The sequence below is a fragment of the Borostomias antarcticus genome, assembly GCF_949987555.1.
Source record: "Borostomias antarcticus genome assembly, chromosome: 4".
Classification (NCBI taxonomy): Eukaryota; Metazoa; Chordata; class Actinopteri; order Stomiiformes; family Stomiidae; genus Borostomias; species Borostomias antarcticus.
In genome coordinates this window covers 7,823,756-7,895,844 of record NC_140237.1, presented here as the reverse complement: position 1 = coordinate 7,895,844, position 72,089 = coordinate 7,823,756, and the positions used below count along the sequence as shown (strand labels likewise).

The 72,089-nt window shown below is 42.7% G+C and overlaps 2 protein-coding genes and 1 long non-coding RNA gene across 3 annotated transcripts; all 3 read right to left on the bottom strand.

Moving 5' to 3' along the window:
- Positions 1–22,174: 22,174 nt before the first annotated feature.
- LOC311307809 lies at positions 22,175–22,660 on the bottom strand. Its single transcript, XR_014630389.1, has 3 exons — positions 22,599–22,660; positions 22,360–22,519; positions 22,175–22,262 (listed from the first exon to the last, which is right to left on the bottom strand). It is a non-coding gene; the product is annotated as an uncharacterized lncRNA (long non-coding RNA).
- Positions 22,661–22,743: 83 nt separating this feature from the next.
- LOC311308114 (uncharacterized protein) lies at positions 22,744–24,688 on the bottom strand. Its single transcript, XM_084437050.1, has 6 exons — positions 24,442–24,688; positions 23,657–23,773; positions 23,453–23,575; positions 23,264–23,352; positions 23,024–23,098; positions 22,744–22,810 (listed from the first exon to the last, which is right to left on the bottom strand). The coding sequence occupies exons 2-5, from the start codon at positions 23,748–23,750 to the stop codon at positions 23,075–23,077; spliced, it is 330 nt and encodes a 109-aa protein (XP_084293176.1). The 5' UTR covers positions 23,751–23,773; positions 24,442–24,688; the 3' UTR covers positions 22,744–22,810; positions 23,024–23,074.
- Positions 24,689–30,511: 5,823 nt separating this feature from the next.
- lingo1b (leucine rich repeat and Ig domain containing 1b) lies at positions 30,512–32,365 on the bottom strand (the record flags this gene model as incomplete). Its single annotated transcript, XM_084436518.1, has 1 exon — positions 30,512–32,365. Exon 1 carries the CDS (start codon positions 32,354–32,356, stop codon positions 30,512–30,514), a length of 1,845 nt encoding a protein of 614 aa, XP_084292644.1. The 5' UTR covers positions 32,357–32,365.
- Between the last annotated feature and the right edge of the window lie 39,724 nt (positions 32,366–72,089).

Below are 72,089 nucleotides of genomic sequence, written 5' to 3'. Positions count from 1 at the left end.
TTCACGGTTTTTGCAGAACAAAACTGTGCCAAATGCATCATATGCATGCAAAACAATGTTGGAAAAGGGATAAAAATGGAACTGTCAGCACATCCTCGGCCAAGTGGGCCATGGGAACATGTTATGATGGATTTTATTGAACTCTCTCCATGCCAGGGGTACAAATATTGCCTAGTGTTAACTGATGTTTTCTCCAAATGGACTGAGGTATTTCCTTGCAGGCATGCCTCAGCGTTGTCAGTGGCAAAGAGTCTCCTGAGAGAGATCATTCCAAGATGGGGCCTGCCAACCAAACTCTCTTCAGATCGAGGGAGCCATTTTGTAAATAGTGTCATTCAGGAAATCTGCAATAGCCTACAGATTGACCTTAGAACGCATTGTAGCTATCATCCAGCAAGTGCTGGAATAGTGGAGAGAGCTAATCAAACTCTGAAAGTAAAGCTCACCAAACTGATGGCAGAGACAGGTCTGTCATGGATGAAAGTTCTACCTCTGGCACTCATGTACATGAGAGGGAGACCGCACCAGACCACAGGGCTGGCTCCATATGAAGTCCTTACTGGTCGACCTATGAAAATGACTAACACACCGTTTCCCCAAAATAAGATTAGTCTCATGTCATGTGAAGATGATATGATACAATATTGTCTTGCACTGAATAACATTCTAAAAGATGTCTTCAACAGAGTGAGGACCGCCATTCCTGAGGCTAAGGAGGGGTTCCTGCATCACATCTCTCCTGGGGATTGGGTCCTGGTCCGCGACCACAGACGAAGGAGCTGGAACTCGCCGAGGTGGCTCGGGCCGTACCAGGTTCTACTCACCACGCAGACAGCGGTCAAAGTAGCTGAGAGGACTTCGTGGATCCATGCAAGCCATTGCCGACGGGTCCAAGCAGCAGAGGACGGTCCACCAGGGGATCGCCAACACCAGGAGATCAAGGATGCAGCTGAACCAGAGGGCTCAGAGGCCAAAGCCATGGGCCGCCACACTGTCCTCTCCTCTGATGAGGAATCGGAGGAAAAATGACCTTGCTGGTCACCTCCTTCTCATGGTCGTTATGATGGCAACATGGAGAAACTCCACAGCCATGACCTCACAAGATGCACCACACACGCACACACACCTGCACACACTGCAACTAACATTGAACATAACTGATTCAAACAACGCGACATTGAAGTTGCGATCTAGAAGAGAAGACGCCTTGCATTCCCCAGTGACATTCTATTGCCCAAAAGAGAAGTTTCACCTAAATGACTGTTGGATATACACTGTGAACAAGAATGACTGGACTCTGTTACACTCTACAGATGTCAAAATCCAAGACGATGAGAAGTTCCTTGGATCTACCCTGGTGACTCTGACCAATGCTGATGAAAAGAGTTGGAAAATGCCATATTGGTGTGTTTTAAGCAGAGATGTGATTAATGTAGCTCGAAGCAAAAACTATGGTGCTGATATTTGCAAACCTGTCCCAGATTATCCCTCTACTATGGTAGGTAGCCCTTGGCCAAGAGGTAAATGAAATAAAGAAAGTCGTTCTCCAGAATAGGTTCGCATTAGATACAATCCTAGCCTCTCAAGGAGGTACATGTGCAATCGTAGGGAGTGAATGCTGTTCGTACATTTCTGATCCAAACGTCACACTAGCTGAATTTCATGAAGCAAACAAAAGAGGACTTGAGACCTTAAACAAATTACATACCTGGGGCCTCATTTATCATTGAGGGACGCCTTCTTTTACACGGTCTTTTTCGCGATTTCAGGCGTACGCCATTTGCCCCCCCCACATTGCGATTTATCAAGCCGAAAGGGCGGAAATTTAGTCGCCTTTCTCCGCGCTTTTGTACGACACCTCTCAAGTTGTCGTACCGATTTACACGGTGTTCTACGCCCTTTTTGAACACAGGGGGAACTGGCGACGCAGGTGGTGCGTCGGTGAATTACTATGTTTGACGGAGAGAATAAGAGCGACAGTTCATGAACGCACAAACATGTAGGCTAATAGCCCAATTCAGCACAAACATATATCGCAATGCAAGATTAGACGTGTCCTCTAACCGGCTCATTAATGGTCCGATATGGATTTGTTCCCCAAACTGAACCTATATGCGCTGTCCCAAACCTTTCCGCGCTATATGTCACACACCTAATGCAGGCACTCCATCAAACGGCAATAATTGACCAATTAGATTGTCATTAATATGTGATCATGTGGACCTGTTTGCTGTTTGGTAAGCATATAAATGACAGTCCTCCTGTGCGTAATGCGAGCCTAAATGAATCCGGCGCTACTCGGCCTACTGGCCGAGATAGAACTCCAAAGAGGTGACGGCGATGGCGACTGCACCCACATATTCATAAGGGCACCATCAGTGAATGAATACGTCTATGTGAATCGCAAAAATGTGCACACTATAAATACCCAAATCATATGTGACGCCGACATGCTCATCACAAGTGTAGTGGCACGGTGGCCTGGCTCCACGCATGACTCATCCATCCTGGCGCACAGCAGGGTAGGGGCTAGACTGGAGGCAGGCGCTGCGCGTGACGGCTGGCTTGGTGTGTGCATAGCCAAGATACATATTCTTTGTCTTTTTTACTTTAATCTTTATTAGCATTTTCCATCCATACAACGACAATACCATAAAACATAAAAACTTACAATAACAGCTTATGGGTACTTCCATCCATGCAGCTTTTTTTTCTTACTCAAATCTGACAATTTTAATACTAGTGGTATCATCACACTTCCTTCTATAATCCATCCATTTTTCCCATCTCCCTTCAAACTTTCCTTCCTGCATCCGCAATGCATAAATAAATCTCATAAATCTCCTCCACAACACCCACCACTGCTCCTTGGTTGGGGGTTCCACCTTATACCAAGCCCTCATTATTGTCTTTTTACTAGCAACCAATAGTACTTTCACTAGGTATCTGTCCCCTCCTTGTACATCATTCTGTTATGTTTGCCAAGATGTATATTCAAAGCTGATAAGAATGAGAACCAGTCAAGACCCCACCACAAAATGAGGACCCAAGCCCTCAGCCCCCTCCCCGTCATGAGGTTTACCAGCGGGGCCAAAGGGCCCACACTGAGGTCATGCGCCAGCTATGAAGACACAAACAAGTAAGGTTCACATTTCTACCATTTTATTGTCTGTTGGTGGGTGACTGTGTGAGGTGTGTGAGTGCGTTTGTGTGTGAATGTGTGAGGTCCGTGAGTGTGGTAGTGAGTGACTGTGTGAGGTCCTTGAGTGTGGTAGTGAGTGACTGTGTGAGGTCCGTGAGTGTGGTAGTGAGTGACAGTGTGAGGTCCGTGACAGCATGTGTGAGGGAATGAAGTGCAGTGAGGATGTCCTGTTGGCTCTGGTGGTGTAGTGTGGTGACCTCCACCAACTGCTGCACAACTGCCCCAATCCCTTCTGCCATTTCCCTCTGGGCCTCTAGGGTCATGAGCCTCCAGCACAGCGTCTGATAGGAAGCCCAGCCCTCAGGGAACCTTGAGGCAGGGACGCTGGCAGCCGGAGGTGGAGGCGTGGGCGACGGAGACGGAGGCGCTGGAGATGGCACTGGAGGTGGAGGCCGGTGCGCTGGAGGTGGAGGCACTGGAGGTCGTGGCGCTGGATGTAGAGGCTGCAACCGGCGGGGGCACGACCGTCAGGTCAAGGACCACTGCAGACTCCCCCTCCTCTGAGTCCCACCCCACGTCAGAGTCTGGAGAAACAATTTCAGTCATTTTCTTTGAGTTTGTCTGTTAACTTGATTATGCATTAAACATTTTATTGTGTAGCCATATTCAATTGATATGTTTTTCTGTTGGCAGCCAAATAAATGCTTAAGTATGATTTACCGGGTGATTTAGATGAGAGTCTTAATTTCCCAGAGGGGAAAATGTTTCATGTGGTCTAACATTATGAAGTGGTCATCTGTGTTATCGTTCCCTGTTTTTGGTCCTAAATCAATCATAGCCTACCACAGAATGTGTGGAATGTTTGCTTTCCTCACACATAAATACAGCATGTCCGTGTAGCCTACGCCACATACAGGATGCACCAAACATACAGTAGGCTACCTAAACTAGGAGCAATCAGACAAATGTAGGCTAGTACAAATAGCTTACCTTCCGAAGATGATTTTCTTTCCTCGCGTGGACCTCACCAACAAGCACATGCACCTCCGTCTCCGAAAAGTTTCTCTTCTTTCCGCGTTTTTCCATAAACGTATTTGTCTTTCCTAATGCTCCACGCTATATTATGTCGGTTCCTTCCGGGGTATCCCCGTTGTCGCTGTCATAGTTTTGACCATATATGGTTGGATTTGGGCGTGGAGAGGGCGGAACACGGGGCGCGTGCGCGTACGCTCTCTTCTCCGCCAGTCTCGGATTTCTCGTGCAGAAAAGAGCGTACGACTTTTTTGATAGATCCGAAAAGCGTGTATATATTCTCGTCGTACGCTCGATTTCGCATTTTCCGCGTTTTCGTCGTACGCCCTCTTTTACACCGGAATTTACACGCTCTTTGATAAATGAGGCCCCTGGGATATTTGGGGACAGGTTGATAATGCATTTTCAGGTCTTGGAAATATTTTTAGGACTATTATTATTGTTCTTGTGTGTATTATTTTTGGGTTCATTATCATTTCAGTGATTATCAAATGTGCTACAAAGTGTTTAGTGGATATTCCAGCTAAAGCACTAATGGTCCAGACTTCAGTACCGAGCGGAGAAGTAGATGACCCCTTTGAAAATTATCTCGACGAAATGCATAATATCTATCTACAGGATTTATAATGTTTTGAAACATGAGCTGAAAGATGATTTTGAAGTTTTACTTCTTTGGGTTTTTCCTCTAAATTGACCAAGAGGTTTTTTGCCCTTCTTACACTGGTAACCATTTATCTTTTTGCCTTGTTCAAACTTTAAATCAAGGTTTTTTTGGTGAATGGTTGTCCACTCTTAGACTATAAATAGTATAATCATGTCATCTTTTTTACCTTGTTTCCTGTCAAATTTCTGAAACAAGGGGTTTTGGTGCGTGATTTGCATGTGGAAAGAAAATAATCTATTTTTGTTCTTGCTCCACCTAGTGGAGAGATTACTTCCTTTCCACATGTATAGCATAGAGTTTTTACAATACTTCATTGTAATTGACTTTTTATTTTTTTAATTTTTTTTTGATTATGCTTATTTTATATCTGATGTATATATTTTATGTGGCTGTTCAGCCACAGATGAGGGAGTTGTCATGGAATTTTACACATAGTCTCAAGACTATTCAGATTCATATCTTTTCTTTCAATACCTATTCATCCAGTCCCCTGCCTTTTGCTATTGTAAACACCTCAACCTTTTGTTTCTCTCTCTCTTCTGTAATTGTAAACACCTCCTCTACCTCGCTCTTCCTCCTCTCTTTGTTTAAGTCAGAAGGGCCACACCTTCTGTCCTTCCTGTCCTGGCTCAGACCTTTTGTTTTCTTTGTCCATATTCAAAGTGAGTTTTCATCCCCCGACCACTGTGTGATATCCGTCACCTTACGATGACGTATAGACGACTCAGCCAATCAAATGTCGGCTGCACTACATCGTTGGTTTGAGCAGATATAAGGAGAAGATTTGGCGAGCTGATTTACTTCTTCTGTTGGAACCACTCTGTGTTTTACTTTGAGGTCCGTTTGCAATCGTATTGTTTTCTTAATAAATCTGACTGAACCTATTTTTGAGCGAACCTGGGCTTTGGCAAATACTTCATTTTTATCAACTACAGGCCTCACTGGTCCGATCTGAGGAGAAATAGACAAATATTACAAACTGAAATTGATGCCTGAACTCAAGTGTAGTCATGAAGATAGAAGTCTAGACTTAAGCTTATGTTCAGACTGCATGAGGTTGTAGCAAACTACATTTCATAATATAATTACGTTTACATTTTTTAAAGCAAACAAAGTGCTTTACAATGGTCTTCTCATTCACACATGTGGAGAGCGGCAAGCAAACAGCGCCAGCGTCCACTACATTCACACACCAATGGTGGCTAGATACTGTACCATGTAAGCATGCGCCGCCTTAACCCATTGGGAGCAACTTGGGGTTCAGTGTCGTTCATACGGACACTTCCATCATGCTAACAGGAGGGGCAGGGATTCGAACCACCAACCCGTCATTGGACGACCTGCTACACCTCCTGAGCTACAGCTGCTCCAGAACACAGCAGAAAACACTATTACCCAGTTGCCTTCCTGAACCCCCTTCCTCCCACGCGGCCTGGGCCCTGCTTGAGGTGGTCCATGATGGCTGCCTTCACATTCCCCTCGGCCGCCTTATGGTGTGTCAGGACAGCTTCTGCAATGTAGTAAAGTGAAAGTAACTGCTATAGGGTTACAGTTTCCACACCCCTCTTAAATAGATTGAGAGTGCTGTCAAAGGGGTCGATTTGTAGAATAATATTTTGTCTGCAATTGAAGATGATCTCATGCAGTCAAGTCTAACATGACTGCTCTTCCCTTTCCTCTTAGCTAGAGACATCAGGAGAATTTATTTACGAAAAAGAACATACATCTCCTTCAAACATTACAATATATCACATACATCAACGTACATGGATGAAAGACAAACAAAACGTGGCATCTGCAATTGAAGATAATCTGCATTTATAAGGAAATTAAATATATTCACATTCCCATGTAACGCAAACACAACAGGATTGTAACTTAGCCATGGAATGTTGCTATCTTATTTCTCGACAGCTAAAACGTATTATCAGCAGACAAAACTGAACAGAAATTACACTGCATACCAGGACAGATGATATACATTAATGCAGTCACTAAATACGTTATGGAATAAAACAATCTAAATTGACGTTAGTGGCTACATTAATTCGATCGCTAACCGAGATTGGTCACTAGCTAAACAGCTAAAATTAGCTTACGTTAGTGAGCTAGCACTAGCAAACTGTCGAACTGTGTCACAAAAATAGCTAAAAGTCAATTAAGAGGAGGCAGTTGAAGAATACAAAGATCAATATTTACCCCAAAGTAAAGATTTCCCAATTCCTCGCATGTGAAAAGCACTTCTTCCATCGGAGATGATCCATCTGTTGCTCTACACCGGCTGCTTGCGTTCCGCTGTGATGGTTTGAAATCTGCGCATGCGCAATGTGCGTGTTCAAACTCTATTCAAGGTAGGCTACGCCGCTGCATCAAAGTTCACACATCAATATTCTACTTGTGCAAAAATAAAGCATTATCTTGTAGCCTATGGACGTCTCCGGTGCATCTTTTTCATATTTGCTGCTCTGATAATTATCTTGCTTGCCTACAGGACGTCTGGTGCATATTTTTGGTATTAACAGTTTTTAATTCTTTGTAATAATGCTTTTATGCTTAGTCTAAAATAAGTCTATACGATAGCCATACAATAGCTGGGCTATATGGGAGCTAAATCACGTGTTTTGCTGTCTGCTAGCAGACATATTGAAATTACGTATGCGTGTAGACCACATTTCGCCGACCAGTAGTCCAACATGATTTCTCTGCTACATCATGTAGGCTATGTATTTTCCTTTTTTATTCATTTTAATTAGGTATTTCGTGCTAGGCTGAAACCGGTTTATAGGTATACGTCATATAGCTGGGTTCTATCTCAAACAAGTCTGAATGCGATATTGAAAGTCACTAATTCCACTGGTAGGCTATAATTACCATGTATGTACTCCTACTTGATTTCTCTGCTATATCATGTATGTATTTTCATAGTTTTATTCATTTTAATGAGGTATTTTGTGCTTGGATAAAACAGGTTAATATAAAAACATCATTTAGATGGGTTGTATGACAACCAAATATAAATGCGATATTGAAAGTCACTATTGGACTGGTATAATTACCTTGTATGTTGTCCTAATTGATTTCTCTACTATATCATGTATGTTTTTTCATGGTTTTATTCATTTTAATGAGGTATTTTGTGCTTGGCTGAAACCGGTTTATGTACTGCCGTCATATAGCTGGGTTAGATGGCAGCCAACTATAAACATGATATTGAAATCAATAATCACTCTGGTATAATTAATTTGTATGTTGTCCCACATGACTTCTCTACTACATCATGTATTTATTTACACATATTTATTAATTTTATGCCGTATTTTGTGACAAGTTTAAATTTGGTTGACAAATCACCGGGTTGAATCAGGGCGACGGGGAAACCTCCGGTTGAAAATACAAACAGACAGGCAAAACAACAACAGCAATAATAACAAACAAAAACAAACAGTCAATTGCATTTGTTAAAATAAAAAGATAAATAATAAAAATAAAACAAAGCAAAACAAGTAATCAAATACCGGAAGTCAACTTCATTAAATTTTCCAGTTTTTCTGCTGCTGTGTACCACGGCAATACATTCTCTTGCTTGGCATTATGCATGCGTGCTGTGGATATCTCTAAATAAATAACATCAAGGAATGTGAGGCACCAATCCGTCTTACAGCAATGAGTTTTTCCGCTGCTGTTAAACCAGCAAGTAATATTCTTTTTTGGCATTGTGTGACCAATATAATTGTAGACAGATAATTTAAAATAAAAAATAACAGGATCTATCGATAAGTTTTGTTCCATTATCATGGATAATACGGCTGCTACTTCTTGCCAAAAAATGGCAACAGGTCTGCACTCCCAGATCATGTGCATGAAAGTACCCAATGAATTCTCTGAGCACAATGTACATAAGGGGCTATCCATAAACTTCATATGGCAGATCTTGCGGGGGGTTAAATAAGTTCGATGTACAAAGTTATAATGGATTTGTTGATGTTCTGGGTTCCTAGAGGATAAAATAATGTTATCCCACACACTATTCCAGTTAAAATTTGAGTCCATCTCTGGTATGTCCTTCCTTCATATTGCATCAAGTAGTAAGGGCTTGTATGATCTTGTTAATATATATTGATAAGTGGTGGTAACTAAGCCCTTTGTCCTTATCTTAGTTTGAATTAGCTCAATAAGGGGATGCTTGGACAGATTACTGTCAATAGGAGCACATTGAGCCTTGAGTGCCGCTCTGAGCTGCAAATACAAATAAAAGGATGTATTTTGTAAATTAAAGCTATGTTGAATGTCCTGGAATGCACACAACCCATTTTCATCATAAACATCATCAAGCGTCTTGATGCCTTGGTTCCTCCATTGTGGGAAATGAATAGGCCTACCACCTATTAGTAGACCTATGTTGTTAAAGATTGGGGTATTTGAGTGCCACTTAGCTGTAATTGTTTATTGTTTATTGACAAGGATCCCCATTAGCTGACGCCAAGATGTCAGCCAGTCTTCCTGGGGTCCGATATCACATTTTTCACATTTCACAACATTCACATGATAAAAATGCAACTTTGTGTATTACATAAACCAAGTAAACACACATTCACACAATAACACAACATACAGTAGCAAGATAACAGAAAATAATACATGGCTCTACATTGTCATCATGGGCTCTCTAATAAATGAATTCTCAACTTGTTTTTGAAGCTAGCAATACCTTGTGTATCACTTATGCCTCTTGGAAGACAGTTCCGTGCCCAGATAGCCCTATATAGGACAGTTCTTTTGAAACTATTCGATTTTGCATGGGGTAGATTAATCAACCCTCTACTTGCCCCTCTTGTGAAATGTATGTGCACATTAGATCTGTAGGTTATTTTGTTGAAGATAAAATTGGGATTCTGGGTTAAAATGACCTTCTGAAAAAATATAAGTAAGTTGGCAGATAGTCTTTTTTCGACATTCAACCATTTCAGACGTTCATGCATAATACAAACTTTAGATCTATAAGAGCAGCCAAGAACTAGTCTGACTGCCTTGTTTTGTGCCACTTGTAACATATTAAGCAGTCTCTTAGAAGAAGAAGCCCACACAACAGAATAATCCAAGTGGCATAGGACCAGAGCACTGAATATTTGTTTAAGCAGAGGGAATGGAAGGAAAGATGCCCACTTTCTCACAGTAGCGACAGCTCTACCCATTTTGGAAAGAGTTTTGGTGATGTGATCAGACCATGATAATGAACTATCAAGCCAGAGGCCTTGCATGCTTGTCTTTGATTTGACCCAAATGTCATACAGGCAGATTTAAAAATGTTAAGAACCAGCTTGTTTGATTAAATCCAGTTGTATAAAATGTTTAGTTCACTGGTCAAAACCTGGTTAAGTTCTGAGCAAGAGTTTGCAGCATAATAAATAGTTGAATTGTCCGCATATAGAGTTAGATTTGCCTGTCTAATAGAAATTGGCATGTCATTTGTGAATAGAGAGAATAAGAGTGGCCCACCGCAGTCTAAAACTCTACTGCTTGAAAAGGTACCATTAAAATAGACCCTCTGAGACCTAGAGGACAGGTAGCTCCTGAAAAAGAGTAGAGACAAGCTATTAAAGCCATAATAAACTAACTTTTGGAGTAAAATATCATGATCGATCACATCAAAGGCGGCACTGAAGTCCAACATAACCGACCAGCATTGACCCGTCGATGGCTGAGAGCCAACTATCTGACATTTGTGCCAAAGCAGTACAGGTAGAATGACCTACCCTGTATGCATGCTGGTGTTCAGTTATTAAACCATTCAATAAAAGGTAGGCTTGGACTTGCTCAAACACAATTCTTTCTAATAATTTGCTGAGAACAGGTAGAATGCTAATAGGCCTGCTATTGGGACCGCTGAAAGTTAATTTAGCATCTTTTGGGATTGGAATCATTTTACCCTCCTTCCATAATAATGGACACACACCGCTGATTAGACATCTATTAAAAATGTGACAGATTGGTACAGAAATGTGAGAAGAAGCTATTCTCAACAATCTGCTGTCAAGTTGGTCAGTGCCAGTGGATATGGAGTCCGGCAGAGAGCGCAGTAGCCTTTCCTCAGTTTCAGCATTGACTAGTTGAAATTCACAAGTACAGTTTTTACCCTTCATAATGTAATCTTTTATCAGCGTCTCAGAGTTGTTATTGCCTGTAGTGTCCATTCCCTGTCTAAGCTTGATGATCTTGTTAATAAAATAGTCATTAAAATAGTCAGCAATGTGAAGAGGCTTTGTTAGGTAAACACCTTCCGATTCTACAAATGAAGATTGAGCAGATTTTTTACCCATGATTTCGTTCAATACAGTCCATAATTTTTTACTGTCGTGACCGCTTTCAGAAATTCTCTCTTGATAATAGGCTCTCTTTTTCAATATATTCAATTTAGAAACCTGGTTTCTTAGCTTACAGTAATCATTTCTGTCCTCAATTAAACCAGACAAAACTGAAAGCTTCTTAGCCTCTTCTCTTTGTAACAAATTCTCTCAAATCGTTATCGATCCATGGAGCACAATTAGCCTCAACAGTTAACTTTTTTAAAGGGGCATGTGTGTTAACACTATTCATGAAGTAATTCATATATATATTTAGAGCTCCATCAGCACAATTGACAGCACTCACCTCCCTCCACTGAATTGTTCTAAGATCATCCAGAAAGGCCTCCTCATTGAATTTCCTATAAGTTCGTGAGAGTATAATTTTGGCACTAGCCTTTGGCAACTTAGTTCTCCTGGACACAGCAATAATATTGTGATCACTAAAACCCACTGAAATAGACACAGGTAGAGAGCACGTCAGGAGTATTAGTATAGATATGTTCTATACATTTGGAGGTCGTGATTCGAGAACAATTAACAGAGATCCTTGTAGGTGTAGATATGATTTGAGATAATCCACAGGTGTTTGTTATAGCTTTGAGCCTATAGGCTGGGTGCATTAAGTAGCGCTATAGAACTTCCGGGTGCGTCGCTTGGCATAAGAGTTTCCGGTCTGATTTGTTGGATGTGTGGTGAATGGTGATAGCCTATACCAGTAAGTCATGGCTACTTTTTACACTAGATCACTTCAGGATCTACCCAAATTAACGGTGGACGATGTCCACCGTATTGCTGATGGGTCCTCACTTGCTCCCACGAGCAAAAGAGAGAAAGGATTTAAATTCTACATCTCATCTTACATCAGCGACTATCAATAATATAATAATAATGATAATACATTTAATTTATATAGCGCTTTTTAAGGTGAAGTTCCCTACTCAAAGCACTTTACATAGAGAAAAACAGCTATACAACATTTACAATAAATATTCTCTAATATAATATAAGCGCTGTGGGGAAGGGGGGGGCACCCACCTGGGTGATGCTAAGGCAGCAGCTACTGCGCACTTCAGCTCACCACACATCAGCTAGTGACATGGTGAAGGAGAGGGAGACTAGGACTAGTTTAGAGTAACCTTAATAAAAGTAACTGATACATTTATAAAGCATTTAGAAGTGCTGGAAAAAAAACGTATTACATCCCCATCCCAAATGCCCTAGCTAACAATAGCTAACAATAAACCCAACCCATAACGTTAGCTAGCTAACACAGCCAATTTCAACTTGCATACATTAACAATAAAATTAGTATGAAAATTTAAAATCGGATTCGGATCTTATCTTATTCTGATCCTCACCTGTAGTTGACACCGCAAAATCACCAGCTTCAAAGTGCCGACTACACACTCTGGTGCTCTGGGTCACGGTGAAGGCATCCCTGCGAATCTTAGCTAGCCACCTAGCCCTTTCCTCGCCGTTGCTTGGGAAGCTGTGGAAACTTAGACTTGAATTATATCGGGCCGAATTCGCACACTGTGGCACACAACAGTGCTCATTGGAGCCGGAGTCACGGCGTTGGTATTTGAACAGACGTTTTTGTTTCTTTTGTGACATGGTACAGTAGCAGTCTGCTAATAATGCTAATGTTTACGAACGAATGAACGAATGGCCGGCGACCGGAAACTCTTATGCCAAGCGACGCACCTGGAGGTTCTATAGCGCTACTTAATGCACCCAGCCTATTACTCAGAGAACAACTATCAGATAGCCAATCAACTTTTTTATTTGCTCTTGTACTAGGTGAATTGTAATTTACTGTAACTAATGTGATCCACTTAGCAATACTATCCTCGAAATGTTTGTAAAACTGGGTGTGCTCATAATTTTGGCTCTATAATAGGCTACTCGACCAATCAGGATTGGGATCGGGTTGAAGTGTCGGTCTAGCCCATCAACAGACTATTGAATAATATAGCTGCTTATCCATTTATTCTAAAAAGAGAATGGCACATCGGATGTCTATAGAAGAGGCATTGGATGGTTTTCCATTGAAAATGGAGCAAAGTAAGTTGGCAACATTTTCTTACATCACTACAACAACAATGAAAATAAGCACACTCTTTTTATAGATGGTTATATGACTTGATGTTTAATGCCAATTTATTTTTCCTTTTATAGATTAACCCCGGAATACAGCATCGCGTGATGATTATCAGTCTCCTTAAATCACTCATGAGGGATCAGGTGAAACGCTGGACAGACTTGGGCATCCCTGCTGCAGCCATAACCAGTGACATGGAGAAGGAAACTGCTTTGCGTGAGGATCCTTTCTGAGTGTTAAGCTAGATACTGTTTCAAGAATTAACAGTAGCCTAATCATCTTTAGTAAACCATTAAGTGTTCCAATACATTCCATGTGATAATGCATATCCATTTTGGCCATTTCTTGGCTCTCTGACAGACGATCTTTCTCTGCTGTTGTCAGGTATTGGAACTGGAGAATCTACATTGATTTTCATGTCACCAGAGGTGATTCTTCAGGAGCCATGGTGGAGTTGGCTGAAATGCATAAAAGGAGAAATCTGTCTTTTTGCCATTGATGAGATGCATTGCCTGTCCACACGGTATGTCATGTTTAGCTTTCCTCTTCAGCACATCCATACATTTCTCCAAACATTGTGACATGTCAGTAGGTCTGACATGTGCTGTGAGCATATGAGTTGCACCTACTTAAACCCAGAATGTACAGTCCCCATCAAATAAATACGTGGTACCTCTTTCAGACCAGACTATTTGAACGTCCCCCAAATAAGGAGTGTTGTCACCGCACCAGTGCTGATGCTGACAGCAACAATGACAGAAAGTATGGCAACGGAAATCACAGAGATCATGCATCTGTCCAAATCCACCATGGAGACGATAGCTATTGTTCCAGACAGGTAATAACTGTATGCAAATGTGTCCACACAAATAATATAGACCCAACTTATCCATATGTCTAGTATTAAATGACACATTGATTGACTGAATCTATCTACCGATCTACTGTATCTAGATACCTGTTAAAGTAAAAGACATACACCATAATTACTGCTCCCAGTTACACTTATTACTATTATTTTACAAAAGGCCAAATATTCACCTGGCAATCCAGAGGTGTTCCACCAAAGACTTCACTGAACAGGTTGGGTGGCTTGTTCAGCAGCTACAGACATGTGGGAAGAATGCAGACAAGACCATTGTTTATTGCAGGTCAGGCACATTCACAGAATGTAGTGATATTCAGCAATATTGCACACATAATATGTTTTGAAAAATGTCATTAAATATCCATTTTAATTTGGTAACGTATCATATTGTACATTCATTAAAGGACAATAACTACAAGGTTTTTGGTGAACTGATGAACGATGGAACATATGAGTAAGTATAATTATAGTCATACCTTGTCTCCTCTTCCTAATCTTGTCCCACTTCTCTATGTCCTCTGTTAATCGCCTCATGTTGTCTCCCATCTGCCTTGCCTTGCTTATCTTCCTGCTGTAGGTAAAGTTACTACAATACAATTCAGCTTTAATTGCATGGGCATACAATGGCCTACAACCACATCTAACAACGTGCCAATGATTGTATTTGTCAATTTTATAAGGCAACAGTTACATAAATGTTTCCCGAAATGTTTTCTGAAGAGATCGTTTGCCATAGTTAATAACTCAGCGTAAATGTTCTCCCGCTAATCAGACTCCTTCCTCAACGCGAGTCTCTCGACACCATTTAAGATGTAATGCATCATCCCCGACATGGGCGGCAGCAGTGAGTAGGCTAAACAAAGCGGAGAGTGCCGAATCGGCAGTAGAAGAAGACAGTCGATGCGCTGTGGATATTAGACATTTAAGTGTACAAAGTTGCCTTTTATTTAAAGGTGGGGGACTACAAACTGTAGCGACTTAGGAGAAAAGGCTTTCATCTTTCCAACGGTGTGTTTACTTTTGTGAGTAACGAAACGGTTTTGTCTGTAGACTCGGACGAGCGGGCCGATGAAGCGCATTCATAGGCAAATTGCATTGAGAGTAACAGGGCGTTATCTGTAGGATATCTATGGGGTTAGATCTGTTTCAATACTTGTCAATATACACCACATGTTTCACAAATGTTTTTTGGTGATTCACAAATACAATTGTGTGGTTCACAAATAAATTCTTGTTTCACAAATGTTTTTTGGTGATTCACAAATAAATTCTTGTTTCACAAATGTATTTTTGTGGTTCATAAATATTAATAAATAATATAACGTTTAGAAAAAATGTACCCTCCCTCATCTCCAGCCAATCAGATTACAAGGCAGCTCCGACCAATCAGTGTGCGCGTTTTGTTTTGGTTCCGTCACTCAGCTTCGGTTTCTTATTTTGTTAGGGGATTAATTGAAGTCCAGAGCTTAGGGAAGGGACCTTACATTTTCAGTCACACTTTCGATTCCCAGGCTTGTCTTTTTTGTTGCCCTTTTTTATGAAGTAGGCTACAGGAGATTTTGATCACACCATATAGGTTCCCAATACAATTAAATAATGGGAGTCAAATGTATCTTCTACAACTACCGTAGATGCTCAATTCACCTTCACATGGGCACCTTCTAGCCCAAGTATGGCTGATGTGATGTGCACTCTGAATTTTAGACTTGTAAAGACAATTTCCCCTAAATTCTCAGCTGATACATTCACACTCATTCTTAGGGTGTTGGAAGCATTTTACTGTGAGGAACACCATGCTTGTGGTCTCACCGGTGCAGAGTTGCAGAGTGCAGTTGAGGAATGGATGGTGTGTTGACTTGTTCAGACTAAGATTTGCAGGTGTTACTGGAGAACCTACCATGATATGAAGTGCTACCCAGCAAAACATTTTACCACAGCGCAGCAGGCTAGCCACGGTCTATGACTGACAAGTTAAGATCAGTCACTCAGTCAAGTAATTTAAAGGATGTGGGGACACCATGTTGGGGGGGGGGGGAAGGTACTTTATCGGTACGGTACTTTATCTTACTGTAAGTTTAATTATTCTTAATTGACAGCCCAATTCAGCAGGTTGTGTGCACCCCATAAGTGATGAGGTACAACAGGAGGGTATGTAAGGACATACATAAGTGTCCATTTTCACCAGCTGCTTATTACAAGGTAACCTTCGGAAGACTCACCCTAGACTAACCCTTTAATTACTCCACTTTATAGAACTGAAAGGTGTACCCTATGGCATCTATGACAATGGATTCATTTTTACCCACAGGAGACAGTGAAGGCATAAATAGGCACATTAAGAAACAGAACAGAAACTTGGTACACATTTTATTTCATTCATATATTTTCTGTTCAATGTCCCAGTGTCTGTTCAGTTCTAAGACTTGCTGCCTTCTACCTCCAGCTTCATCTCCACTCGCCCTGGCACCTGGGGTCTACGGGGTTCCGTGGTGCCTGGTGACAAGACATTGAGCAAGGTTGGTGGGTAAGGAGGTCAAGCAGGAGAGGAGAGGAAAACGCACACCTACTGTCCGAGGTGCAGGCAGGCGGTAAACATATAGACTAGAAGAGAGGAGACGCCGCACACTAAGGAGGTCAAGGCATCTACTGACGCAAATGGCAGTCGAGACGATGTAGCTGTTTTTATGTACAGACATGTAAGAAGGCTGAAGGCTAACAGAACATTGGTGTGTGTGCACATGTACTGACCTTTGCGCTTGCAGATGTCGGTGATGATGCGCCGCTTGTCACTGCCCCCTCTTTGGTGCTGATGTTCTGAGCCACCCAAGTTGTTTTTAAGTAGATACTCCTCCTGGAGCCTTTGGCCACCACCAGCCAGGTCACGCGGTCGTCAAATCTGCGAACCTGGAGGATTGCCTTGACCAAAAGGGGGACAGAAATGCAATCCATACAAACACAAATAACGTGCGGGCTCTGCAGTCTTCAGAGTGAGAGAATGAGAAAAAAGCATGTTACCAGCAAGTACAATTCTCAAAGCAGCTGGATTAGGTCAGACACACATGCAAGAAGGCTTAAGAATATAGACTGCCTAGAAAAAGAAAATAATTAAAACAGGCAAATTCGGTAGCATGGAATCCAGACTCGCTCAGTTCAGAGAACTTTAGGTTACTTTTCCACTTCACTTGTGAAGTAGAGAGAAAAAACGGTGAACGGAGCGAGCAGGCTGTATTTCAGGCTACCGAACATGCCCGTTTTAATTATTTTCCTCTTGTAGCCACTTGCCGTCAAGCTGGCTAGCCACTTGGGGAACTCATTCCGACTGGATAATGCTAATTGCTAACGTTAGCTAGCTACAGTTCCTGGAAATGTGTTTATGATTCCACCGAGGGAACACTGAATTATGAAGTCGGATAACATGAAAGTATACGACGGACACACGATGGTAGCGTGACTAGCTAACGTTAGCATGAAAGAGATCTCAGGTAGCAAATGTGGCTTTAGTTTTCCTTACACAATGTCGGGCGAACCAGCACAATAAAGTACTTGTGAACTTACCTGAAAGTTGTTAGCTTGCACTGGTCGCAGCTCTTCACAGATCTTCTCGTTCGCTTGCTGTCCTCGAAGTGAGACTTTTACTGTTTACAAGACCGTGCACACGGTTTGGTCGGAGCTGCCTTGTAATCTGATTGGCTGGAGATGAGGCAGGGTACATTTTTTCTAAACGTTTCATAATTCGCTTTCTGGTTCGTGTCTCCCAGGTGCCAGTAAATACAAGCGCCCAGGTGCCAGTAAATACAAGTGCCCAGGTGCCAGTAAATACAAGTGCCCAGGTGCCAGTAAATACAAGCGGTGCACATGTTTGTGAGTTTGAAATATATTTGTGAACCACAAAAATACATTTGTGAAACAATAATTTATTTGTGAATCAAACAAATGTATTTGTGAATCACATAAATATATTTGCAAACATTATGAAAAATAACTACCATAGGGTTGACGGTAGATCTGTTTCAAAATCAATTTTGATTTGTGTCAGCAGTTTCATGGTTTGTGTCTCTCTCGCCAGAATGGTTCATGTCTCAGGTGCAAGTAAATACAAGTTTGTGAGTTTGAAATATATTTGTGAACCACAAAAATACATTTGTGAAACAAGAATTTATTAGTGAATCACCAAAAAACATTTGTGAAACAAGAATTTATTTGTGAACCACACAAATGTATTTGTGAATCACCAAAAAACATTTGTGAAACATGTGGTGTATATTGACAAGTATTGAAACAGATCTAACCCCATAGATATCGCCCTGGACCAGGTCTAAATTTGCTCCAGCTGCAGTGGATTGAGGGAGGTGGGAGGGAGGTTGAGCAGAAAAAATAGCTGGCCAGCATAATCAGTTTGTTGGCAATTCGTTTTGACAACTGAACAGTTGCTGATGCACAGTAAATGCAGTACATTCCATTCATGGCTAGCTGCTATCAAAAATAGGACTGGTCTCTATCAATCAAACTATCGAATTCAGCCCAACACCTGCGGCAGACCGGCCAAAATTTGAAATGGAATGGGTGGTCACACCACCAACAGCACTAAGCCCTGGCTGGTAGCATCCCCTCCCCCACAATCCATTAGCCCACTGGCTATGAAACACATCCATCCAGTTAATTTGAATATGAACAGGTAACAGGGGGAGGGGTGTTGCAATAGCCTAGTCCAGGTTCGTTGGTAGTAAGTGGTGAGCTAGTGTAGCACGTGGAGCCATGGAATAGCTGTAAGCTAGGTAATATGGGCAAAAATATATAAACTGACTAGTTATCAAAACAATTCAGTTAACAGGTTATGTTAACTTGCTGTTTCCAAATAAATGTCAAGCTTATTTGATTTGACTGCCTAGGCTACATGGGCAGCCATCCAGTCGCAATTGACAGTCAAGCAGTTGCATTTCTTCTGAGACAGTGAGTCTTATCTAAATAATTATGCAATATTTCAAAAGTAAAAAAAATCAAATAAAAAATCAATAGGAAGGAAATATTTTCCGTCAATGTTGACGCATCAAACGCAACTTGTGTTTGATGCGTCAACATTGACGGATGCCATTCACTTTCAATGGCTGCAGCCGAATGGCATTCTAGTTCCGTTGTTGTCCCGGTGCGTTGCGTTGCTAGCGTCGAAAGTTGAGAAATGTTCAACTTTCAGATGCGTTGCTGGAGCTGCCGATCCAATCAGATGTCTTGACGGAGAAAGACGTCATCGCAAGGCGGGATTTTCACATTTTTCGATACCAAGATGGAGGACAATCGCTGTTTGTTTGCAGGATAGGATGTACCCAATACCTGCGGGCACCACGTTCCCGTTGCCTCAACCACAATGCATAGACGATCGGCACACGTTCGACCAGATTAGCATCCATGACAACACTAAACGAAAAGCCGGGTGGGTTTTCAAAATAGTGCGCGCTAGCAGGTTCGGACAATGTGATTGTTGTTGCGTGCGGCACACGCCTTCCGCCATACGTTGACGGACACGCATCAAACGCAAGCGTGTGAGCCCGGTGTCGGACCATAGACATTATAAAGAACTAGACTGGCCACGCTACCTTAAGACTCGTCCGACGAGACCGCCATGTTATGCAGGGCATCATGGAACATGTTACTGTTGGGTTCAGAGCTGCTCATCGTTTTGTTCAGTAAGTGACTAGTGATATTTTAGTATCAGCCTAAATACAGTTAGACTTTTAAGGTTTTATGAATACTCAGGCGTTTGCTGGAAGAGAATGGTAGCCTAATATGGGTATTGTAAAGATAATTATTTACTTATCTCACAATTAAATTGCATAGCTAACTGGTTAGGATAACAGACTAGTCTAGCTGCCCTAAGCTAACATTACACGGATAACGTAATTTATTCCATTCACATCAACTATTAACACGGTTCTATATAATGTAGTATCTTGTTTTATGCGGGTATATAGAGATAGTCCCTCATATAGCTAAATGTCAAACTTGTATTTTGCGGCTTAACAGAATTTGTTCATATTTAGGTAAAATGTCCAGTTGGATTCAAGGATTAACTGATTACATTGTGGGGGTCAAAGGTCAAGGGTCACTGACATCACAAAAGGTGTTTTTGGCCTGCTGAACATGATATCTCAAGAACAGTATTGACAGAATTTGTACATATTTGGCCAAAATGTCCAGTTGGATTTAATTAGATTATTTGGATTAGATTTTGGTATTCAAATGTCAAAGGTCAAGGTCAAACAAAAGGCACTTTTGAACGCTAACACTAGCTAACGATATCGCTAACAATAAAGCTAGTGCTAATGCTAGCTAGCTAATGCTAATTCTAACACGTTAGCGTTAGCTAGTGTTAGCATTAGCTATTCTATCTGTAATGCTAGCAAGCATTAGTGTTAGCTAGTGTTACAGCTAGAATACCAGCAAGCTAGCGTACACAAGCACCATCCACATCAACACAGGGGCCCTCTCTCAAGACCAACTGAATGTTAACTGCAACTTTCATTGTTGGGCGGAGGCATTGAGCCGCTATGTGGTTTTTCTACTTGATACTGTTGCTAGTGAGAATCAGGGTTCCCATGGTCATCAAGACGTTATGGAAAAATCATGGAAAAGTTGTAATTTTTATTGGTAAAAATGAGTGGGAACCCTGGAGAAAACACCAGATACAGAGTAGACCTTAAAGGACAATGCTCGTTTTTGACAACCTGTACCTTATTTACGACATATTATAAGACGTTTGACTCACCGAGATCACTTTGGTGTAGTTCGGAGGCATGTAGAAGAAATTTAAAATCCAGCGTGAGCCAAGTATATCCATGTACCCTACTAACACAATCAGGTTGCAGCAATGTTGCAGAAACGTGCAATTTAGACTTTTGTATGGTCCACTCAACGTCAAGTTAAACGTGCATGCAACGCAAACGCGGTATCTGCACACAAGTTGCTGCAACGTGCAGGTCCAACGTGTCTGCAACGTGCCTGCAATGTGTACACAACGTTGTGATTTCCGCGATGATTTCGATGTATATTGCTGCAACGTTGTATACACGTTTATATATTACTTTGTTACGTTGCTGCAACGTGGTCTACACTTCCGTTGGCTACATTTATAATTTGCATTACAAAACAAATCAGCTCTTTGCACAAGCTCCACTACTTCCTGAAACTACAGGCATATTTCTTTACAGTCCTATACTATTGGATAGCAATAGCGATGAATCCGGTGTGCAGCACACCTGATCAATCACTTCCATCCACTAGTATAGGACAGGAAAGAAATACGCCTGTAGAGTGTCAGGAAGTAGTGGAGCTTGTGCAAAGAGCCTATTAATGTCATAGTCAATGCAGCAAGCAAAATTATGGTACAAAAGTTATGACACAACACCATTCAGTCAAGAACAATTTATTTTATTAAAAAAGTACACAATGTCTGGCCTGCAACATGATAAACAAGTTTAAAAACAAAAAGGATTAAAAAAAAAAATACAAAAACAGTTATTTACAAAAAAAATGGCAGGCTGTGCTCAGATAGGCTGGGGGTGGGCGTCAGATGGGCTGGGGGGGGGGGCTGTGCTCAGATGGGCTGGGGGGGGGGCTGTGCTCAGATGGGCTGGGGGGGGGGGGCTGTGCTCAGATGGGCTGGGGGGGGGGCTGTGCTCAGATGGGCTGGGGGGGGGGGGGCTGTGCTCAGATGGGCTGGGGGGGGGGCTGTGCTCAGATGGGCTGCGGGTGGGCGTCAGATGGGCTGGGGGGGGGGGCTGTGCTCAGATGGGCTGGGGGGCAGCTAGGAAGGGAAGTCTTCCTCATCAGAATGCTGGGGAGTGCTCAGATGGACTGTGCTTGGATGGGCTGTGCTCAGGCAGACTTCTGCAGATACCTAAAGACACAATGAACTGGCCGTAAATACACAACGCACATACATGCACAAAAAAGTGGTACACAATCTTTGGAACCATGCAGTCACACTGGGTAGGAGAAACCAAAAAAAAAGACATCACTTACCCTTCTGCATTTAGCAGGGGCATGTTTCAATGTCTCCTGCAGCTGGGCGGCCACCTCCGCCATCGTAGCCTTTGGCATGGAGACCATCACTGCACCTTTAAGTTATCAAGAAAGGTAATGGTTTCAATTCACATCGGTCATGGAACAAAGACGATGTATTAAAAAATATTCAAAATATGAACCATTTCTTACATGTTAGAACATTGAAGAGTGTCAAACTCTTCAGTGGCTTCTTCCCCTTCTTCCCGTGCACACTGTAGGCGCTCCACACCGCATGTGTGGCTACAGCTGACAGCACCCGCCGGACTGTGTCCGCCAAGTCTCTGCCACCAATGGCACCTAGGTATTGTGTCTGCAAAACAAAGAGTCATTTACTGTACCCTTCCCTGCACTGCAAAAATAAGACAAAGTTCCGCCCTGCAGACACTCACCATCTTCCTCTGATGTTCCCGGTCCTTCAACCTGGCCTCACAGACCTGCAGCTCCTCGTCCGTTTGGGCAGGGTTCAGTACATCCAGCACTTCTCCCTGGGCTCCAGACTCCACAGGCCGCGTGCCCTGGGCCAGTTCCCTCACAGTCCGTGCAAGCTCACGGAGTTGCTCCCGCATCTCTGAGAACTGCTGATGTACAGACCTCTGGAAATCTAGATAAACACAGATGTGGCTATAAGTACATTGACATAAAACTAAATGAAACTCAAAATATATCCCTGCATGCAAAAGGGATAAAGGAAAGGGATGAGCAGGAAACTGTATGGTGTTGGCAGCATGCTTTGGCTTCTGGCATTTGAAGGAGAATAAATTAAGACATTAACAGGTAGACATCACAACACCACAGCAGTACATGCCACTCTTACCTGGTCTGGCTGGGGTGCTATACATGAAGCCTGGGCTCGCATGGTTTTCGCTCACAGGGGATGAGCTCGGAAAATCTGCAAGATGAGTAAATGGTATTCAATCTAAAAAAGCCAATCACAGAGCTAACTGAATGGGATTAGCAGGAAACTTTATGGTGTTGGCTTTGGCTTCTGGCATTTGGAGGGAAACTAAATAAAGACAAGACAGGTAGACACCACAGCAGTACATGCCACTCTTACCTGGTCTGGCTGGGTGCTGTATGATCTGGCTGGGGTGCTATAAATGGGGCCTGGGCCCCGCTCGCCCACATGGGACAAGCTTGGAAAATCTGCAAGATGAGTAAAATGGTATTCAAAATAAATAAAAAATAGTCCAACTATCAGTGTGCAGTAGGCATAGACATTTCATTTCAACACAAACATGCATACCTGGATTGTACAGCACACGTGGATTGTACTGGACCGCTGGCAGAGGCCTTTCAACTCCGGCACCTGGCACCTGGTCTTTGGCCTGCATAGTGGGGACCAATGGCTGCCCGGGGCTTGGAATATCTAGTGGAATATCACTAAATTAGCTCACGATTTCAAAAGTACTACTCTTTTGGGACTGTTGAATGCACCTTAGTATATTACCTTCGTCACTGGAGTGATAGCGCGTGTTGCGCCGTCTCTTTCTAACGTCCTGGCGCTCATCCATTGACGACTGCTGCTCAAAGACTTTTGCCATGAGCCTGGCACCTTCGTAATGATCTGTGTGCATAAAGTACCATAATCAATACATTTCAGCCATCCTGTTTTCCTCAGAATAATGAGTAATGATCTTTTTCCCCCCCGCCAGTATTTTTTAACAGCTTAAAATGCAAACAGTACCAGTTGTGGACTTGGGGAAAACCCAAATTCAGCAGAGTCAAACAAACAATTTCCCTCAGTCCAGCGGCCATTTTATATTAACGTTAACTAACACAAAACTTAACATCTCAGACCGTTCGCTTGCTTATGTTTCTGCAAATGTTCAGGGCGAACACAAAGCCAGCAGTAACAGAAAAAAGATTTGCAATAGTTTGTCGGAGTATTTTCAATATTGTCTAAACATTAGTCAAGTTCGGGCCTTGACTTAGCTAGCTAACACTAGGTAGCGTGTTAGCTAGCACTAGGTAGCGTGTTAGCTAGCATTAGTAGCGTGTTAGCTAGCATTAGTAGCGTGTTAGCTAGCACTAGTAGCGTGTTAGCTAGCATTAGCTAACGTTAGCTAGCTAGCATTGGGCTTCCAATTCCTGAACTTAGTTTAGCGTGCAGGTTATGAGTTACTTCTGTTTACTTAAATTATTACCGGTAAGTAAACAAATAAATAGCTAAACCAACAGTCAAATCAATGTAATTTGATGAGAAAAACCCCCGAGGTAACTGGTATAACTTACCAGAAATGAGTTCGCACCACACAAAAAAAGTGTTTTAGTCCCCAATCTGCTCTCTTTATGGCTTTAAACCACAGCTTTCGGTGGTTCCTCTGAAAAGGGTGACATCTCGAGGGGATGATGAAGAATCTGAGGCCATCATCTTGTTCTTTTCTGTTTGTACAGTTCACAGCACAGCGGCTTTGAGGCATAATTAGCTACACGAAACGGAGCTACTGTGGCTAGCGAGTTCGTTCCTCGTTCGCTCGTTCCTTTTTCCCAAAGAGGCTGCGTGCGTGCGCACCCCGCTGTGACGTAGACGGCGAACCCATCTATAGGGAGGGAAAGTGATCTCATCGCCCCCTAGTGGAAGTGTTCCATAATGCCGAGAGAATGAATGGGTTTTCTCGTCACGTCTTTTGAAAAATGATATCTTGGTCGACACCGAAAGGTTAGTTTTAATTAATGAAAAAGCATTAAATGTTAACAAACAGGGAAATATACAATCAATAACATTTCTAAGATGAGTTATTCACCTCAACATAGTACAATATGAAGGATATAAGCGAAAATTTAAAAAAAGAACAAAAGACAGGAGCAGTTTTGCAAAGAATCCTGCCTACTTTAACTGTGAACCAAGCAAGCAGTGACGTCACGGGATAGCCCGATTCCTAATGCTAGCCTAATAGGACTTTAATCCAACGTCACAGCAACGTTATTTAATGACGTTGCAGGGACCCATATTGCCAATGTTTCTGCAACGTTGCAGAAAAGTCTAATTAGACTTAGGAGGGTAAAGTTATTTTCGACCTTAGATGGACGTTGTCACAACATCGCCTGATGGTAACGTTGCAACTTACCTAAGTACAACTTATGTGCAACGTTGCTGCAACCCACTGTGTTAGTAGGGTAATGGCGGCGGCCGGGGCACTGAGAATGCAGCTTTAAAAAATCTATTTTCTGCCGCGAAACGGTTGTTTTCATCAATCTGTCTTTATGAATCGCTAGTTGTGCTTACATAGAGCGAGGGCTTGTGGTTTTTCACATGCCTCTGTAATATGATCTTTAGAAACATCTTTAGAAACGAAATAGCTTCCCCACTTGCTCCAGCACGCATGCGCGCAGCAATTTTGTGTGCTACTGCTACTTTTTAATATTTGTATTTATATGTATTGTACAAATCAGTACAATATTTTATTAAATTGTAGCCTAACTGATCTATTTCAACTGTATCGAATGATAGATAGCGGATAATTGCCCAACAGATGCAGTCTGATAAATCTTCACTGAGTATGTTCCTAAACACAAACGTCAGTGAAAGGACATCAAGTAGGGGCTTGGCGTGACCCACTGTGACCCAGTGCTACCATATCAAATGACAGATAGGGGTTCTGGTAAATCTACACTAAGCATATTCCTATACATCGGTGAAAGGACATCAACGGTTCAAGGGCTCGGCATGAGGTCTCAGGGGCGAGGTCGCCCACTTTGATCACATCCTGCAACCGTAGTTCTGTATCTTCCAAAGATATTCAATTATCAGGCAGGCATGTCATTTAACACTATATTTTACTTGATTTCTTATCTTTATCTTTTGTGTTTTATCTTCCATCTTATTTTCCTGCTTTTTATTTAATTTATGTCTCTTTTTATGGGAAGCACTCCGTGCATGTACATTATCTGTTGTAAAGCACTTTGAGCTGCATTTATTTGTATGAAAGGTGCTATACAAATGACATTTTAAATTATTATTATTAGTAGTAGTAGTAGTAGTAGTATCTCGGCATACTATTGTTGTTGGCCCCTAGACTATCGAAGCCGTAACATACAAAAAAATCTAAATCTTGATTATCTGACTCCATTTTACATTACTTACAATCTGTTCTAGTTAATTATGGATTAAATTGCAGCAAGAATGGTCAAAGTGATGTATAACTTGACCTTCGCCCATGGGTGGACATGCCCATTTTGTGCGCGCAAGCAGGACATGTATGTGACCTTCCCACGTCGAGATATGGCCATTTCAATTCCCCCCATTGACAATGAATGGACAGTTAAAGTTTAAAGTCCCAATGATTGTCAAACACTCGACCTGGGGTGTTGAAATTAGTTTTCCGCATTTGACCCATCCCCTGGGGGAGCGGTGAGCAGCAGCGGTGCCGCGCTCGGGAATCCTTTGGTGATTTAGCCCCCCAATGCCAGCCCTTGATGCTGAGTGCCAAGCAGGGAGGCAATGGGTACCTTTTTTTTATTTTATAGTCTTTGGTATGACTCGGCCGGGGATCGAACTCACGACCATCCAGTCTCAGGGCGGACACTCTAACCACAAGGCCACTGAGCTGGTTAGCAATTTTTCACTTGTGAGCCCAAAAAATGAATGGAGGTGAATGGCCGTCCACGTTTGTGCGGCTCATGGACCCACCCCGTGATTAGGATCCGCTCCAAAATGAATAATGGATTCTAAGTTCGCCCATGCAACACCCCTCCACCAAGTTTCATGAAAATCGGTCTGGTCTTGTGTAATACTAGTCCAAAAAAATGAATGAAGGTGGCAGAGGTAATTGAATGTGTATTGTATTGATTACAAATGCATTAAATAAATTACAAGGCAAACAAAGGTTTTAAAGGTTAAGACCCTACCCTGTACCATTGTGATGTGAGCTTAGGGAGGGATAGAGAGAAAAAGATAACTCATGGCCAAGGCCTATAAGGAGAGAGCCAAAAGAAGAAAGGGCAAGGAAGAAAAGAGGAGTGTGAAGGAGAGACAGAAAAATAGTCTACATTCATATACATGATATACTCATGGCTAAATAGAATGTTCATATCTTGTTTAAATATCAGTGCGCGGTCATCTCTTTCAACCTCCTGCTAGGGGACTTTGGCTTGAATTGACTGATGCTAGCTAGCTAACATTACCCTACTTGTTTCCAAGAAACTGTGCCTTCAGCTTCAACTAGCTAACACAACAGTGCTAACCCCATAACTTGCTACTGTAGTTGGTTGGGACAAGCTAACATCCTCCTGTCAGGATCAGGCTAGCACTGTTGAAGCACGGCAATCCAGAAGCTGCCTGATGCTGAGCTGCAAGAAAGAGCCATCATGTGGGTCAGTGGCCACAGATCAGAGCTCTCTCCAAAGCTACTATCAGCCGTCTCTGCAGAACAAGAAGCATTTGAGTAACAAGCAGCACAAAATCTCCCCAGTGAAATATATGAAGACCACCTCCACTGTCAGTGTCAACAGCTAAATAGCTGCACCTTCAACGGTAGTGTCCAAATGAATGCATATAAAAAAGAATGACAAGTTAATTGTAAATATTGCAAATATTTATCGCTAGCTAGCAAATACACATTTTTGTTTTGTGTCGTTTGATAACATTGTGTTTCATCGTTCTAACATTGCTAGCTAGTTAACTTTTAGCAGTTAGTGCACTGCTCACACAAAATATTTATGAACAAAAATAATGAACTGTTGCTTAGTGGAAGAGGCTCTGTTAACGCCCAATCTGACGTGACGTCACAAAAAAATTTAAATGTATAAAACCAGATAATGTTTGGTGATAACAATGTAGCTTACTTTGCAGCTCAAAATGTCCTCTAAACAATTCAGATTTTCAAATTGAATGGTGTTGTATAAGTTTTAAACTGGGTTGCTTATTTTGACCATAGCGCTGGATTTGGAATCCTGGAGAGGAGTTGTATTAATGCTCATTCCACCCACTCCTATGTACAGTAATGTTGGTACAGTAATATGGAATTCTTACAATGACGAGGCATCACTGAGCAACATTTTCAGGGCGACACTTCACAGAATTTACAGTGATGATTTTAGGTAATTTTAATATAACATATATATATATATATATATGCACATAAAAAGCTGAAAATATGAAGGTTCAGGCTCTATGATATGTAATTGTAGGAGAATCGTTCACTTTTCCATTGCAGTTTAAAATGTTACGAGCACAAGCCCAGAACTGTGTCTCGTTGCAGCGTTTGGGTGTTAAGATTGCCCCTCTCGATTGAGGACGTTAGCGGCACGCTATACGCTAGTAACCAAATTAATTCAGTGGAAAGATACCCCATACCATCCAATTAAAACATTTAATTTAAAGATTTTTGTGTCATTATTTTGTGAATCTTTATGATAAATATGTAGTAACCGTTGGGTTGATGGCACTCTGCTTCAAGTCGTGCCTAACAACACCCCCGAACCGTGCCAATATTCATGATATACCATGGGTTCTTGTGCCATATCGCTTTATTCTGTGTGGGGTACAGGTGAAAAATAGTCGCTACAAGTATCTCAACTGGCCTCACTGGCTGAGGGTTTTTTTTTCTCAAGTATTTTCTTGTTCTGCAACAGTGTGCGCCTAGGAAAGATGGCACCCTTGGCGACCACCTTGTCAACCAATGCCTTTTGCTGGCCCTGTAGCTCTATCAATGCCTGTGCAGTTCAATGTAATGTGAAATGTATGAAATTTCATTTAGATCTTCTTCATTGCCTCTTAAACAGGCTTATACTCCAATTCCTTTTGATGTTGAATGCCATGGAAACATGACATACTGACAACCTCTAATGCCGGGCTCACACTACAGGATATTTAAAATCCTAACCAATTTCGAAATAGGGTTACATCACACACATAAGGAGAATCTTAACAGATATTCTTCTTGCGCATCTCAAACAAGCAGACACAGCAAGATTTGAAAATAACGGCTCATCACACGCTACAGGATCTTATCGTGCCCGAGAGAGCAACGAACCACTGGTCTTGCCGTCTCACTTGTAAAGTCAGGACGGAATAATCTTAAATATCAAACATGTTTGATATTATCATGGGTCTATCATCATGGGTCTGCGAGCCGATCGGGAGGTATAAGATTTGATCTATAAACCCCTCACATTACAAGATAATCTGGGCCGATCATCAGCCCCGACCAACGTTCCAGACCAGATTTCTCCTCCGATTGTCGGGAGGGGTGAATCGGGGATAAATCGTCCCAAAAATCCTGTAGTCTGAGCCCGGCTTAATGGAAAACCCGTAAAGAGGGAGGGGATAACGAAAGGAACATTTCAAGTTGAATTCAATTTGCCTTACTTTCATACTTCATCTGTGATAGGACCATAGTCTTGCTCAGATAGCACTGACAGTTTACTGTATTTTGTCCCTTTGGAATTTAGAACAGACTAGCAAAGAAGCACTCTTTCTCTACGATGTTATTATTTTATTAGGCTTTCCATCTGTATAATTTCAGAACTGGTATTTTCTGCATCTATTGAACACTTTATCTTGAGAGCATAATATGATTGGGAAAGACATGTTACCACATAAAATAAAAAAAAACATTAAACATGAAATTGTGCATTACAACAGCCTGCTCCAGTTCACTGAAAACAGGAAAACATACAAGTAAAGTAAACATAAATCTTCAAACTATGTCAAAATGATTGTACAATGATGTATATGACAGTTATTTGTATTAATTAGTGTGAATATACAAAAATGGACAGCACAGGGCTACTGCACATTCAACTGGCAAAGTGGCACCACAACTGAATACTGTATATCATACACTACTTTCTCAATCATCTCAATCAATGTCTTATGACTTGTGAGGATTGTCAGGCAAAACGCTTTGGAAAAATAAATCAAATGTTTTACTCTCCCACTTTTTCCACAGTCATTCGAATGCAATGCTTTAAATTGCACCTACTCCTAATTGTGCTCTCAACCAGTTTCCTTGAAAACAATCTCCTCTTGGTCCATTGCCTGATACATGGAAATAACAAGATACAGAAAAAATACAGATATAGTCAAAAGGCTAGATAAGTTTATGACAATCTCCCTTTTCAAGAACAAAGAACAGGACTGGTGTATTTTTCTTAATGACTATTGCCCATAAAACTGACAGAAATCTGAATACTTCAAATTAAACATTTGTTTCCTTAAGAGTCAGTCCCTGAAGGTAAAACAGTCTTAAGTATATAGTATCAAGAGGCTTTTGCTGCTGTGCAACTTCTCAGTGTTTCATCAATTCAACATACAGTACAAGAACAGATAGCATCCAGCCTCATTTAAGATCTGTGAGCCTCACATCATTTTCATGTTGAATTTGTGTGGCATCTCAGTAGGACTACTTTCGGCGACTTCAGCCTTCCGTGGCACATATTCAATTTCTATGTTTGGTTTTGCATTGCCTTTTCCCCTACTCCACAGGAAGAGAATAACAAGACAGAAGAGAACAACACCAAGGAAAGAGATAAATCCCATTGTGGTAGCAATAATCAGAGTCTTAACATCAAATGGGAAGGGAACCATGGCCCGGGTTCCATTGGCACCATCTTCACTGGGCTGGTTGGAAATGAAGGCAAAAGTTTTGTTGGGTTGATGGGGCCAGTTGGGCGAGTAGCTGTGCACATGCAGGTGAGCGGGCCTGGAATCATTCCCTGCCGCGTTACTGGCGATGCACAGGTAGGTGCCGTTGTCCTGGATTTGGGCATAGCGAACCTCTAATGTGCCTTCAGGAGAGACAGTGAGTCGGCCAACGGATTTGGCTGTGATGAACTGTTTCTTCGGGGTGAGCCACATTATCATGGGAGCCGGATCACCTTCTGCTTGGCAAGTGAAGTGCACTGTGGTTCCCTCGTCCACGTGCCTCTGTTGCGTCTTGTCGTCTTGAATCTTGGACTTTTGGCAGGTGAAGTAATCAGATGGGAGAATGTCAGGGAAGTCTTTGAACTCTTTTCCATGCACTGCTTCAGGCAAAGCGCAGATGGGATGCTGCCGGTTGAAGTTTAACCTCCAGCGCCGTCGAAACACCCAGAGCAGGCGACAATCGCAGGCCAGGGGGTTACCGTGCAGAGCCAGGGTCTCTAGGTTCCCCACCGAGTGAAAGACAGACTCCTCAAGGGTACTGAGGCTATTGTTGGATACATTTAAGATTCTGAGATGGTTCAGTCCACGAAAGGAATAGGGCTCAATGGTGACTAATTTCCCTCCTACCAAGTGAAAAGCCTGGAGTTTGAACAGATTTTGCAGTTTGTTACCTTCCACAATTTGAATGGGATTAAATGACAAATTCAGAAAGCGAAGGTGTGCCAAATGTCTGATGGCTTGATAAGGGATGGCAGTAAGATTGCAGTTTGTGATGATCAAGGATGTGATGTTTAGTCCAAACAAGCATTTTGGGGTCATAGTATCCAGAGATGGCCAATGAGAAATCTCTAAGACTCTGAGACGGTAGAGCCTCTTGAAGGAGTAATCCCTGATGATATTAACATTGAGGTGGCGTAGCCGAAGTGACAGCAGGTTATGCAGATGGCTCAGGGCCTCTGTGGGCATAGAGGTAAGGTTGCATCTCTCCATGGTGAACCTTTCCAGGCTACTAAGGCCATGGAAGGCCCGTGGTGAGATAAAAACCAGATCATTATCACCCACTTCCAGGGCCTTCAGATTGTACAGCTCCTGGAACATGTAGTCCAGCAGGATCACAATGTGGTTCTCGCTAATATCCAGTTGAGTGAGGTTGCTGAGGCCTGTGAATACTCCCAGCTGAATGAGCTTCACATGGTTGTCGCGCAGCCCCAGAGTCCGCAGACCGACAAGGTTGCTAAAAGCCCCAGGCTCAATAGATGAGATAATGTTTTCATTCAACTGCAGCTCTTCCAGTTGAGGGTAACTGATAAACTCCTCGGGTCCCAGGATTTTCAGCCGGTTCTTGCTGAGGTCCAACAGTCTAGTCTCAGTGGGGATGCCCTCTGGAAGTCCCGCCAGTCTCCGTCGGTGGCACACTACGGAGCGCTCCTGAGCATTACACTCACAGCGGGATGGGCAGCCCGTTGTGGAGCCAGACAGGACAGTACCCAACATCAGGACCAGGATGGGCTGCCAGCATGCCACCAGGTAGCTGTGCCCACCAGCTTCCCCTGACACCATTCTACTGCCTACCTGTGGGAACAAAAAAAAAAAGACAGTTAAAACCCATATAATGTGGACCACATCCTGTGCACATTTCACTTTGCTCAAATGTGTTGTCATTTTGTTATAATTGGTCAGTATGTTTGTACCTTGCATTTTGCAAACTAAAATAAAACATTAACAAGTAATATGTCTCACAAGTACAGACACTGAAACAGTCTCTGCTGCAAGTAACAAAATGTTCAAGCTTTTTCCCCAAGCACTGACCACTCCATTAGAACAGACATCACTGTTCTTTGTCTATCCCTGGGACCCTGGAAGACCAACTGAATGTAAATGTATCAAACCATGACTGAAACAACCATGATTCCTGACCTGCACTTTCTAAATAAGATTTCTGCCCTCTATACTGTAATTTAAGTTTCTTTGGTAATTCACTTTGTTTTAATCTTTCATGTATTGTTTGAACCTGTCTCATGTGTTTCCTAGCCTCGTGAGACCATCCTGATCTCACAAGCGCACATTGTTTCACTCCCACCCATCAGTCTGGCAAAGATTTCAAGACCTAGATTTATTATTTATTATATTTTAGTTACACGAAATGTATGGTGTGCAGTCACAGGGAAATGTTGCTGCCGGCTCCAAGATTATGCTCATTACAGATAAACTCCAATACTCAATTTAAAAATTACATATTACATAAGAATACAATTAACAGTATGAAGATAATGGTAAGATGAGATACATACTGGTCTGGAAGGATTATGTACAGTACATACATATTCATATATGGATATGAATATGAAATCTCAATAGAGATCAGTTTGTGCCCGATCAGAAAACTATTTGGTGGTTTTGGTGGTTTAAAAAAAAACAAAAAACAGGTCAATGAGTTAAAAGTTGATCGTTTTTAGATTGGTCTCTTATGTTGAATCATACCCAGAAAAAAATGTTTTCCACTGCTAGCCCTATCTATTATAATCTATTTCTACTAGAAATGAGCCTTTTGGGTCACATGCCGTCATGTGACTTGCAATACCGAGCTTTGCCCACTACGTCAAATGGCTTCATGCGCCAGTGAGCAACTTTCATTGAAATGAATAGGCAGCCATTTCCAATGCCTTCTCCAGTTATACATCCGTGGCCTAAACTAGCCTACTCCTGATTTCTCTAAATCTCATGCTACAAACGGACACATCACCTACAGAAGCTGCGTCAGTTATCGCTTAATATCATTATGGGTGGCCACAAGTTAAAAAAAAAGCCCATTCTTATTGCAATATACAGTAGGACTTTAATTTCACTATTCATTAGGTGGGCTAGCTTGCAAAAGCTAGCCCAACTTGTGATATTCCCACTATTTCTTTCTTTATTATTCTCCCCGTTTTTTGTCTCCTTTATAACTTCTACATACTTTTTGCTAGAAACTTCATTCAAACTTTAAAATGTTCACGATGTTTAGCTCTTTAACGGATGTATTCAGATTTTTGATATTTTTTATAGTTTTTTAGTAATTTAACTTTTAATAGTAATTTTTGTGCCATTGAAACTGCTGGTGGAATGTTCAGTATCATTATGTTTTTAGAGTGGTGGCAGCTGTTGCTTTTAAAATATTTACACATTTTGTAAACTGCTGGCACTCCTACAGTTTTGAAAGCTCACACACTTATTATACATCAAAACTTTCACACAACTGTGCTGATTCGTACAATGTAAGTATCTTAGCCGTGTGACTTATAATTTTCGCTGTATGACGATTTGTTTGGCAACTGCGCTCTCCATTGAAACATATGGGCCCACACTCTACCTTTTGAGCTGCTAATTTTGCATTTTTACCCTTTTTCTAACTCGTCGCCATGCCTACAGTTTTTAAGCTACACAGACATATCATAGCCTAAAATGTTCAGCATTATCTCAGGATTCCTACGGTGTCAATATCTAGGCTGTGACCTTTATACTTTTTGAGAGAGAGCTGTCTGAATCCAACATGCCTTTCCATTGAAGTGAATGAGAGGATGCTCACAGTGTCAGTTGGGATTTGAATTTGGGGACACGTGCAGGCTCTCTGTACAGGCACCCTTTAATGACTACTGTGGTAGCATTCATATTCATTTCTTCCTTCCTTCCTTCCTTCCTTCCTTCTGTCCTTCCTTCCTTCCGCCTTCCTTCCTTCCATCCTTCCATCCTTCCTTGCCTCCTTCCATTCCTTCCTTCTTGCTTTCTTTTCTTCCTTCCTTCCATCCTTCCTTCCTTCCACCCTTCCTTCCTTCCCTTCCTTCCTTCCATCCTTCCTTCCTTCTCTCTTTCCTTCCTTCCATCCTTCCTTCCATCCTTCCTTCTTTCCTTCCTTCCATCCTTCCTTCTTTCCTTCCATCCTTCCTTCCTTCCATTCCTTCCTTCTTGCTTTCTTTCCTTCCTTCCATCCTTCCTTCCCTTCCTTCCTTCCATCCTTCCTTCTCTCTTTCCTTCCATCCTTCCTCCCTTCCTTCTTTCCTTCCATCCTTCCTTCCTTCCTCCTTTCTTTCCATCCTTCCTTCCATCCATCCTTCCCTTCCTTCTTTCTTTCTTTCTTTCTTTCTTTCTTTCTTTCTTTCTTTCTTTCTTTCCTTCCATCCTTCATTCCTTTCCTTCCATCCTTCCTTCTTTCCTTCCATCCTTCCTTTCCTTCCTTCCTTCCTTTCCTTCCATCCGTCCTTCCATCCTTCCTTCCTTCCTTCTTTCCTTCCTTCCATCCTTCCTTTCCTTCCTTCTATCCGTCCTTCCATCCTTCCTTCCATCCTCCCCTCCATCCTTCCATCCTTCCCTCCATCCTTCCTTCCTCCTTTCTTTCCTTCATTCCATCCTTCCTTCCATCCTTCCCTTCTTTCTTTCTTTCTTTCCTTCCATCCTTCATTCCTTTCCTTCCTTCCATCCTTCCTTTCCTTCCTTTCCTTTCATCCTTCCTTCCATCCTTCCTTCCCTTACTTCCATCCTTCCTTCTTTCTTTCTTTCCTTCCTTCCTTCCATCCTTCCTTTCCTTCCTTCCTTCCATCCTTCATTCCTTTCCTTCCTTCCTTCCTTCCTTTCCTTCCATCCTTCCTTCTATCCTTCCTTCCATCCTTCCTTCTTTCTTTCCTTCCATCCTTCCTTACCTTCCTTTCTTCCTTCCATCCTTCCTTCTTTCCTTCCTTCCTTCCATCCTCCCTTCCCTTCCTTCCTTCCTCCCTTCCTTCCATCCTTCCTTCCATCCTTCCTTCCTCCTTTCTTTCCTTCCTTCCATCCTTCCCTTCCTTCTTTCTTTCTTTCCTTCCATCCTTCATTCCTTTCCTTCCATCCTTCCTTCCTTCTTTCCTTCCTTCCATCCTTCCTTTCCTTCCTTCCATCCTTCCTTCCTTCCATCCTTCCTTCCCTTACTTCCATCCTTCCTTATTTCCTTCCTTCCTTCCTTCCTGCTTTCTTTCCTTCCTTCCATCCTTCCCTTCTTTCTTTCTTTCCTTCCATCCTTCATTCCTTTCCTTCCTTCCATCCTTCCTTTCCTTCCTTCCATCCTTCCTTCCTTCCCTTCCATCCTTCCTTCCATCCTTTCTTCCATCCTTCCTTCCTTCCCTTCCTTCCATCCTTCCTTCCTTCTTTCCTTCCTTCCATCCTTCCTTTCCTTCCTTTCTTTCTTCCTTCCTTCCTTCCTTCCTTCCTTCCATCCTTCCTTCCTTCCTTCCTTCCATCCTTCCTTCCTTCCATCATTCCTACCATCCTTCCTTCCATCCATCCATCCTTCCATCCTTCCTTCCTTTCCTTCCTTCTTTCTTTCTCTTTCCTTCCTTCCATCCTTTCTTTCTTTCTTTCTTCCTCAAAGAAATATTCAGAATGACACTCTTTTTCAGGCTGTAAACTCATATTAATATATTTTCTCCTCTCAGCTATTGAACTCAATAAAACTATGAGTTATGATGAGTGGTCTAATCTATTTTTGAGTGTAGTACTAGCAGTACTTATAACAAACAACTACTGCAACACCTCCACAGCTACTGGTCCGACCGGCGTGGGCTATAGACACATGGTCTCCAATGAGGGGTGCATTGGGATGGCCTGGCAATCACTGACCTGCCCCCCACAACCTCTGACCTGAGGGGGCGGAGTCTCGCCACCACGCCACTATCCACGCCACCGTCCCCACATCTCAGACCCTGAGTTGGCTAAAGATGCAGTTTTCACGGTTGGGTGCATGTGGGTGGTCCGGGGAGCAGTACGCTGTCCTCAACCGGCTCTGACCCGAGGGGGCGGAGTCTCGTCACCACGCCACTATTCACGCCACTGTCCCGACATCTCAGCCCCTGAGTGAGCTACAGACACACGGTATTCACTGTTGGGTGCATGGAGATTGCCCAGATGTCAGTGCACTGCCCCCGACCTGCTCTGACCGGAGGGGGTGGAGTCTCGCCATCACGCCACTATCCACGCCACGGACCTCACAACACAGCCTATGAGGTGGCTAGACACACACAGTCTTCACTGGTGAAGGCAGGTGGGTAGCCCGGCATGGCCTACACTGTCCACGACCGGCTCTGACCCAAGGGGGCGGAGTCTCACACTCACGCCACTATCCACGCCACGGCCCCACAACTCAGCCCCTGAGTGGACTAGAGACACATGGTCTTCACCGGTGCGGGCGGGTAGGTGGTCCGGAGAGGGGTACACTGTCCTCGACCAGCTCTGACCTGAGGGGGCGGAGTCTCACCACCATGCCACCGTCCACACCACAGACCCCACAACTCAGCCCCTGATTGGGCTAGAGATGCACGGTCTTCGCCGGTGGGTGCATGGAGATTGCCTGGTCCGTAGTAGTTCTAGCAGTAGCTGTTACATACAGCTGCAGCAGCTAGCCCACCTCACATTTTCTCCAGGAAATGTACTTTCTAGTTTCATTTAGTCTACTACACATTATTGAAAAGTGATCACTAGTGACTATTCTGTATTCGCCCGCGTAGCCAACAGCATGCAGCAGACTGAGAGCTGACTGTTCTATCCTCTTCTAGGCAAAAATTAAGCTTAAAACCTGTAGTTTTTAGCTATATGTGTTCATTTAAACATCTCAGTTGAAATATTGAAAAAAAGACATCAGATCATATCGGATTCTCGGATCAAAGGTTTGAGAAGCTTTTCCTCTTGAGGTAGGCCCCTACTACAATAGTTTGAAGGCTAGGAATGTTGTAGGTCACGGGCCAGAGATGAGGTTGCCTAGGAGTTATTGTTAACCCATTGAAGGTTGGGTACCCTTTGTTAAGCATTACACATAATAATAATAATATAATATAGTGTGTGCATTAATAAGATAATTGAAAAGTAACTCAAAAGTTACTTTTCCCAGTAACTAGTTCCTTTCTATATGCAGTAATCAGTAATGTAACTCAGTTCAATTCAATGTTTTGGTCAAGAATGCTAGGGCTGCTGACTTTGCAAATCACTTTGCGCGACATCACCACAAGCAAACAAAACCCCAGAATGCTGTTCAATACTATAAATACAATGGCCAGCCCTCCTCTTCCCTCTATCTGTTTTTTCCAATGAGGACTGTAATCGTTTTCTTTTGTTTTTTGTAAACAAAGTAGCTGAAGTGAGAGCGAGCATTATTCCCTCTCCCCTCCCTATCTGTCCAGCCAGGCAGTCTACTTTGAGTTGTTTCTCCAGGATTTCCCTGACGTAATGAGCTCTATGAAATCTTCTTCAAGCCTCCTAGATCTTCTACCAACCCCCTTGCTAAATAAAGTTATTAGCTCTGTTGGCCCCTGCTTGGTCTCTATTATAAATAGTTCACTTGAATCTGGCTCAGTCCCATCTTATTTTAAGCAGGCCATCCAGACCCTGTTTAAAAAACCCAACCTGGACCCCTCCTTACCAAAAAACTACCGGCCCACCTCCAACAGCCAAATGGACATAATGATGTCCTCAGGCAAATGCGGCATTCTGATTGATCTTAGTGCAGCTATTGACACGGTACTGTATATCATAGCATCCTGTTAGAAAGGCTTTGGGAGTGGGTGGGCATCTCTGGGAGTGCCCTAAATTGGTTTGCCTTCTACCTCAAAGCGAGCCCCTTCACCCTGCACTTTACCCCTAAAACTTCATTTTGCGCATTAATGTTTAGGGGTAGGGTCATCCCAATCCTCAAAGGTGTCAAGTGTAGGGGTAAGGGCGAGGGATACATAGCCCTTGCAACTGAGATTTTTCAGACACACTCCAAACTAAGGGCAATGGGAATTTTCCCAGAATGCGTCATCAGCAAGTAAAAACAAAGATGGAGACAAACACTGAAGGCAAAAAATAAACTATATAATGTATTTTCTTTGTTAATAAATATGTAAAAATGACGCTAACCATTGTATTAGCTTCATTTAATGTAATTTCAATTATCTTTTCTTTATAACAAGCATAATGACATCGCTAACATTCGCTATTCTCTTGCGAAATGGCAAGATGCTACCGGTGCAGATAAAACTGTTGTAGAGTCACTATAGTTTTTTTTTTAGTTTTGTAGATTTTCTGGTGATAATGTAGTTGTTTAAACTTAATTTGTAGCCAATTTATCAAGAGAAAGCATACTTGAAATTTTGCTCCAAACCTATATTTGCTGAGAGGAGCCTTGGCTCGGACATGGTTTTGACATTAGCCGCTGGCTCCGATATGGTAAAACCAGGGACTCAGTGCACAAGCAACAGAAGATAAAACAACATCATATTATAATAGTTTAATGTCTTAACATGTTCTTTTTGATGACCGATTCACAAGCAACAGAAGATAAAACAACATCATATTATAATAGTTTAATGTCTTAACATGTTCTTTTTGATGACCGATTCACAAGCAACAGAAGATAAAACAACATCATATTATAATAGTTTAATGTCTTAACATGTTCTTTTTGATGACCGATTGCATGAAACTAGTATCCCTGTGATCCATTCCAGGAACAACTGAGCAAAGAGGGCAGATAATGAGCAGCGGTTCCTTAAATCGAAAGCTGCAGCCAAAAAACTTTCAGAGTGAGTAATTTGTTTTAAAGTTGCTTGACCGCACACTCTTGTTTTATCATTGTATTATAACATTACTCTTCATTTTTGTTATGATACAGGACATTCATCACAGAAGCAGGCATGGAGCGGAAAATCACTGGGCAACAGGTATAGAAGAAATGGGGGAGAAAAAAAAGTATACGGTAATGTGATCATGTAATCCCTTTTTCCATCATAACTCTATTTGTAATTATTGTCATTATTTGTATATTGAGTTAAAACTGTGTGTGCGTGTGTTGCAGGAGCTGAAAACTCCAAAACAGGGTCTGGTACAGATGGAGAGAGACAGCTGCTGCTACCTGGCAGTATTACATGGACATGCGTGAGGTGTTGGGGGACAGGGCCGTCCATCCACCCTCCTCTGTAACATAACATTAATGGAAGCGGTCAGTGGCTAAAGCAGTTACACTGATGGTTCCTGTAACGTTTGCTGCAATTAGTTCAACTTCTGTTTCTGGACAAAGGTAAGGGATAAACCCAGATAACACAAGGCTAGTGGACCTACAGCGGGTCCCCGATGGATGCTCCACCACCATTCCACCAGTAGTTAATTTACTATATGCACAACTCCAGTACTTCCTGAAATTAGACATGCTTCTCTATTTAGACAACGAAAGGCAACACCTGTCTCACACTATTGGATGAAATGATTTTTGATTTTGATCATACTTTTTCGAGTTTTTTGAGTGTGCCCATACAGTAGCTAGCAACGAGCCAGGGTGCGCAGAACTCTGTACTGCATAAAACAGATATTTTAACCTGTACTAGTCAGATACATGCCAGGGAAGCCAGGAATAGGGCTAAACATGAAATTCAGTGTACATATCCTTTAAGGAGCTCGTCTGCCATGCCGAACTTGTGAGTTCAAATCCCACAAAACTTGTGGGTTCAAAAATTGTGGTGTGGATAGTTTTTTGTCACTGGATGTTATAGAAGCTATGTAAAAATGCGGTTACCTGTTGGTTCTATGTCAATTATTGAATTTATGTGCAGTAATTGAACATATGAAATACTCCTGTTTTGAAATTATACCTACAATATGTGTCTCAGTAATTACCCATTATATATAGACCCTTTTACTGTTGATGAACAATTAAGTGTGCGGGCGCATTTTGGCAACTGGTGGGGGCAGGTGGGTAGCCCAGAGAGGGGTCCACTGCCCCCGACCCAATATGACGCGAGGGGGGGGAGTCTCGCCATCACGCCACTATCCACGCCAAGGATCACACAACTCAGCCCCTGAGTGGGCTAGAGACCCACAGTCTTCGCCAGTGGGTGCAAGGAGATTGACCAGAGGTCACTGTACTGCACTCAATCAGCTCTGACCCAAGCAGGCGGAGCCACTATCCATGCCATGAACTCCACAACTCAGCCCCTGAGCGGGCTAGACGCACGGTTTTCACCAGTGGGTGTATGGAGATTGCCCGGAAGTAACTGCACTACATCCGAACTGCTCTGATGCAAGGGGGCGGAGTCTCGCCACCACGCCACGGACCTAGAATATAGACAATTAGCCAATGCACATTGGCCAATGCACAAATGGGCCTAGAATATAGACAATTAGCCAATTGCACAACGCCAGTACTTCCTGAAATTAGACATGCTTCTCTATTTCCTGTCCTACACTATTGATGAAGTGATTAATCAGGTGTGCCTGACTGCAGCACAATGATCAGGCACACCTGAATAATCATTTCATCCAATAGTGTAAGACAGGAAATAAAGAAGAATGTCTAATTTCAGGAAGTAGCCTACTGGAGTTGTGCATATAGCCCATTGAAGAAGGCTGCATGGGCGAGCATTGCAGCGCGGATGGCTGCTTCCACTCCCAGGCCACCCAGGGAGTGGACAGTCGTCCGCAAGAAATGGCAGGACTTCGCCAGTCAGGCCAAAAGCCGGGGGGGCGGCAGTGCGCCGAGAGGCAGAGCACCCTGCCTTCCCTCACCCTGGAGGAGGAGAAGGCCCTATCGATCATCGGCCTCACAGCCTCCCAAGGCATCACTGGTGGCCTTGATTTGGAGTCTGGAGAGGGCCCCTCCAACACCCAGCCCTCAGCTGAGTCACCCCAAGCCTCCCAGCCCTCAGCTGAGTCACCCCAAGCCTCCCAGCCCTCAGCTGAGTCACCCCAAGCCTCCCAGCCCTCAGCTGAATCACCCCAAGCCTCCCAGTCCTCTGGAGAGGAGACCCCAGCGTGGTCAGACCGCTCCATCCCGTCACCCCCCCCCCCCCCCCCCCCCGGTACACCTTGGCCTAAGAAGGCTCTGGGAACTGCGCGCCACCTAGAGGGGTTCATCTTACGATGAACGTAGCACTACGATGCCTCTGGGAAACGCACCCCTGGACTGTTGCAACTGAACTGGACGCTGTTGCAAAACCCCTCCCCCGTTACCTGTTCATATTCAAATTACCTGGATGGATGTGTTTCATAGCCATTAATGGCTGTTGGGGAGGGGGTTGCTAGTCGTTAGCAAGTTCCAGGCTTCAACCGCGCATTCAAACTGATTATGCCAGGGCATGATGGCCAGTTATTTTCCGCACATAGAATAGCCTACAAAAACGAACTATTATACAACTACCGTAGCTTAATAGCCTACATTTGTTATATACTATGTCAATTAGACATTAGGCCTATCATTGAAGAATAATAGATAGCCTGCTATTCTAAATCCAGGTTCAGTCCAAAGATTCACAACAAGACTGCTTGCAGTCTTCCTATTCTATTCTCGCTTATTGCATGTCGTTATGCGTGTGTTGCTTTTATTTATAATGTTGACACTGTGCGTTGCAATAGACTAGACTTTGTGTGGTTACTGTTGTTTCCTTATGCTGTGCGTTATTGCTGGGTCAATGCGTCAAGTATTGAGAGAGTCCATGAATATAAATACCTTGGTTTATGGCTGGACGATAAACTCTCTTACAAGTCTCATGTGGATAATCTAGCGTCCAAGCTACGGCAGAAAATTGGCTTCCTGTATAGGAACCGTTCTTGTTTCCCTATGTTTAGTAGGAAGACAATAGTCCAAGCTGTCTTTATGTCAGTATTAGACTATGGCGACACAATTTATAGACATGCCCCAGTGTCAACCTTGAAACCACTAGACTCTGTTTACCATTCAGCCCTAAGATTTATAACAGGTGATAGATATGACACCCACCATTGTATTCTGTATGAAAAGGTGGGCTGGTCATCTCTCACATCAAGCCGAAACTATCACTGGCATCTGCTTATTAATATATTATTGGCAAACTCCCACTGTACATGTCGTCCCTGTTAGACTGGAGTGTAGGCACATATCGGACCCGATCGAATGATTGACTCGTTTTGAAAGATTGTCGTGTGAACATTGGACTTGGTCGGAATGCCTTTGCTTACGACGCTCCCTGTACGTGGAACGCCCTCCAACAGACTTTAAAGCTTGAGGTGCTTCCTACTATGACAGAGTTTAAATCTATGGCCCTTAGCCTTTGCACTTCATCCTGCAATTGTTTTAAATGATTCTATCTCTAACACTGTACATTGATATGTTGTTCTTTATTATTGTTCTCCCTTAAATATTTAGCATAGAACTATTTAGTCGCAGCACATAGGTGTGTAAACTTCCGCAAACTAGGTAGCCTAGCAACATAAACAATAACAATAGCTACCGTAAGTAGTTCCGCTTCCTGAATCCCCTCTGCGGATTGATCTACACATCTACAACGGTCGCGTCAATACAAGTCAATGGATTTCATAAAATTATCAATAAAACCCTACAGGATTCATACTTTGTGGCGAATTTGATGTCAGAACACCAACGGACACCAATTACCCCCTCGGTGAGCTTCTTGTCTTTGAAATAGAGAGTTTAACATGTTTTCTGAATGATTTCAATTCATCATTTCAAGGTGCCCACCCACATCCATTGTATGACCAAAACGGTGGTAGAGCAATTATCAGACTTTCTCAAAAGTGCTAGTTTTGTCAACTTTTTGATCTGAACAATTGTATATGATCATAAGAAACCTTAAAACAGGGCTAAACATGATTTTTCCCTTTACTACTCCTTTAATTGTTAGTTTGATTGTGTATGATTGTTTTAGCTCATCGACAGCGCAAATGAGGGAAACCTCAGTGTCTAACGAGTTGAAATAAAGGTTTGAAATGAAATGAAAAATGGTATTTGCAAATAGAGGGGAGGCTTGATTAGCCTACTGACGAGCCACCGGTGCGCCGCTGCGCTCTCAGCACAATAAGACCCTGATAGCCAGTTAGCTCTTAAAAGCAATATTAACGTGGCTACAAAGCACTTAACGTCACAACGATTATTCGTGTTGCTGATGCTGTTGGTTCAACTTCTGTTTCTCGGGCAGTTTCGATAAGACTGACTGAAGACATGCAACCGCTTGACTGTAAATTGCGCATGGATGGCTGCCTATGTAGAAATTTGGAAACAGCAAGCATGTGTAACCTGCAACTAGTCATGAACGGAATGTAGGCTACTGCATTTAGGCTACTGTGCAACATCAACTGTTCAACTGTCAAAACGAATTGCCAACAAACTGATTGCTCAACCTCCCTCCGCAAGGCTACTGCAGGCTATTAAGAAGATAGGTAGGTTATTTTCCTAGGACATCACAAACTATTTTATGTTGTTACCTTGTAATAATAATATCCTACTACAAATAAAACAATGTATTTCCTTCTTGAAGACGTAGAATCCTTTCCATGTCTTTCCGACAGCAGGGACGCGGAACCGAACCCGCGTCCCTTGAATTACAAGTCTGTTGAGCCACTTGGGCAGTCGTGGTAGCGTGTACTTTGAATAGAATAAGTCTATCATGGGTTGGTAAATATGTTGAAATTAATTAGTCTTCACTGGTTTAGCGCTATTTATTGATTGTATATCGTGGTGTCATTACTCTGACTGCATCGTTGAAAATAGGGGTTGAAAATGTGGGATTTCTGAGTTTCCGGGTTTGAATCAAAAATAGCCTAATGAATGAAGTCCGATCAGTTGGTAAAATGATAGCCCTTTGAATAACCAATTTTATGCCGGCTACTGTCTCTGCTGTAGCTAATCCAAAAGAGCAGTTAGCAATTCAGTCCGGTCAAATTGAGAAACGTAGCCTACATTAGTCTAAGCAACGGCAACCGTTTGTCAGACAAGCCTAGTACTGTAGCCTCACTGTAGCAGTGCTTTACTGCCCCTCGTGGTTGCGGGTTGTAATATGTTTTTTTATCGCCGCTGCCGCCAACACTGTATGCCTGCAGACGCGGGTGTATACTTCTCATGACTGTATGTTCGGTGAAATTAGTACTGTTTACATGTTACTGTTGTTTCGAAATGCAGAGGCGAAAGGACCTATGGTGTTTACAGGATGACTTCAGAGCTTGGTAAGCATAAACCATGTAGTTCCTGAACTTGAAATCCACGTATATCATACTTTTTGGAGTTGGAGTTTTTGGAGTGTGCCCATAGCTAGCAACGAGCCAGGGTGCGCGCGCCGACGTTGTTGACACAGAACTCTGTACTGCACAAGGAACAGGGCTAAACATGAAATTCAGTGTCCTTATCCTTTAAAGCAAGCTAGTGTCGTTAAATTTTCGGTTCAGCCAGCCAAAAAGACGGTCACTCAGTCAGTCAGGGCAGCGCCTCTGATTCGCATGTTGTACTCGCACTCGTGGTGTGGGCCGTCTCCTTGACAATGCTTGCTGACAGACAGCAGCGCGTAAGCTACATACTGTAGATGGAGGCTCCGCTTCCGCAACATAGGCTACTGGGTGCATGTGTAGCTCCTCCTCGTACCTCGTGTTCGTATATGTTAGATAATGTTACCTATTTATCAAACTTCAACTATATTTTTTACTTGTCCGATCAAATAACTGCATGAGGCATTTGCCCGAACAGAGTTTACTGGTCCAGGGGAAGCAATAGGCTAGCCAACCTGACTGCTCTCAACATCATTCTACTTTCTGGTCCTCTTCATATATTGTCGGATGTCCATCTGGACAATGTAGGCTTTAGGATCCGCCAGTTGTCATCAGCAAATGATAAGACCAAATAGGCCAGAGATGGGCAGGAGCTGTCGGCACTTCTTACTGGAACGCTATCTAGCTCTATGCTGTAGGCTATATGAGTCCATTTATTGATTTCAAACAGTAAACTGCTATGTAGCACGGCACATTTTGGTCCAATTCAAACACTGGTTAAACACTAGCCTACAAAATTTGGGCACAACATTATCATGGTTTTGAAAGTGCATTTAGGCAGAAATATTTTGAAAGTTAAAGATTATTTATTTAAGACTTTAATATACAGTATATAGTCTAATTTGTACTTTTTTTTCAAATCAGAGAAAACCAACATTTTAATAACTACCCTTCCAAATGTGAGTAAGCATATTTCCTGCATCTAACAATATGTTAATATGTACTGCTATACTATCTCCAGTGAAGAACATGAAAAGTGAATACTAGAGTAGGAAACCAAATGTTATTTGTGGTATTCAAACTCGTTTAAAACCATACACTCATGTAGTGTACAGTCATCACTACCCAGAGAGCACACAATCTTGCTGACGTCAGCTTGGATTTCTTCTCGTCTCTGTGCTCTATTTCAAACGTTGCAGACAGGTCGTCCCCCTGTCTGTTTCAGTCAGCAAGCATTAGACTATACGTGTTGCAATCTGGCAATAGGCTATAATTATTCTGCCGAGTGAAATGTTTTTTTTAGCCTAATCCGATCAGCCAGTCTTACAATTGGCTAGGCCTATTTGATTAAATAGGCTATTCTACCTGTACAGCAGACCACAACACGCTTTATGTGAGCTCTCCATGAACGATGATATCACTATCCGTTCTGCGGACAAGGGAGGTGCTATTGCTGTTTTATCCAAACACACGTCTTAGAGGCCATGCGCCAGCTTGATACCAAACAGTATATATTAGACTGCAGACCAATACATTGCCTGAGATTAAGATTCAGTTTCATTATATTCTTAGGCAAGCTAATGATATAAAATGAATTAATGATAATGGACTACAATTCCTTCTAGTTGAGCATCCATTATTGGCCACGTTTTATTTACTTCTACTCTACTTATTTACACAAGCCACCATGCAATCCTCTGGGTTGCTCTATCATATCAGGCCACAGTACCGCTTTGGAGCCGGCTTCGAAATACATAGATTCTTTTTATTAAACCCCTTGTTAAGACACTTCAGTCATTCATTGAGGATACAGCTGATGTAATAAGCATTGCCATGTTTGAATAATGTCCACTCCCAATTTCTTGTTACTATGGATCTGGTCTGTATAAAAAAAAATTCATTTTTTTATTTAAAGGTTTATTTGTTAGGGACGATGCAAACAACATTGTATCAGATTAGTTGCATATATGATTTCTAGCCAAGGCTTATTTGCAATCCCTGTCCCTGGTTAGATTTATCTACTCTAAAATGGTCATGACATCATCATTACAAAAATAAACATATAAATGATGGCACATCGACAAGAATTAAAATACTTCACACAATATACACTATATTGACAAAAGTATTCACGGGTTATCGAGTTAAACATGTTATGATTTTTCAAGATGCCCATCCACATCCATTGTATGACCAAAACGGTGGTAGAGCAATTATCAACTTTCTCGAAAATGCTAGCTTTGTCAACGTTTTGATCTGAACCATTGTATATGATCATAAGTAACCTTAAAACAGGGCTTAACATGCATTTTCCCTTTACTACTCCTTTAACCCCAGTTACCACAGGCACATTATCAGACACCCTCATACCTGCTTGGTACGCAATTGAAAAGAGAAACTTCATAGCTGAGCTTGCCAATGTGTCAAAGTAGCCATAATCAGCAATGGCTGGACAAGTATTACAGGATCACTATAGTAACAGTCCACTATGTAAATGAAGGCCAACAGAGACAGAAACATTGACCCAGGCAGTGTATGACTCCCAAAGTGCAGTATCGGTATTAATACCGGTATCGATAAAATCCTAACGATACCCATCCTTACTCCTGTCCTCCTCAGTTTTTTGAGTCACCAGCCGCCACTGGTATGTACAGGACATAAATATTATATCTAGGCATACTGTATACATTTAATCTATTATGTATACTCTATTTATTCTGCCCTACTTTTCCCACTGCTGCTTAACTTTTACCACTGCTGAAACCCCAAATTTCCCCCATGGGGATTATTAAAGTATATTACCTTATCCTTCTCCGTGTCTGGCTCATATTTTACATAAAGCGGTTATAATTAATGTTTTAAATGGTGGATGTTGCAGCAGAGGAGCTGCACAGAGACCTTCTGAATACATTTGAAGAAAGTAAGAGCGAATACCCTGTGGCTGTTCCTGCCTCCAAGCAATATCCTATACACATGTGGTCCAAACTTCTTAATGATACCTCTTCTTTATTGTGACAGAAACGAATCATTATGCTGCAATGTCCTGGTTCCACTGGCCTCTCTGTCAATAAGGCTCTCTGTAATTACAATCTCCACGTTCTGCAGCCAATTTTAAGGTTCTGGGTAAAATAAATAGACCAATATGCTGCAATGTCCTAATTTCAGAGGCTTCTCTGTCAATAAGGCCTGTTGAAATGATGTACGGTCGTTGCATCATAATGGCCCTGTCTCTTCAGTGGAACAGAAATTACCCGTTATCATGTGATATTTTGATGGATTGCATTGCATTTTCAGTACATTAAAATCTTGGGCATACATCCTCCTACAATATGTGAGGCAGACAGTCTTTGTACTGCATACCAGAATACAGTGTATGGATAGTATTGCAAAGATAAGTAATAAAGTCACAGCCTCATTATGGCAAGCCTTGTAAGTCTTTTGTGAAACTGTAACGAGCAATAGGACCATGATAGGGGTCTCTGTAGGGGCATGTGTAGTACATTTTTAATTGGGTAGCCAGGATAGAACAAGTAGCCATTTAGCAGGGGGAAACATATACAAAATCACTAGGCCACATTAAAAACAAGAAAGTGGTTAATAAAAGCATGTAGGCCTATACAATGCTGATATCAGTGGCAACCTGTAAGCCTTGTATAGGAAAGGATGAGATATGAGAGAGAACAAAAAGTGGGGAGGTCTGGTGGTTCTCCCCTATGGAATTGTCAATATCTAACACATTTCCATTTTTCAGATTGTTATACAAATATTAGGGCTTTAGTGGTATAGACCAGTGGTTCCCAACATTTTTTGTGATAGATACCTCTCAAACTGCTATGCCAATAGTACCCCCTCACTCATACGTGTTGATGATTCTCCTAAATGTGTTCTATTACTAATATATTGTGGCTTCAAGGAGAATGAGAGCTTCAAAGATAGAGTGTGGCTTTTTTGACTTAGCCACAAGTAGTGACACTACAAAAGATGCCTCCAGTGATTTGATTGACACACTTGTGACTTTCTTCAGTGTAGTCTGACTTGACTTTAATTCTGATAGTTTCCGATTGAAAAACTAGTTTGACTAGTGTTTGGTGCTGTGATGCCGCTGTAGACAGGCTTAATTATGGTTACTTCTACTTATGGTCAGGATTTCGCCACAGAGAAAACAAAGTGGCTGTGGTGGATCCGCAGACATACAAGTAAATCCATACAAAATATTTTTTTCACTAAACTGCTGGTGTTTTGGACTAAGACTCTTTTTTTCCTTTTCAAACTGGACATCCCTGAAACTGAATCCAGAGCAAGAGCAACTGGACGTTTGAGCCATTTAGAAATGTTTGCTATGACTTTTGCAAATCAGAAACCCTGGATTGATAGAACCATCCGCAATGCTCTGGAAACCCGCATGGAAACTTTCAACACAGGGCTTGAGACTGGAAATATGGAGGACTATAAAGTAGCAGCCTATGATGTAAGGAAAGCAGTCAAATATACAAAATGGAATTACAGAGAGAAGGTGCGAATGCTGACGTGGAACTAGCAAACCAGCTAAATACCTTCTATGCACAATTCAAGAACAACAGAGGTAATCAAGCTACCGCATTTGAGCTAGAGGTGGGTGTAAGAGGGGAGATGGAGGAAGCCATCACTCTGTCTGAACATGATGTGAGAAGGGAACTGAAGGTAAACATCAGGAAGGCTACATTCCAGACGGTATCGAGGGGCATGTCCTCAAGATGTGCCGACAAACTAGAACCAGTGCTCACAATGATATTGAACCCATCTCTGGCCCAGACTGTGTTACCTACATGCTTTGCTTCAAGGAATCCATCATCAACCCCGTACCTAAAAAACCATGACCAGCCTGCCTAAATGATACTTACCTTGGTGATCATGAAATGCTTCGAGAGGCTCATCAAGGACCACATATGTAGGCACCTACCCAGTCCACTAGACCCCTTACAGTTTGCCTACCAATCAAATAGGTCAACACAAGGCACCATAGCCCACATTCTCCACTCTGCTCTATTGATGTTAGAAACTTAGTTTACACATATTACTGATTAATAATTATTCAAAAGAGAGTTTATCTTACTGTAATTTATGGTCCTTAAATAAAGAGGATGTCAGACGAGAGAAGGTTAATCCAGGTTTATTGCTTTCATGCAAGGTGATACAGCGAGGTTACACTCCACACAACAGCTAGCTTATCACATCCGTATTATGTCTTATAAGCATGGGATACACATTCCTTCTAGTCCAAACTAGGTTTGGCCAACTGGCCTGCATTTCTCATTGGTCAGTCTTATCAGTACAACTTCTAATGCCATTCTAGGTTGCTCCCATCTTGGGAGAGACAGGTCTAGGGACATTAATTATCATGGTGCAATGATCTGGTGCAATGAATATTTCTCAACCCCTCCTTGCCACATGCTAGCCTACTGCGGATGATAACACCAAAATAGGTCCTGACTTTGGAGTCACGGCCTGTGCCGCAGAGAAACATGGAAAACCCACCTCACTATCCCATCTAGACAGAGGGAGAGGTAACTATGCAAGACTAACTGTTGACTATAGCTCAGCATTCAACACCATAACCTCCTCAATCTTATCACCAAGCTCAGTGACCTGGAAATCAACAACCCCCTGTGCAGGTGGATCCTCGACTTCCTGACGGGCAGGTGGTGCTTCCCAAGTGGTGAGAGCAGGTAAACACACCTCATCTTCTCTCACCCTAGAGAACCTTCTCCCACTGGAGCCCCCCAGAGCTGGGTCCTATCTCCACTGCTGTACTCCCTGTACATGTATGACTGCGTATCCAACTACGATTCCAACTGCATCATCAAGTTTGCTGATGACACAGCTGTGGTAGGCCTGATCTCCAACAATGAAGAGAAGGTCTATCTAGAGGAGATTGAGTGCCTGACTAAGTGGTGCAGGACAACAACCTCCACCTGAATGTCAGTAAGACAAAGGAGATTATTGTGGACTTACAACTCCCTAATCATTGGGGGGGCCCCTGTGGAGACAATAGATAAATTCAAGTATTTTGGTGTTCAGATCACCAAGGACCTGACATGGATAACAAACACGGACACTGCGATAAGGAGGGCTCGGCAGAGGCTGTTCCATCTCAGATGTCTTTCTAAGTAATTCTAAGTGTCTCCCCAGATACTCAGGAGATTCTACACATGCACAACTGAAAGCATCTTGTCTGAGAATATCACCACTTGGTATGGGAGCGGCACCACGCAAGACACTTAAGTGCTGCAGAGTGTGGTATGGGCAACAGAATGCATCACAGGGGAGACTCTCCCACACCTCCAGGACATCTACGCAAGACAATGCAGGACCAGGAAAATCCTGAAAGATCCCAGCCACCCAGACAACGGCCTCTTCTCCCTGTTCAGGTCAGGTAGGAGGTACCGTGTACTGAAGACCAACATGGAGAGGCTCACACAGAGCTTCTTCTCTCAAGCCATCAGTTATCAGAATGAAGGAACTGCCTTCTGAACACTGGACTATAATATTGCCCATACATTGCTGTACCCTGTTTTGGCTATATATACATGATAGCACCACTGCACATTCATCCAGGACCTAGCCAATTCTGCTAGATGGCATTATTGCACTATTGTATATACAATTTGATGCTATTACATTATTGCCCTATTGCACAGTGATCTTTATGTTAATATTTTGTAGACGCATCCTTATGAACGCCATGTACCTATATCTGACCACTAGACAGCATTATTGCTCTGTTGATCTGCTGACCACTAGATAGCATTATTGCACTGTTGTGGTTTAAAAAAAACAACAAAAAAACATTGTTTAACATGAAGGCCATGAATCTGTTGTACATATTATTGTGGCTCAACTTGTATTTCTCCTTTTCCTTTACTTAGTGTTGAAGCACAATCTGGTAGCTGACGAAAAACACGTCACTCATCACTTTACATGCATGATGTGGTGTGTGAGGAATAAACCTTGATTTGACTTGGTTCATGAGTTCATGCACAAAGTATTGACTCCAATTTTTTTCTCCCCAGTTTTGTGTAACAGTTGATACCTGCCATGGCGCATACGTACCATTTTGGCAATGGGCTTATGAGATAACTTCTTATCATTTTGGAAATACATTTTAAGAGATTCAGAATTCTAGTCCAACATGTAAAACATCTTGGCCTATAGTATGTCAGCATAATCTGAACAAGGTTATGACGGCACAGGCTACATGTAGGTGCTTTAGTTTCTCTCAATGGTAATATGCAACCCTCTTGTCGGTTGATAGAACTGCCGCTCGAATTGTTCACCAATGTGCACCTAGTTTCACTGTATTCCAACTGCAGTTATTTTCTGCTCTGGTGCTAGAAATACAATTTAAGCTCCATAAAAAAAGTAATACAATTTAAGCTTAACCAAGACTGAAAGTCACAATGTAAGTATTTGGGCATCTGGATAGGAACTGTAATAATGTTAATAATAATAAAACATTTTATTTACAAAACACTAGTATTTAAGGAAAAGATCACTTTCCGAACTGAAGTTGCATGAATCACCTCCAGGATCTTGGATGGGGCTTGGGAGTTTGCCCAACCTGTCTACATGTGTTTTGTGGATTTGGAGAAGCCTTACGACCGGGTCCCCCGAGAGGTCTTGTAGAGGGTTATGTGGGAGTATGGGGTGAGGGGGTCCCTACCAAGGTTATTATAGTTAATGAAAACTAACTAAAAAACGAAAACTAGGTGTGAAAAAACATTTTAGTTAACTGAAATAAAAAGAATAACTAGGCTTTACAAAAAAACAATAACTAACTAAAACTGTATGTTTCCAAACTTAACTAAAATAAACTAAAATTATTGAGAAAATGTCCTTAGTTTTAGCTTTTTCATTTCATACATAAGCCTAGTATTTTGGGTGGATATGAAATCTATCCTCCATTTATTTTTAGCTGTGTCCCTGCGCAGAAGTGACCTGACCTGCACAAGATGGTTTGTTTCACACAGAGTGAAATAATGTGAGCTCACAAGATCAGGATGGTTTCACGAGGCTAGCGCAGAAGAAAAGAAAAACTAAAACTAATACTGAAACTAATCAAAACTAAAATAAACTAAGCATTTTCAAAAAATAAAAACTAAACTAAACTAGCAAACCTGCTTTAAAACTAATCAAAACTAAACTGAAATTAAAAACAAAAAGTTAAAATGATATAAAAATAAAAATTTATGAAAAAAGCTAAACTATTATAACCTTGGTCCCTACTTAGGGCCATCCAATTCCTGTACACCCAGAGCGAAAGCTGTGTCTGTGTCCTCAGCAGTAAATTGTTTTCCTTTCCGGTGGGTGTTGGCCTCTGCCAGGGCTGCGCTTTGTCACCAATCCTGTTTGTGATTGTCATGGACAGGATATCGAGGCGTAGCCGTGGGGAGGTGGGTTTGCAGTTTGGTGAGCTGGGGATCGTATTGCTGCTGTTTGCAGATGATGTGGTCCTGATGGCATCATCGGCCTGTGACTCCTCCACCTCCAGCACTGTCTGGATAGGTTCACAACTGAGTGTGAAGCAGCTGGGATGAGAATCAGCACCTCTAAATCTGAGGCCATGGTTCTCAGCAGGAAACCGGTGGTCTGTCCGCTCCAAGTAGGAAATGAGTCCTTACCCCAAGTGAAGGAGTGTTAAGTATCTGGGGGTCTTGTTCACGAGTGAGGGAACCATGGAGAGGGAGTTTGGCCGGTGAATCGTAGCAGCTGGTGCGGTTCTGCAGTCGCTCTACCGCACTGTTGTGACGAAAAGAGAGCTGAGCCAAAAGGCAAAGCTCTCGATCTACCGGTCTATCTTCGTCCCCACCTTCACCTATGGTCATGAAGGATGGGTCATGACCGAAAGAACGAGATCACGGATATAAGTGGGCGAATTGAGTTTTCTCCGGAGGGTGGCTGGGGTCTCCCTGAGAGATCAGGTGAGAAGTTCAGTCATCCGGGAGAGACTCGGAGTAGAGCCGATGCTCCTTTGCGTCGAAAGGAGCCAGTTGAGGTGGTTCGGGCATCTAGTGAGGATGCCTCCTGGGCGCCTCCCTAGGGAGGTGTTCCAGGCGTGTCCGGCTGGGAGGAGGCCGCGGGGTAGACCCAGGACCAGGTGGCGGGACTACATCTCTGCACTGGCCTGTGAGCGGCTAAAGATTCCCCAGGTTGATGGTTGATGTTGCTAGGGAAGGGGATGTCTGGGGCCCCCTGCTGGAACTGCTGCCTCCGCGACCCGACCCCGGATAAGCAGATGACGATGGATGGAATACTTAACAATGCAAACGAGGCTGTTGTGCCCTGGTTGGCTCTCCTGGTTGGAAGTGTGATTGTATTAGCATGTAGGATCTGGCAGACCTGTGTGACATATCTGCTTACTATGGCAAAAACCTCTGAGCATCAGCATGCCTAATGAATGCAGGAGCTGAGAACGGCTCATACATTCACCAAAACTACATGACATCAGATCCGTCTACAGGACGTCAGATCCATCTACAGGACGTTAAGGTCAATTTACAGTATTTGTCATAGTGGCTGCTCGGGGCGTAGTGCCAAATTTAGACAAAAAACACTAGGCTAATTGGTAACAAATTAAATGAATTAAGTAAATGAATTAATAGCCTATTGTTTACTGAATTATTCGTTTCAGGCATGCAAATCGAATGCTTAGGGTTAGGAAAAGGGATAAAAACGAGGAAAGCTGGAAATGAAAAATCACATTAAGTTGCAAGTAAATAGTTACAGTATTTTGCAATCTCGCTGAGAACATGTTTTGTTTAGAATTGCAAAGTGAAAGTGCAACTTCTGAGTTGCAAGGAGCGCAGTTGCTAGGAAGGCAGGGCAAGCACATTGTACACTCTCCTGTCTCGCAACTACAGTCTATATCTTCCTATATCGCCTACTGCTGCATGAGGCGCAATGAGAACCATGTAAATGAAAGCGTAATGCGGCCGGTGTAGAACCGTCTCCCCTCACATGTAGGCCTACTGTAAAAGCTGGTGACTGGTCTGATATCGGCATATGAACCGTGAGTATATATCAAAACAACCTTGAACATTATGAGGCGTATATTCCAGCAAATGTTACACAAGATTAGCTTGGCCCAATTTTCCTATCAATCCTTTCCTAACAATCCTCATTTTCTCACCCACTTCAAAACGCATAGTCTACCCAAAGCTTGTATGCAAAAACAGACTGTTTACCTCATAGAGGTGTCAGCTTATAGTTTGCAGCCGTTGTGGTGCACAGCTAAAATGGGAGGAAGAATCTCCATAGCTTCCTGTCTGCCAGTCGGTTGCAGACACCATTATGAAGAATGCAAATAACACAGGCTACAAGATGAAAGGAAAGGACTGGATTGTTTGACCTACATACATAATGAAACAAACTCCCAACCCCCAACACACACACAAACACGCACACACACAACCTGTGGCAATTGAAACACCTACTTGTCATTCTTCAACCCAGGTGGCAAATAGAGAAAAGGCTTTTAAGATTAGATAAACATTCACAATAGATACTTTTTTTTTTTTCTAAAAAGATGAAGACTAATAAAGGCAGATAAGAATTGAACAATAACCATCCTGACAAAGCATCCAATTAAAAACACAAATCATGCACACAGCATTGCACACCCTGCATATATTGTGGAAATACACAGGTGCACATGCAAGCATACACTAGCATATACCATATACACACCCAGGTACGCACAGAAACACACGCACACACAAACCAGGTGCAAACAAACATGACAGAACACAAACATTATGCACACACACAGTGCTGTAGCTGCAAGCATGTTTTGCACATAACAAAACACTGCATTGGGATATCACAACACAGATTTATAATCCCATTCAACAAAAAATATGAAGTAGTATGCTTCTCTCCCTCGCTCTCTCCCTCAAATATGTCCTAGTTATTTTTTACAGGCATGTATTTCCCTGGCTATACTGCTCCACCACTGCATCGTAATAAATCTGATCCATTGGCTCAGCACTCAATGCCCAAAGACAGACAAGAGTACTTACCAGGACCGCCATGCAGAGAATTCTAATTCAAGCTGCTCCATGTTGCCAAGGAAATCCAAAATACCTCAGAGAATGGAAAGAGAGGGATTGAAGAGGCCATTGAAAGGGATTCAAATGGAAAAAGTGGATTCCTGAGGAAAGATAAAATGGTGCGGGTCCCCAGGCGAGGGGCATGAGAGATGTCGTGGGTCCTCCAGATGCACTGAATCCAGCAACACCGATGGGATTGCATGTAAACAGAGGCTCCGGCTGCTCACACACGCTCACATACATGCTGCAGCGAGCAGAGCCAGACACCAGTGAGAGAGAGGGGAGGAGGGAGGGGCCGTTGCTGAGCAAGGTGGAAGGAGGAGCTGCAGTGCATTGGAAGACTAAAGGGAGGGGGTTGGGGAATGAGAAAAGACAGAGAAATGTTCTCCGATTGCATTGGCAGCATCGTATGAACGCTGTTTACTTAAATGTCCCCATTTCCATCTAGGTTGAAATTAGCCGGGGAGAGGGGAGGGAGATCGAAGAAGACAGAAGGAGAAAAATAATCTGAGTGACAGAATCAGTGGGATGGAGCAGGGGAGAGAGATAGAGAGGAGGGGATGACATGTGTGCATGATAGGGGGGAGCACAATGCTAATGCTAAAACCAGGGGCAATGTGAGTCATGAAATCCCATTCCCACATTTCATGTGACTTAGTAGTGCAGAATTGTGCGGGGAAAGGCAGTCTGTTAATGGCAGGATTACGAGCATGCTGGCGGAAGAGAAGAGAGGCTCCAGGAGGTTCTGTTCTCTGTATCATTGCCGCCAATCGCCAAGACTTACCCATCAATTCATTTTCTGTCAGACGATTAATGCAGCCTGTTATACAGAGCCTGGTTATCATCAGACACACACACACACTTCTGCCGTATGACCAACATATGACTAAGAGTGTGTGAGGCAATAGAGGGCGTAGGCTGTGGGGATGCAAGGGGTGGGTGCCCAGGCTGGTGGTGTTTGGCAGGAGTGGCTCTGCTTGTGATTAGCACTCAGTGTTGGAAGGAGATGGACATTGAGGGTGGGAGAGGTTTTTGGAGACCTGGTTGAGATTTGTGATTGAGGTGGTTTGTGGATGATTTTCATTACAATGGGTATATTCACTATACCCTATCAAAACATATCAAAATAAATATCATTTACACTGGTTAAGAATCAAGAAAATTGTTTTTATTTATTTTATTTAAGCAATAAGACACGAGAGGGAGTGCTTTACTGTGGTTTATTGGCTTGGCTGTGGTGCGGCCTCAGGCATGACACGAAGGCAATAAACCACAGTAAAGCACTCCCTCTCGTGTCTTATTGCTTAAATAAGACATGAGACAACAGCACTGCACTGTCGTTAATTTTATTTTGGAAAAGACGGGTTTATAGTGTTCAGTCTTGCTTAAATATGTTGTTTCAGACCTCCGCGATACGACTGATAGTTCCGACTTTGATTACGATTGCTAGGCAACGTGACTATGCTACGAGCGATAGGGAGTAGGAATACATTTGGTGATTTACCCAGTGCCATTATAGGGTTTTAAGGCACTGCTTGGAATGCGTCTTAGCCAATCACAAAGTGCGGTCGGAACTAGCTGTTGTATAATTTAACCAATAACAGCAAAGTAACATTCCTGAACTTTTCTCCTTTTTCTAAGTATTATACATTATTTGAATACAGGTTTGTAGTGATGTTTGTATTGTGGAAGTTGTTAGGCTTGCTATAGGAGATACTTCAGGATTATCTGGCAGCAACACCACCAGAGTGACTAGGGCCTCAGCACCTTCAAAGTTCATATTAAGGAATGGCTATTGTCCAACCAGGTGTGTGGATATTCCTGAGTTCGTGTGGCACACTCCCTTAACGTAGGCCTAAATGTTTCTAGTTGAATGTAGGCCTTTCGACAAATGTATTTAATTAGATTCTAGGGAATTTCCTTTTTTGCCTCTTGGAAGTTATGATACTAACTGATTAGCCTTTGTAATATGTTATGATTGATGTATTACTATTGTATTGTATCATATTGTATATTGCCACTGCATTTTGACGTATGCTTTTAGTTTTGTATTCTTATTTTTAGGGAACATCTTCCCAGGGACTATCGGTGGAAATTAGGCCCTGTCCACACGAGCCTGTGTACTTTTGCAACCGTGTATTTGTCTTCGCGGTTGCACTGTTCGTCCACATGCAACTGCACTTTCGGGCCCCTGAAACCATGTTTGTTTGAAACCGGAGTCCAGGGTGAAGTTTTTGGACAATTCCGGTTTCAGCAGTTGCGTGTGGATATGATAACCGCAGTCTTTTATTGCTCGTCTCCATTGTTTGACGTCAGAGCGACGGTAAACACAGGTAAACAGAGGAAGTAAACAGTAGCTGTGTTCGAAACGGTTTGAAATCGTTCACTCACTCCCTATTCCCTATGTAGTGTTCCCCATATAGTGAACTACATAGGGAATTATTAAACGGTTTTCGGACACTACATGGAACGTCATTCCGTCGGATATACATGGACGCAAGCAGCGCGCGTAATGTAAACAAACCGAGCACTGATGGCACTGGCAGCATGTTGAAATGTACTCAGGTAGTATTCCGTTTCCATGTTCAGTTTTGAATGTTGAATCCCAAATAAATTGCTGAAATTCTAATGATGTGCAAGTGTGGTTTTGTCAACTATGGTGCTGTCTGCTAATAGCAAGCTGTAAAGTTGCACAATAAGACCGTGATAGCTAGTTGGCTCACAACAGCATCTTCCATAACATTAACGGTAGCTGTCGGTGGTTTAAGCAGTTAGCCGACATTACAATGATGATTCCTGTAGCTATTTTGATGCTGCGTTGGTTCGACTTCTGTTTCTCAGGCATAAACGGAGGCAAACTCACATTGGCAGCAAAACAGCTACAGGAATCATCGTAACGTTAACTAACTGCCTTTGCCACCCACTGTCTTCTTCACGTCGTATGTTTGTATCTGTCCAAACAAAAGATTCTGCCCTGCGAATCAGAATAAAGATAGACGGGGACCGCACTCAAAGGAATGTCTTGTGTATTTTTATTGGCACAAAACGTTTTCGGCCATCCGGCCTTCTTCAGTGTGCATATAACAATGGTTTGGTTTGTGGATCTTAAATAGGCTGGTGTCCCTGCGAGTTGCCATTGTTGTTTGTGATTTTTTCCTATTCCACCCATGGATTTATTAATAGAATAGAACGGATTTTGCGGTTTCGTGTGGAAGATATAATTTTCTATCACGCCACTTGTGGGGACGAAGATTTTTGTGAAACCGGAGACCGAAAAACTTCGGTTGCAAAAGTACACGGGCTTGTGTGGACAAGGCCTTAGCCTCTGGCTACAACCTGGCTAGTTAGGTGGGCTAGTTTACAAGCTAGCCCAACTTGTGATATTCCCACTATTTCTTTCTTATTAGGTGGGCTAGCCCAACTTGTGATATTCCCACTATTTCTTTCTTATTAGGTGGGCTAGCCCAACTTGTGATATTCCCACTATTTCTTTCTTTCGTATTATAGTTCTCCCCAGTTTTTTGCCGCTTAACTACTTCTTCATACTTTGTGTTAGAAACTTACATTTAAACTTTAAAATGTTCATGATGTTTAGCTGTTTCAGAGATACATTCATATTTTAGATTTTTTTTAAATAGTTTTTTAGTAATTTAACTTTAAAAAAAATATTTTTGTCCCATTGAAACTGCTTGAAACTGCTTTTGGAATGTTCAGAAACTTTGTTTTTAGAGTGGTGGCAGCTGTTGCTTTGAAAATATTCACACGCAGCGGCTGTCTGGGTGGCGGGAGGTGCTGGGGGAAAGTTAGCTGTTTGGTAAGGGGACGAGCCCAGTCTACCCCCTGTTCTAGCTGTTTGGTAAGGGGACCAGCCCAGTCTACCCCCTGTTCTAGCTGTTTGGTAAGGGGACCAGCCCAGTCTACCCCCTGTTCTAGCTGTTTGGTAAGGGGATGAGCCCAGTCTACCCCCTGTTCTAGCTGTTTGGTAAGGGGACCAGCCCAGTCTACCCCGTTCTAGCCTACATTGTGTCCTGATACACAAAGCCTATCAGGTGCGTAGCCTATCTGATGAATCCATGTGTGCCTAATTGTATAGGATGAACCCCAGTGTGCCCATTGTGTGGGGTGTTTGATTATGAGTGCCGTCACTGTGATGACGCTGTGATAGAAGGGGGGGTCAGACTGTCTGGTGGGGCTTGCGTATGATTGTGCCCAGCCTTCTGGGTCCCCGTGGACCCTGCTGCATTATGAATTAACCTAGCCTACCCAATAAATAGCCTTGGTTTTCTTATGTCGTGGTCAGCGGTGGTGATGTTCTCAGGTCTCTTTTCCCGGACCATACCGGTGCAACAAAGGTGGTGGCAGCATATCTCTGTATAGCTCTTTCAATCTCTAGCCTCCTAATATTACACTGGTGGCAGCGTACGCTAGGGCTTTGTGTTGCCTCTGGGTATGAAATGCGCTATACAAATAAAGCTTTGATTGATTGATAGGGCTGTCGCAGTTTGCGGTTAACTACACAACCGCGGTCCTGTGAAGCAGACCGCGGCGCTTTACAGACAACCGCATCTACCGCGGTCACTAAGGTTTTTTTCATTTTATTAGGCCTATGTTCCATGGGGCTTTCCAAGGGCTGTCAAATAAATATTCAACTGTCGACTGAGATAGAAAATACGTCTAGCCTAATCATTGTAAAAATGTATCGACTAGTAGCCTAAACAGAGATTCTTATAGTTTAGGACTACGTCCGCGAAGTCGAAGGAACGCAGTGCGCGGAGCAGAACGAGAATGATATTCGAAATAAGTTTCAATTAAATTCAATCAAAATCAATTTCAAATGGAAATGGTGGCCTAGTGTTACTGTATAGCCTAGATCTAGAAATGAGATGTTATGGCAATTCTATTAGGCTACTACATTGGGCAGGTAATAAGGTGGATAGCCAAACATTAGTGACATTAATGTCAAAAGAGGTGAGACTTGCTAGCATGAACCATGGCATGGACCAAACCATTTAAGAAGGGGGATATTGCTCAGTAAATTAAAACTTTTTTCATCTGCATTGCATTATTTGGGCTTAATTTGAATTCTGATGCAGCATTAGTGTGACTGATCTACATGCAGATTAATTTCATCATAGAAAGAGGGACCTCTTTTTTTTGTGGGCCCTGCTTGCTTGTGGGCCCTTATAATCATCATCACCTTTCACCACTAAACAACGGCGCTGGCTACAACTACAGCAACTGGAGCAACGCTTGCGCGCTGTGCGCATGCGTGCTGGAGCAAGTGGGGAAGCTATTTCGTTTCTAAAGACGTTTGTAAAGATCATATGTGACCGCCGCTGGTAATTTGGTCCTCAACTAGGCATTTTCATTTTTCAGTTTTTTACAGATTATGAAAGTGCAGATTGTAAGCTTTCAAATGAGGTCTCATACATTGAAATCTGAACATATTTGAAGAAGATATGCTTATTTGAATGCTAGTACTGCCAAATCAACTTAGCTGAGAAATCTCCCTCCAAAGTTCTCCAACATTTTCACACCTCTGACTGCCAGGTAATGGGCGTGAACAATAGCCTGGTAACCCCACCCCCAGCCACTCCCCCACTGGACGATCTGTCATTATCTGTCAGAGTGGCTGTCAACTTGGGGTATTACCTGAGAGTGGCTGCCAAGTGAGGTGCTCTCTCACTGATGACCCCACACTCTTTGAGTCAGTATTAATCTTGTGTTGTGAATGCAGTTAAGAACAATATAAGATGAAGTTCAAATTTAACGTTCTTTATTGTCACATACATGATATAAAGTACAAGCATAAGTAGTTAAGTGTACAAAAAAAGGAAACAGTCTAAGTGTTAAAGTGTACAGTCAGTTGTCTGTTTTATAGACAAGGTGCATAGTGTTCATTGTGATCAAGTGTACAACAAAGTAATAACAGTCCCCAGCTCAATACTCAAGGTAATAACAACAGTACTCAGCTCAGTATTCAATATTCTAACAATGCAGTCTGTGCAAGTGTGGGCAAGTCTGTGCAAGAGAACAAGCAACGCTTCAGTATACAAACAGGAAAACAGGAAAGGCTGTGGCCTTTCTCCTGCAGTGCTGTCCGTCCTGATGATCTGCAGTGAATCTACAAGCGGACAGTCTTGTTCTGAGCTGCTGTGGAGTTTGGCGGGGGACATGTGACGTCTCGTCCCTCATCAGAACAGAACTCTCTGATCTTGTCAAAGAGATACGTCTGTCTGGCCATGTCCAGTCCGGGTGGGGCTTGCACAAGAAGACCTTCTCTGGGGGGCAGGACATCAGGCTTGCGCAGCAGCTGAAACTCGACTGCCGGTGCATCACGGTGTTCTCTGGCCACAACCATGCCAGGTCTCTCTGCATCAAAACTGCAATAGAATAGAAGGAATAAAGTACATTAAACTATTGCACACAGTACTGGCACTCCATATAGATAAAATAGTACCAGAAAGTGTTGATTAAATAGACTAGCTAATGCATGATAAGATGAACGTATTCTCACCTGTTGTGCAAAATCAAAGCTGTAGTGCATAGTGATCTTCTTGCTGGCTGGTATGGAGGGGCCAAGGGAGAGCTGCAAATCCTCACAGGCCTGGAGCTTTGCTCATCCTGTAACCAAAACAAAAAACAAAGGTGTCAGACTACCATACCTCTCATGCTCTCTCATTCTGTTTCTCTCTATAATATAGCTACCTAGCTCGATATTAGCTGCCACGCTGGCTAGTTTAGGAACAAAGGGCTAGCTCAGCTTACTAGCATGTTAGCTAACGTTAGCTAGCTAGCCTTTGTTATGCTAGCTAGACTTAGTCACTTGTTTAGAAAGGAGCTTCTGCTAAACGACAACGTTAATGTAATGTAAACAGCACAGATAGTATAAAGATCAGCTTACCCCAAAGCAAAGCAGAATGCTTGGCGGTGGTGTGAATCTGCTACGTCGTTCGCGTTCGCTCGGTAGCAACATGCTTTGCTGATACAGTCATCTCTGTATCACAGGTCATCAAGAATAAAACTCCGTGTACGAACGAGTCCTGCTCTGCTGGAGTTTTAGCTGCTCTTAAAACTCTTTCCATGTCCTGGATGCCATCCCCGTCTTCTCTTTAGCAAAAGCTGTAGCATCCATGGTAAACTTGGAGCTGAATGTAAACAGACGGCGTGCTGTTCTTATGGGCAGGGTGGGGGGCGGAGAACCCGGAAGCAATAGCCAATGAAAACAAATCATGCTAATCGATCTGCCCGCCCCCAAACCCGGCTCGAAATCAGCTAAAAACGAGCTTAGTTTGCAGACTAATTAAACGTATTTCGTGAACCTAAAACTGTTGTCTGTTATAGTAAGTAGGTTCTTCACAACTTCAACTTTGGTAATACGCAAAAAAACAAAAAACGAAAAAAAACGTTTTTTTTAGCTATTTTGCCCTCTAGCGCATTTCGGGGTTTGCCGAGTTGCGGACCAAATCACCAGCCGCTGTCACATATTACAGAGGCATGTGAAAAACCACAACAGGCCTACGATCTATGTAAGCACAACTAGCGATTCATAAAGACAGATTGATGAAAACAACCGTTTCGCGGCAGAAAATATATTTTTTAGAAGCTGCATCAGTACCCCGTCCGCCACCATTACATGGATATACTTGGCTCGCGCTGGATTTTACATTTCTTCTAAAGGCCTCCGAATTACACCAAAGTTATCGGTGAGTCAAACGTCTTATAATATGCCGAAGGTCCAGGCTGTCAAAAACGAGCATTGTCCTTTAACGAACTGGCCTACAACTCATAGCCTATGTTACTGTCCTTTAGAGCAAGCTAGCTAGCAAGTCTAGCAATTTTTTTTTTGCTTCACTTATCTTAGTTACATCAAGATTGACTTATTTATTGTCAGCTTTGTGCTATGTGTGTGGTATTTATTTAGTTTGAAAAAATTATGAAGCTTATAGCTAGCTAACTACAGGGCTCCCACGGGGCCTTGAAATCCTTGAAAGTTTGTGAATTTGAGGGAAAAAAATCAAGGCCTTGAAAGTGCTTGAAAATAGACCAATAGGCATGGGTCATTGAAAATGCTTGAAAATAGACATGGGTCACTGCTTGAATTTATATATTTTGTGCAAGGATATGTTAGATTTGTAAAAAAAAGTAAAACATAGTAAATATGGTATAATATGTCTGCATGTTTCCTGCCATCTGAGATTGAGAGTCGTGCACGAGTCGAGCCACCTGCCCTCTAAAAGTGTGGTCAAGTGCGATGAATTGGGTCCTTAAAATGGAGGGAATTGGGCCTTGAAAGTCATTGAAAGGTCATTGAATGTGATATTGCAGAAGGTGTGGGAACCCTGTAACTAGCGTTAGCCGAACCAAGCTCAGTTGCTGGTTAGCGGTGAGATTCTGAATCCCACCCAGGCTGACGAACCCTGTTGGGGGATGGCGAGTGTACGCCAGTCGCCTGGGCATGGGTAACCAGCGATGAGAGTAGGGGAGAGCCAGGTCAAAAGTTGCACGGGACTGAAGTCGCGTTCACATTTTCCCCAGAATGACTGGCCCTGCAATCACGTGGTTATACATGCCTGCGCATATTACCGTGTATGAGCTCCGTTCAAATTTTTGGCCGCGATCGCAGCATATTTGACAGAGATATCGACAGAAAACCACTTTTGCCCCATGTAAGTAAAATAATGGTCTCAAGCATTTTTTGATTGTAAAATTGTGTTCACTTGTTTTAGTTTGCAAACATATGCAATTTTCTTAGCACATCTACTGGCTACATGATAGCATAGGTTTCAAGTTTCGTGCGAGCAAGTCTTGCCTGCAAGCCAGCGAGAAATGACAGGAGACCGTGGCGGGACAAAAGTCTCATCCCGTAGAGGGACAGAAGTCGCATTGTGATGGCTTAGAACCAGAGGGGTGCACAAGTGACATTTGGGCAGAATGAACAGGTGAAATGAAAGCTCTCGAAGATATCTTTCTAATGCTATTGGCCAACCTTGTATGCAGTTTTAATGTGAAAGATAAATCTTGCAGTCAAGACAAATTATTTTGCCTCATAACTTTTGTCAAACCCCCTGGTTCCAGTCTTGGATTATTAGCTAGGCTATTTTCATTTCCAATGACGTTACATTATAAACACAAATGGCTTTTAACCCTTAGGGTCCTATGATCACGCCGGCGTGATCAAATCACGTAACTGGTTCAAGACGCGATAGCTTTAAAGCTAATGTACTTTGAGCATTGCCGTCAGCTTTACTCGAAAGTGCTGGCTTGAACCCCCATTCTAAGTGAAGGAATGACATTGATAGACCAAGTAAAAACTGAGGTATTATCATTTGAATTTCATATAAAAAATAATATTTACGCACGCGTCATAGCGCATCAATGTACATTATGCGAGGCGGACGTTGCATATCTTCGCCGTTTTTTGTCATTTTTGAAACGGGGAAAATGCTTGAATCTGCTGACTGTGTTCTGTAGATTGATTTACATTGTAGGGAGCCAATCATGGGAGGGCTAAGAGGTCAGCTGAGCTGACCAAAAGCGCGAGAGAGAGAGAGAGAGACGGAGAGACGGCGAACTTGTGAGAAGACAAACTTTTGAGAAGAGATTTAGATAAATAGATAGATAAATAGATAGATAGGTAGGTAGATAGATAGGTAACGTTAGCTAGATAGATAGACAACTTAAGCTAGATAGACAGATAGATAGGTAGCTAGATAGATAGGTAGCTAGATAGACAGATAGTTAGATAGGTAGCTAGATAGATAGGTAACTAGATAGATAGATAGGTAGCTAGATAGGTAGCTAGATAGATAGGTAGAGAGAGAGAGGTAGGTAGAGAGAGAGGTAGGTAGAGAGACAGGTAGGGAGAGAGAGAGGTAGGGAGAGAGAGAGCTAGATAGGTAAGTAGCTAGATAGGTAGATATAGAGCTAGATAGGTGGTAGGTAGCTAGATAGGTAGGTAGAGAGAGGGAGAGGTAGGTAGAGAGAGAGGTAGGGAGAGAGAGCTAGATAGGTAAGTAGCTAGATAGGTAGGTAGAGAGAGAGATAGATAGGTGGTAGGTAGCTAGGTAGGTAGGTAGAGAGAGATAGGTAGGGAGAGAGAGAAAGGAAGGTAGATAGATAGGTTAGTTTGTGTAGGAAAAATGAGTCAAGTTGCGCGTCGTGTGAGGGGAACGCTGAATGTACAAAACTTGATTATGTACGTTGATGATGATGAACTCGATGAAATAATTGGTGAGGAGTCTGACATCGAGAGTGACGCTGATGATGAAATTGAAGACCCGTCTTTTGTCCTCGAAAACGAGAGGTAAGAAACTTCTTATGGACGTTTATAGCTTTTGTTTACCTCATAACTCTCTTCATGAACTTTGAAAATTGTATTTTCACATCGTTGTTGTGCATCTACAGAGATGTGCCAGATGATGCACAGCCTGGGACATCAACCAGCACGATGAGGGAGAGGGGGGGCCAAACCAGATCTCCAAGTGCTGTCGACCACAACGGGTGAGATAAAAAAAAAAGTCTATTGCTTGCTTTTATATATTACTCAGTTTGCAGAATTTGTCTGTGTGTGCAGAATTTGTGTGTGTGTGTGTGTGTGTGTACTGTATATGTGCGAGTGTCCGTCTTTTTATATCTGTTTTTGTCATATGTGCAGACATGATGATCAGCCTGGAGCTACAGTCCGAACTACATCGAGGGGACAGAAGAAAAGGGCCAGATCTGCAACTCCAAGCAGCACACCGAGGGGGTGTGGGATGGGGAATGAAACCAGGCCAGGACCTGCACAAGCCCAGGCAGCACAGCCCTGGAAAACATCAGATGATCCTGACGTTGCCCCAGGACTCAATAGGTTCATGCCCCGCAGACCACCAGGAGCCCAGGTGAACTCTCATGCAACTTACTCAGCAAGGGACCTCTTCATGTTGTATTTCTCTGTGGACACAATGAAGACCCTGTGTAAAAACACGGAACAAATATGCGGCACTAAACCAGGAAAGAGGCAGGAAGTACAAGTGGGCTGATGTTGACATTGAGGAACTGTCCAAATTCCTTGGTCTCCTCTTCTACACATCACTGGTGTCACTGCCAAGTCTACAAGACTACTGGAAAACCAAACACATCCTATCTGTCCCATTTCCAGGGACTGTCATGTCTAGAGACAGATTTAGGGCAATTTTGTCAAACATCCACCTTAGTGACCCAGAAAAGGATGTCGAAAATGATGCCAAGAAGGGAACACCACAGCATGACAAGCTCTTCCGTATCAAGCCTTTACTTTATGACATCCGTGATGCCTGCAAGGCCAGTTACCACCCAAAGAAGGCCCTGTCGGTCGATGAGAGGATGGTCGCCACGAAGGCCAAAACTGGCATGACCCAGTATATGAAGGAAAACCCAAAACTGTGGGGCATCAAGCTTTTTGTGCTGGCTGACGCCCACAATGGCTACACCATCGACTTCAATTTGTACCATGGCAAGTCTCATAGACCATCCAGTGAGCATGGGCTGTCATATGATGCAGTAATGGATCTCATCAAGCCAGCCTACCTTGGGACTGGATATCACATATACGTCGACAACTTCTACAACAGTCCCAAGCTGTTTCTTGATTTATCCAGCATGAGGTTTGGAGCCTGTGGCACCTACAGGGAGAACAGGAAAGGGTGTCCCAGAGAGAGAGCAAATGCCCTCACAAAAAGATCTGAGAGAGGCTCTGTGAGATGGATTCGAGAGGAGCCCCTGCCCTTCGTGAAGTGGATGGACACGCGGGAGGTGTCAATGTGCTCCACAATCCACTCGGTATCTGCTGGCGACACAGTCCAGAGGAGAGTGAAGGGAGAAGATGGTCGTTGGACAATGAAGGAGATTCCGTGCCCCACCCCCATCATCGCCTACAACCAGAACATGGGCGGAGTCGACCTCTCTGACCAGCTCCTCCAATACTACTCCACCCACCGCAGAAATGACCGCTGGTACCGTACCCTCTTCCTCCACTTTCTGGACATAGCAGCAACTAATGCTTACATCTTGCACTGCAACATCACACAAACACAACAGACACAGCACAAAACACACATGGACTTCCAGACTGAACTGGTGTACCAGCTGTGTGGAGTGGACAGCACAGGGGTTCCGGTCAACAGGAGGGCTGACCATATCCCTGTTCCCATTGTCAGGCCCACAGATGCCACAGACCCCAGAGAGAAAGCGACGAAGGGCCGCAGACCGTGCCAGCAATGCAACCAACAAGGCAGAAGGAGCCTCACAGCATGGAAGTGCAACTCCTGTGATGTACCCCTATGTGTCATCATTGACAGGAACTGCTTTGAGGAGTGGCACAGTTAGAGCACCTCACCACACATCACCTCAGTGGCACAGCAAAAAAGAAACAAAAAACGCCTATGTATAATACTGTTTTTGTTTGGAAAATAATAGTTTGCACCTTCATTATTATTTATTACACCTTTTTTCTTTGACATATGCAACTTGATTATACATGTGTACCCTTTGAAATGCTTCATTGAGCATGTTTCCATGTTTTACAATTGAAAGAAACACTATTTTTCAAATCCGTTTTTGTGTTTTTTGTGTGTTTTGGGGTCCAATATGTTGATAAAGTGATGGAAATAATTGTCAGGTCATATAGCTGAGGTTGTGCTGAAAAAAAGGATACCAAACTTGGGCAGGGTAAACATATTTTAAAGTGGTATATAGAGGCAAAGTCAAAAGTATGCATAAACGGCCAAAATAGCTCAGGAGCCTAACCTATAGGCCTACATAAACACAATAGCCTAAAACAATGTTTATTTACGATGTATTTTCTTTCATTGACAGCATGCCAAGAGTTAGGGTGAGGAAAGGTCTCATTAGCCCTGAGACCATCAGGAGGTCGTTGAAGGCCGCTTATAACATTGATTACTTTGATACAAACATGATATTATGTCTAATAATACATTCGTTGAAAGTAAAGAGAATTACATGCCCAAAAAACAGATAGGACACACTTTGCAGCAGTGCGACTTTTGCCCCTCTCTTATGAGACTTTTGTCCCTGCTCAGCAGGGACAAAAGTTGAATTGTGCTCGGTCCATTCTCGCCCTATTTATGTTAAACTCTTATATCCTAGCACGAACATTACAGTTGATAATAGTGAAGTACATGTGCAAGTTGTGTGTCATAAAATGTGGAATCTCTATCTCTATTAATTTTGGAGTAAATGGGATCAAGAAGCGCCAAGCATTTGAAACTTACCAGCATCGCCGTGGAGTGGGTCAAATGCCCCCACAGTCTTTAGAATGGGAGGCTGTTACTGACACATAATGACCGCTAGATGGCACTTGTGTGTGTGTGTGTGACATCATATGCGGTTGTATAGCCTATCAGTATTATCAAATAGAAAGCATATCACTGATAACACTTGAAAAATAAGAACACATTGGCGCAGTATGATGTAGGACTATTCACCTATTGAGGAATTTATGGATGGATTTATGGATGAATTCTATGTTTACTCAGGCCCGGTAGGATTTCTGGCTAAGCCGCTGGTGTAGGCTTGTGTTGCAGTTTTACCACATTAGTTATTATTTTCGGTATTTGAGCTGAAAGGTATTTTTCTTAACATGTATTATGATATATATTATACTAAATAAATATATAATATTTGGGAGGGTTTTTATCGCATTGGGGGGATTTGGAGCACTCGGGCTGGAGCACCAATCTGGCAATCCGGCTTGTTTACATCCGGACGTGAAGTATGTAGCAACATTCTGTGGAGGGCAGTTATATGCCTAGTTGCATCGACACTGCTGGAAAGCCATAAGAAGAAGTGATTGAACATATTTTCCGCATGTTTGTTGTATTCTATTTGAAATGTTCCTTTGCCTCATTTAGCACCAGCTGCAACAATCTCCAAATCCGTTCTCTCCCTTAGCAGGGCTAACGTTGCACTCAGTAGCTGGTGCTTATTAGCTAGGTTTGGTAAAAAGCTTGTGCAGTGGAGGGGTTCTTTTGGGGGAATTATTGGATTATACCAGCTACGTTAGTTCCCAAGCTTTTTGATAACTATTCGATGCAGTCTGCCAGGCTAGTGCCTGTCGCCGTCATGAAGGAGACGGCCCCAGTTTATAGACGGCCCCAGCTTTTGTTAGCTTTTAACTTCAAATTAACGTTTTTGTGTTTTGGGGCCAACTCTTAAAATAATATAATACATCATGCATAACTAGTGAGAGATATTGCCCCCCGCATCATTTTACAACCTTTATTGTTCGACTTTGCAACTGCTTGCTTGCTAGCTAGCTTAGCTAGCCTAACGTTTGGTGTATGAAGCTGGATTGTGGCCAATTGCACCACCCTCATCCCAAGATAGAGGCCATCAACTGGGCTTGGGACTCTGCCTCTCATCGCTAACAGGCAACTGGCCCGGTTGAGCTAATGGTAGGTAACGTTAGCTAGCTCAAACGTAGTTTTCTTATTAGGCTATTATTAGCCTATCCAACCAATGTAATGTAGTTGTAGGCCTACTACTGTATGGGTGGGGTTGGTATCTGCAGAGGGCTACAAACACAATGTGACACATGAGCACAGGTGTATTTTCTATGCAATATAAAGGCTACTGAAAAATAAATTGACTCAAACAATAATCTGATTCAGTTGACACTTTATTTTTGAATAAGTGGCTCTAGTGGCTTAGAATAAGGGTCTGCAAGTGCAATGGGAAAATATCAACTATTCTAGTAGGCTAGAGTTTGTTCATGTTGCACATTAAAATTCAAGTATTGCTTAGCCTATATTCACATTTAGCTTCCTCAATGGGTCAAGACAATATACAATGTAAATATTTACTCGGTACAATAAATATCACAGCCAGGAATAGATGTGCTCCTAGGACTAGTGCTTATTTATGTCCCTTGTTCTCTTATTTCGGTTATTTTAGTTATAATATTTCAGTTATTCAGTCCCTCATCACCTTTGCGCTAGCTCGATAGCTAGCTCGCACTCCACTGGAGAGTCAAGTAAACAAACAGTGCGCCCCACAATGCACAGCGCATCTGACAACGGGGTCTTTTTTAGGTCCTGCTTTTACCACTAGTATTCATGTCCAAGCGAATAAATCTAGTTTTGATAATTTCATGCTGTAAGACCACTTCTTACAATTCTATTTTTCTAAAGTTAGTCTTAGCAAAGGGATTATTATTATTATGCTTCAACACACACTGGCGCACACACACACAGCTGGCAATAAGAACTTACCTCAAGTTCTTTCTGTCGTTCCTCTATGTAAAGTCGGAACAGCATCACGTTTGAAGAACACCCTTTTGGGAGATTTCTTCGAGAATAACCTAGGCTTATAACATTTGTCCTCAAAAATGCAAAGCGCACACACGGTGATCTAAGACCCGAAGAATATCCACTGGTGTGTTTACGTTCCAAGTAAAGAGATTCTAGCCACAACTTCAATCTTGCGGGATCATTGTAGGGAAATCTGACAAGTTACAATTGAACAGGTTTTGCCACAATTGGCAACGGCACAATTCGCCTTATTCACCTAGCAGCCATATTGGTCAGTCTGGGGTGCGGATGCGGAAGTGCCCGTTGACGTTACAAACTCATCATTACCAGACTCTGATTGTTTTTCACTGCCGTTGTTTTTGCGTTTGTAAATACATGGAGGTGAATGAGCCATAGTGAGCCGTCAGCTGCATTCACTCCGATGTATTTCCAAACGCGAAAACAACGGCAGTGAAAAACAACCGGAGTCTGGTAATGATGAGTTTGTAACCCTGATAGTGTATTCAGCCTGTTATTTTGACTATTTTGGTTCTTGAAGTGGTGTTTTTACAGCGAACTTTTAACATTGAAGGCAACGGGCACTTCCGCATCCCCACCCCTCATTACATCAGACTGACCAATATGGCAGCTGAGGTGAATAAGGCGAATAGCGTGTCATTGTTGAGATCCCAAACAAATGTCTTGTTGTTGCGGCTAGCTTTTCAAATAAGGAAGCCGTGCCGGAAACCACGGACGTCGCCTACCGCGAGATCAAGGCATTGCGCAATATCGGAATCAGTTAAAGCGGAAGTTTACACACGTATGTGCTGCGACTAAATAGTTCGATGCTAAATACTTTGGACTTTGGACATAAGGGAATATGTACTCTAGAGGGCCTATTCTTCAATGACACCTTTGCCTCTTTCACTCAGCTCTCTCACA

Excerpts from the sequence above, each read along its gene's own strand:
- LOC311308114 (XM_084437050.1), bottom strand. The coding sequence starts at position 23,750 with ATGGCAAAAGTCTTTGAGCAGCAGTCGTCAATGGATGAGCGCCAGGAC. Across the intron at positions 23,576-23,656 it reads CTATCACTCCAGTGACGAAG|ATATTCCAAGCCCCGGGCAG; the intron begins GTAATATACTAA and ends ATATTCCACTAG. Across the intron at positions 23,099-23,263 it reads ACAGCACCCAGCCAGACCAG|ATTTTCCGAGCTCATCCCCT; the intron begins GTAAGAGTGGCA and ends CTCATCTTGCAG.